At 36.5% G+C, this 72,089-nt stretch overlaps 5 protein-coding genes and 1 long non-coding RNA gene across 24 annotated transcripts in view; 5 read left to right on the top strand and 1 right to left on the bottom strand.

Moving 5' to 3' along the window:
* The window catches only part of LOC113710203 (CBL-interacting serine/threonine-protein kinase 23), a 6,773-nt gene extending 5,689 nt beyond the window's left edge, over positions 1–1,084 (top strand). For 7 of the 12 annotated variants that reach the window (XR_003452806.2, XM_072065471.1, XM_027233076.2 and 4 more), the window contains 2 exons: positions 303–381; positions 828–1,084. Coding sequence is in view for 9 of the 12 variants with exons in the window: in XM_072065471.1 (XP_071921572.1) it covers positions 303–381; positions 828–862 (114 nt within the window). In the remaining 3 variants the exon portion in view is untranslated. Of the gene's footprint in view, positions 29–76; positions 382–519; positions 671–827 lie in introns of those variants that run through there. The other 5 variants (XR_003452807.2, XR_003452808.2, XM_027233075.2 and 2 more) reach the window with 3 other exon arrangements.
* Positions 1,085–3,826: 2,742 nt separating this feature from the next.
* On the top strand, positions 3,827–6,125 carry LOC113733784 (uncharacterized). 4 transcript variants are annotated; one of them, XR_011821289.1, is made up of 5 exons: positions 3,833–4,095; positions 4,290–4,356; positions 4,578–4,625; positions 4,765–4,815; positions 5,755–6,125. It is a non-coding gene; the product is annotated as an uncharacterized lncRNA (long non-coding RNA). The 4 variants fall into 4 exon arrangements; XR_011821290.1 differs by having other exon boundaries at positions 5,752–6,125; XR_011821287.1 differs by lacking the exons at positions 4,578–4,625; positions 4,765–4,815 and having other exon boundaries at positions 3,827–4,095.
* A 16,593-nt stretch (positions 6,126–22,718) lies between these two features.
* Positions 22,719–23,696, top strand: LOC140014603 (uncharacterized). The gene has a single exon (XM_072065670.1). It carries the CDS (start codon positions 22,719–22,721, stop codon positions 23,694–23,696), a length of 978 nt encoding a protein of 325 aa, XP_071921771.1.
* An 11,234-nt stretch (positions 23,697–34,930) lies between these two features.
* LOC113709253 (transcription termination factor MTEF1, chloroplastic-like) lies at positions 34,931–36,030 on the top strand. Its single transcript, XM_027231976.2, has one exon. It carries the CDS (start codon positions 34,975–34,977, stop codon positions 35,881–35,883), a length of 909 nt encoding a protein of 302 aa, XP_027087777.1. The 5' UTR covers positions 34,931–34,974; the 3' UTR covers positions 35,884–36,030.
* Positions 36,031–37,326: 1,296 nt separating this feature from the next.
* LOC113710543 (putative hydrolase C777.06c) lies at positions 37,327–52,430 on the bottom strand. Of its 5 annotated transcripts, none has more exons than XR_011821345.1 (12): positions 52,092–52,429; positions 51,351–51,486; positions 50,403–50,530; positions 48,444–48,591; positions 48,182–48,287; positions 47,374–47,432; positions 45,101–45,136; positions 44,896–45,005; positions 44,744–44,805; positions 43,695–43,789; positions 39,134–39,301; positions 37,327–37,515 (listed from the first exon to the last, which is right to left on the bottom strand). XR_011821345.1 is itself a non-coding variant. In XM_027233606.2 (10 exons), exons 1-9 carry the CDS (start codon positions 52,280–52,282, stop codon positions 44,748–44,750), a joined length of 972 nt encoding a protein of 323 aa, XP_027089407.1. In that variant the 5' UTR covers positions 52,283–52,430; the 3' UTR covers positions 37,327–37,515; positions 44,744–44,747. The 5 variants fall into 5 exon arrangements, 2 of the variants coding, with proteins under 2 accessions (XP_027089407.1, XP_027089405.1); XR_011821344.1 differs by having other exon boundaries at positions 39,154–39,301; XR_011821346.1 differs by lacking the exon at positions 43,695–43,789 and having other exon boundaries at positions 39,154–39,301; positions 52,092–52,430.
* A 1,852-nt stretch (positions 52,431–54,282) lies between these two features.
* On the top strand, positions 54,283–55,615 carry LOC113709992 (pentatricopeptide repeat-containing protein At5g27460-like). The gene has a single exon (XM_072066411.1). It carries the CDS (start codon positions 54,815–54,817, stop codon positions 55,511–55,513), a length of 699 nt encoding a protein of 232 aa, XP_071922512.1. The 5' UTR covers positions 54,283–54,814; the 3' UTR covers positions 55,514–55,615.
* The last annotated feature ends 16,474 nt before the right edge of the window (positions 55,616–72,089 follow it).

Genomic DNA, 72,089 nt, shown 5'->3' with positions numbered 1-72,089 from the left:
TAAGCAGCATCTGCGACTTGAAGTAAATGTAACGGCCTCCATGTACCACTGATTGATAATTTATATGTATATGCAGGCACACAAGCACATACACGTGCTTATTTAAGTGGCTTTAAGATGACAAAACAGAAAAGCGAAGTGCTTTTCAAGATGTCAATGCCATGTAGACTTGGCATAGAATTATCTCCTATGTGTGAACTATGTGGTCTTTAGTTCTGCACAGAAAATTGCTCTGAAGGATTTTATATATGTCATTTGCTTGTTTGCAGCTACTTATTTTGCTCTTTTTTATTTATATGCAGTTCTACAAGAACCTTTCAACTGGGTTGAAGGATATAGTGTGGAAAACCGGGGATGAAGCAAAGGAGGAACTGAATGATGGTTTGTAACTCAATGCATTTCTATTATTGGATTATTGATATAAAAATTTCAATTGCAAGGTCTTGTTTCATTTCCTAGTTGTACAATGGTACATTGGGATTTTATTGCACGCAACTAAATTATGGTTTGCTTTTGCAGAGCCTAGAAATAATTGAAATTTCTGTCTCGTTAATGACTAATTCCTTTTGGCTGCTGGCTTCTCTGTCTTATGGATGTTAGCCATAAATATTCCACTTGGTTCATGTATATGATGTGCATGGAAGTCGGTTCTATTCTTCTTACTTCAAAACTATTGCCTTTGTTTTACGGTCTTCAAATTGTCTTCCATAACAGAGACATGTATAAGTTACTAATTTGACGTCTTCAGTTATTCAGGAAGAAAACATACTTTTGCATCCATTAACCAGTATCATTTTTGCTCATGTAGCTTGTTCTTTAATACACAGGGGTTGCTGGCATCTCAGCGTCGTCATCATCTTGACATCTGAGGGTCCTTTCAAAGTTATTTTTGTTGGGATTGCACGTTCTTTTAGATGGTTATTCATCTTCTACTAGATTTGTGTATTATGGTGTGGTTATATCTGAAGGTTCCAAGCAATGATTGTTTGCGAGTTACTCAGCTATGTGAAACATAAATTGTAGTAAGGATTATAATTGCAAATGTTAAAAAAGCAAATAATACATGACCCATGTTCAGGAATCATTTGACTAGCAGACCAAGATTCTTCTCTTTTACCTTTGCGCTGTCTTTTTTCTTTGGCATTGTGGGATGGTGAAGGAGATGTTGGTCTGAGGTGAGCCCCAGACTAAAACCTTTTGCACTACCGTGTCAAACCTTTTTGTCCATTTCAGTTGTTTTCATTTGCAGGGTTTCCTGTTGTTTGTCCCATACCCAGACAACCATCTCCTCCCTCTCTGTACATCCGAGACAAAAAGAAAATAATAGAAGAAAGAACAATGATGCTTTCCTCAAAAATCAAAGAGTTCTGGGGAAGAGTGGGAAAAAACGAGAGAAACAATATATAGTTCTTCACAAGGGTTTAATGTGTCTAGGCATGGTAATAGGTTAGGTTTGGAACCATCAAACATTGATTTAACTTGTTAAATGTATTAGATAGATTCAAACCCTGATGGATTTAATGGAAAAAGACTATACTCAAATCCTTATAGATGTAGGTAACCAATAGGCCATGATAAGATGTAATTAGGTTGGACTTGCTAATTGATACGGTAACATAGATAAATATTTGCAGTATGTGTCTATATTCTAATTAGGCTTTAGCAGGGGTTGGTTTGGATAGTAAAGATTCATACCTTGATGAGGTTTATAATTATATTGTAGGACTTGGTCCCGGCTAAGGTTTGGGTCTTAAAAAATTTAAATAGAAGGCATTATATAATGGATCCATATAATTATATTGTAGGACTTGGTCCCGACTAAGGTTTGGGTCTTAAAAAATGTAAATAGAAGGCATTAAAAATATAATGGATCCATGTTGTATGTAGATATAACCTACTCTATTGACATGTCAGTGTGTATCCAAAAATTCAAAAATTAAGATAGACGTTGTAGAAATATAAGTGAAATCTAAAACTCGACTTGACTCAACTCGATTTTACGTGGAGATTGCATTAAGTTTGAAGCATTCAAGTTAACCTTGAGCATCGTTTCTGGAAAAAAAAAAAAAAAAAAAAAAAAAAGTTAACCTTGAGTGAAAAAGTATCACGTTGGAAAGCTTACTAAACTTAATTGACCCTTAAGTAAACATATTATTCATCTTTTTAATACTTATTCACGTAAAATGTTTATCTTATTAACATATCTAGTCTATTGGGGAATGCCCTTGTTTTCAATTGGGCTTCAATTGCTGACGTGGCTCGCTTTCATTGGTTGATTGGTGGTCATCCAGCCCGTGGGAATTCTCAATTGATGGTCGTCCAGCCCGTTTGCCAATTGGACGTCTGCCTTTTCGTTTGCTTGGACGCCTATCAATTGCTTTTGTTTCTTTGTTTGTTGTTTGCTGGGGAGTGTTCCGATAAAACTTGGTCTCACGTTGCCGGCTAAATCGCAATTATTAATTGTTATCTTTTATTGTAATTATTACTTTAACTGTATTCATTATTATTAGTTACTTACTAATTCGTTGTTAGTAACTAATTAATGATGTCATTTTTTTATTGTCACTTTTTTTATCCAATAAATCGCATTTAATTCATAATTTTTTTGCAATTATTAACAAAAAAAAAATTTTTTGGTTGTCCAAAAAAATCTCATTTGGTTACCTTTTTTCCCACATTCTTTTAAGAAAATGTCCTCTTTTTTTTTTTGGGGTTGCCCAACAAATTAGGTTTACTCATCAACTTTTTTTCAATCCATTTTTTATTAATTAACTTCTGGTTTCACGTTTTTTAGTCGGACAAATCGCATTTAATTACCGACTTTATAATTATTATTATATTTTTTTTACCTAACAAATCGCATTGAATTATCAGTTGTATGTAGTTATTAGCCAAAAATTAGTCTCTTTTTTTTTGTTGCCAATCAAATCATATTTGGTTGCCCTTTTTAACAATTAGTAATTGCTAATTAATTAATTAGTATTGTTACTTTTTTGTTGCATAGAGAATCGCAATTAATTACCAAATTGTTGCTGTTAATTGTTAATCAATTAATATGTCTACATTGCTCCGCTTGAGAAAAACGTTTCTCGTTAGTCTTTTCTTCTTTGCTTTTGGCCATCTTAATAATTAATTGACTCATAATTAACTAATCTTATAAATTAACATGCTTTAATTACCAATTCTTTGCAATTAATTATGGACAAATTTTATTTGTTTAGTTTAAATCCGTACTTTCTCGATTTCTTCATCCACCGTTTCGCATTACTTGTCATCAACCTCCTTTTGTTGACAGGTTATTGTACCTTGGCTGAATAATGCCTGTCTTATTTTTATTATGTTGTCCATCCGTTGTACAATTATCAGTGCTTTCTTTTGGTTGCTGAATAAATCACGGCTATTAATTATTATTATTTTATTGTAATTATTGCTTTACCTGTGTTCGTTATTACTAGCTATTAATTAATTATTAATAACTAATTAATCACGCTTTTTTTTATTGACATTTTTTTTTACCCAACAAATCGTATTTACTTCATAACTTTTTTGCAATTATTAACAAAAAAATTTTTTTTTGTCCAAAAATCTCATTTAATTACCTTTTTTCTTTTCAAATTTTATTAAGAAAATGTCCTCTTTTAGCCAAAATTTAAATTACCAACTTTTTACAATTATTGAACACTTTGTTTTTAAAGCACAATTAATTATCAATTTTTTGTAATTGATATATATTAACCATTAAACACCCACGTGGTGCGTGAAGATTGGCTGGTCCTGATGATGTGGAAATACTTATTAACCATATATTGCGGGTCTTTTCTTTCCCCTGGTAAACCGACGGCAGCTTCTCTTCTTTCTTCTTTCTCTGTCTTTCAAAACATAGCAGCATCAATCGATGTCAAGAGCTTTTCTTTGCTTTTGTCCTCTGGACAAAACTCCATTTTTTTTATGAGACCCAGAGGTCTCCCCTCAATTTCTGGCATTTGATTGTACTTGGAAGAGATTGTAATCTCAATTGGAGGGTCCGGATTTTTCCTTCTGCAAAGTGGTTGCTTAGGATTTGATGGACGATGGGCTCGAGACAGAAAAGGGCTGGTAATCTTCTTCCCCTTCCACTCCCGGTTTCTCCCAGTTCTCCCTCTTGTTCTTCTTCATCTTCCTCCCTCCCTCGAGTAGTTAGGGCTAATTTTTTCTGTTTTCCTATCATTTTCCTGATATTTCTATTTCATTGGCTAAAAGCAGCAAATCTTTTTTTTTTCTCATCTCTGTCGTGTCCTTTTGTGAAACAGTAAGGACGGGGAAGGTCAATATTTCATCTCCACTATCTGATGTGAATTTCTAGAATGCAGATATATGGTACTTTTCTTCCCCTTTCTTTCCATGATTAATGTCTCTGTTTCATTTCTGTTTTATCATTGATTTTTTATTTTTAATCAGAAGAAAAACTTTTAATATGGTCTGAGATGATGAATAATTGATGATTAGCTAGCTTTTAGATATTTATTTACTTTCTTTTTTGTATCTATTTGGTGATTTATTGTTCCATTTTTCGTTTTTGTCTTGGATTTCTTCTGGAGTTCGGAGTAAAAATGGCCACTTGTGAAAAACAACTGGTGAGTGAAAATGTAAGTTTGCTGCATCAATCTGATTTAATTTTTCCCTCTTCCACGCCTGGTTTAGGATTTGATGGATGATTTTTTTTCCTTTTTTTTTTTTGTTCTTTTGGTGCTACTTTTCCAAGTATATTATTGGTTGTTGTTACAGGAAGGAATATGAAAACTTGAAGTTGACATCTCTAAGAAGTAGTTAAAGCTGGTAATATTTATTTGTGTTCTACTATTTATACTATAAACCAATGTCTTTTTCTATAAATGGTTTCTCTCACCTAATTTAGCCTATTTTTGTTTATTGAGGTTGTTGTCAGAGAAAGGATAAAGGTAAAAGTGATTGGAAGAATGAGCAAATTTCTTCCAGTGTTTTGTGTTTTGGGTTTTATTGTGTTTGTCAAAGAAAATTAGATACGAGTATCTTTTTCTTCTGTATCTTCTTTTTTTCCCTTGGCTGGCAAACATAATGAATCTGTTATATAAACTACTTGGTATTCTTCGTAATGTCAAGATTTGGGAAGCTGTATGATGAAATCTTTATTTCATAGTCGATTTTTCTGGTTTTGTGGTTTTAACGTGCAAAGTGAAATCATTATTATGACTAACTTCCTTGAAGATGTTTTGATCAGTTCATGATTCATGAGATACATAGTTATATGAATTACATAAATGGAGTTTCAAAAGCAAAATCCATTTAATCTACTATGAAGATACCATCTTTCCTCTTTTAAATTACTAAAAAAACTTGGCTCGATCTTTGACTGGAAAAATTATGTTCAGAAAATAGTATTCCTGTGCGTCACACAATTGACATTTGATGTTGGACCCAATATTGCATTTTTTTAAAAAAAAAAAAAGAAAAATTGGAAAATAATGCATAGGAACTTCTCTAGAATTTGCTTCCACATATATGTACAATGTTTTGTTCCCTTTGGGGAAATTTCATCAGTGACATTATTTTTATTGATTGATTTCTGTTGGTAAGACTAGCTTTTATACTCTCTCAATAGATTTCTTCTCTTGTTTCTGTTATCGCCATTTTTTTTTGTGGATTCTTCTTTCTTCTAAGCAACTTTAAAGGTTCTTTTCTTTATATGAATATGTTATTATTGGGGTACATCTAATCCTAATCCTACTTCTATAGCAGGAAATAACCATACATTGGGTTTTGTTACTGGTGGGTCTGCTCATGTGCAAATGCAATTTAGCACCAAAGAGTGTGAGAGTCTGGGATTAACTGATCTGGCTCTCTGCTTAGACTGCGACACCTTTGCTGAGTATGTCAAGGACCAAGGTTGTACCTTTATTATATGAATTTTGTTGATCCTCAGATATTTATGGTTTTTGGTGGATTTTACTTCTGGGTTTTGATGGGTTTTTTGAATTGATTACTTGCTGGTAAGTACATGGGTTGTAAAATGGTAATATTTGGGATTCTTGTTTCTGTACTATAGCTGATTGGTTGTCAAAATTAACGAATAGTGGGAGATAGTTGCAATTCTTATTGCTTTTAGTTGATTTAAGGTCTGGGTTTTTTTTTTTTGTTTGGATTTATGAATTGCTTATTTATATGTGAGATGTCAATGGTGATAATTTGGAAGGAGAACTTGAAAAAGGTTATGTTTTTATACAAATCAGATCGAGAGACTATGCTTATAACAGTAAATAAGTGTATTTTGACTTTTGTTGTTTTCACTATAATTTTTTGTGATTAAGTTTTGTCAAAATATGGATGGGTAAATAGTATTTTGGAAGATTTCTCTTTTTTCTTTTTGTGCCTCAGATAGCTTAAGGATAATCGCATAAATCGAAATAAGATCCTCATTGGGATTCTTAAATTATCTCATGCAATTAGTGGCGTTAAATTGTAATCTGTAGAATTCCAAGTAACTAGCCTGGATTATGGTAATGGTTCAGTTTTGTTGCTCTTGAGGATTATGGTAATTGCACCTGAGCTGACGATGATCAAGACATGCAAGAACAATAGTTCTACGATCATGATTTCCTAAGTTATGACTTGTAGTTCATTATATTTGATGATTAGGACCATACGCATTAAATTGGAATATTCTATTGGCATCCTTTATTGTACCAAATGAAGTACTATCAAGACAAATTCTGAATGGAAATATGTCATTTTTTGAAACCTATACCGGAGAACCCTTATTCTTCAACCCTTTTACATCCATTCTGGTGAATTTGAAAAATTTAAATAGCTGAAACTTGTGTAAAAGAATTCATCAATTATATAATGACTTAGATTTGTTAAAGAATTTTGGATTGTAAGATTACAATAAACATTTTGAACATTCTGCAATAATTTACTTAAGAGGAAGAAAATTGCTCATGTCGTCAAGAAATCCTGGATGTTTGACAAGATCTGCATTTAACATATCCAGTTTAGATGGCAACTTATATAGATTTCTGTATAATATTGGAATGATCTTTTTGAGCATTCCGCAAATAATATACTCAAGTAGAATATGATAATCTGGAAAACCCGATGTTTGAAAAGACTCCGGATGCAGTTTAGATTTGTCAGTGCCTCTCAGAAATCTGCCCCTTGGCTTTACCTTAGGCTTAGAGATGGCTTGCTGGATTGGTCTATTTTTATCTATTGATTTTCATTGTGAATTTTTGTGTCCAAAGCTTGGTTTTGACTTTCTTGGTTTTGCATCTGCATCACCGCATGAAGCTGCAGCCGGGGAAAACTTCATTGACAGAGTTTTCATTATGGGTCTATAGAGACTGCATTTTGGAGATCTCTTTTGTATGTGGATAGGATTATATGTTATTTTAAAGTTTCTTTTATGCAAAAAAAAAGGAAAAAGAAAAAGAAAAAAAGATGTTAAATTTGTTGTATGTTGTTGACGTAAAACATATCTTGCATCTGCAATATTTTCATTGTATAATTATTTGATTTGGTTTTTCAAAACTCATTCATTGTCGTAATAAGATTTTAGACACGAGATAATGGCTTGTTTCTCTTATCAGTTATATGTAGATCTTTAGTCCATATTGTGTTGAATCCTGTATCTCTTGCTATTATGTAGTCATCTTTATCGTGTTGAATCCTATTTCTCTTGCTATTATGTGGTCGTTTCTATATTTTACAATTAAATAGGCTTCTTATCCGACATATTTGAGTATTGCTCTCAAAAAGTTGAGCTTCCTCTTGAATTTGTTCATGAGTGGCACATTTTTTATGCACATCAAATCATGGCAAATACAGTTAGTCGATGCAAGATGACGTTACATGGTATATATTACTTTGAAATTTATGACATTGCCAATCCTATTCAATTAGTAGGTAAAGCAAAAAATGACTTTTCGTCACTTAGTCACTAAGTTAAAATTATGGCTTATTTTCGCTGCTTAATAAAATTACAAAAACCTAATCCTAAAGATTTTGGTGCACCTTTATATAACTTTTCATGCTTATTATCTAAATTTGAATAATTGGACATTTCTGGGCAAGTCTAAAAGTTACACCGCACATCGCGCGGTATTATCCTCCTAGTTCCCTATAAAGTATCAGTGGTCTTTTGCTCAAGCTCAAATTTAGACTTTATAGGGCTTGAACTTGTGCTTCATCAAGCCCGACCGGTTATTGATGTTAATCAAAGTCGAGCTTGAGTATATTATCAAATTGTCCGTATGACACTAAAGTGTACCAAACTTAAGCTATTCAATTGAGTAGCCAAAATATAATGTTGAATGTATATATTGGTTAAAATTAAAAGAATCAGATAGCCATAAGGATATGGGATAATTTCAAAAACCTCCCCTGAGGTTTTTGACAATTGTAGAGAGCCCTTACTTTTACTATTTATATAATAATATATGCCCAAAAAACTATATTTTTCTCAAAAATCCTAAACCACCTTTTTCGTACAAAAATAAAACAAAAATTATTTTGCCAATTGCTTTCTTCCACATTTCAACCAAACCCACTATACTAACAAACTAACCTAACAAATAGTCTAATTCCAAATTCTAAACCCAAACAATTCCATCATCATAGTCGTAAAATTGCTTCTTCCAAAGCATGCATTCAATTTTGAAGATTCGTTCCCATCCTTTAAAAATATTCTCACCATATGGTTCCATGGAATGGTCAAACTTACAATCAACTGTCCCTTGTGTTTGCATAATTTCAACATAGGATGTCATGGTTTGGTTCCATATAAGTGGTTCAACTCCTATTACATGAGCCACATTATGGCCTTGAAGAAAATCTTTAGGGGAAATTTAGGCATGGATAGGATTAATCAAGTTTAAGAGAAGGAAGGCATCATTATAACTATAGATATCTTCAAGAAATTCATTTTGCCAAAAACCAAAATTCTATTTGCAACTAATCACACCCTAAACTTCAAAACCCAATGCTCACACCTTCTGAAAACAAAATAATCTAGCCTACCATCAAATTTCCAAACATATTAACATCTTAAATATAGAGAAGAAACTCTATCTCTATAGTGAAATCATAACCAACAATTGTCAAGCATAAAAAGAAATATAAATGTACTTATTAACATCTTAAAAAGTTTTTTAGATGGATGATAGACAAATTAGCAAATTTACCAATTTCAGTCCCTCTTCCTCTTTTGGTCAATGATTGCATTATTTGTTCCATTATTATTGTGTGCGTCTTCATCTCCTTTTAGTTTGACCATGAAATCGGATTTTACTTCAACCATCAAATCTAATCCCTTAACTAAACTTGTGATTTGACAAATTCCAAATAGAAGAAAGGAGGAATCGGAATATATAGTAGAGCTTGAGGGATCTCTTGTGGTATGATTGGCTGCAGTTATAGGCAATGGTTTATGGTAATTTGAGAGCGAATTATAGGAGGAAGGGGTTAATGGATGAGAACGGGGTAATAGCAAGTGAGAGAAAATCATCGTTGGTTGTAACTTATAAACAGAATAGCTAAAGAAGTCAGGTTTCTTTATTTTTTTTTTTTAATCTTATTTCATTATACTGTGAATTATTTATTAAGTGAAGGTCATTATAGTCATTTTATTGTGACAAGAGAGGCCAGTGTAATTTGTAAAACCTAAGGGGAGCGGAGTGAAATTGTCATAAACCTCAAGAGAGGTTTGTGAAATTATCCCTAAGGATATTGTAGTGTTTTTCTTTTTTTTCCAATAAGAGAAGGGTGGGATTTAAGAAGTAAGGAGGAAGAAGAGAATTTGAAACTAGTACCTCTACGTCCCAAGATACTGTAGTTAAAAACTCAATAAGCCTCATGTTGTATATGCACAATAGTGCCATTTTTATTGACTTCAGCTTGGACTACAGGCAGGTGCTGTAATAATTTGGTATAATTGTGTATGGTTGATAGAGTTTGTTGGAGTCTGTCTTCTAATTAAATCTGGTTTAGGCCTAGTGTTTTAAAACCATTGATTAAAATCCAATACACGTCCCCCATATACAGAAATGTATTGTGGGAAACTGGAGGCTTACTCTACCGGAGATGAGTCTAATCCTATCTTGTTATACATATTAATTTTGTTCATATATATCAAATCTTATAAAAATATAACTATTTATACGAATATATACCAAATCTTATAAACGGATAGTAACACCTCCACATCTATGTCAGCCATCTAGTAATTTCCACGTTTAAGTTCCAAACTTATGAGCCCTTGCTTATTTATTTATTTTTTGCAAAATTTTCATTGTAGATTTTAAAAATTTTTATTTTTCTTTTTAACCCTCTTTAAACAAAAATTGAGAAAACCCGTAAACCAATTGAATAAGATGCCTTCTAAATTACTGAATGATAAAGGAAAATTTGTGAAGCAAAAAAAAAATCATAGGATGCTCAAAAATCAAATTATCTTTTCAATACTTTGCTTGGTTTAAGTACAATGTTTATTTCTTTACTATATGAATTTATTTCCAACTTATCAAATTGCATATTAAACTTGTAATTCTACATAATTGGAACTAGTGCTTTTGATGAGTGTCATATGATTAAATATTATGTGTTACAAGTTTTAAATTTTTGCAACCGGAGGAGGAAACCAGTCAGTGGACGAATTAAAAGCACAATTAAAATGTCTAATTGTCATTGTATGTCATAATGACATTGTGGGTTGACCATATTCTTGAGATGCTGAAAATTTGACATCACCAACATATAAATTAATGTCAATGTGAAATTAAAGACAGCCATTATATTTGTATTATCTAATAATATTGCTTTATTGTTGATTGGCAATTAGATGTCTCAAACTTTGAAGGATTTCCAATTGTGTAACTATATCTACTCGTTAGTTTATTTCTCGTCAAATCAATTATTTTAGCTTTATATAACCCCTCTAATAATATATGTCTTGCTTCAATCTTCAAAATTTTATCGTCTTTGACAAAGAGCAACATTCTTAGGAGTCAAAATATTTACCTAATTTATCTTTTAACTTTTCAAAAGCAACTTACATAAAATGAAAGTAGTCTTTAATCAAAAAATGTTATTTACATTAAGGGTTAATCTATTCCATGCCCTGAGAGTACAAAACAAACGGAAGCTCGAGTAGTCTGGTTACTTTATCTAAAATAGCTTATATTTTTTAGGTTAAAGTTTACGAAATTTAAGGAGTGGTGATGTTTCCGGAGTTCTATAGTGGGTCAATTACATTTTTTTAGTGTTTATTACGTATTCTTAGAACACTAAATAGAAAAAAAAATGCTATATTTAAAGGATCAATTTATACGAGGTGTACAATTCTGCTCATTGTTGATTTGCTTTTCATTAATTTATGAAATTCCATGATAGTTAGTGTATTGGAGCATATTTTGATTGTAAATTTCAAGATATCAACCTTGATATAATTTTAGATGGAAGAAAAAAATGTTTGTTCAAAAAACGAAGAAAGAGAACAACTTGAGGTTCAAAATAAAAAGGTTTTCATTTTGCACTCTTCAACTATATTCGAATTTTTACTTTGATCTTGTCCCTAAACTATAAAACTTGTCTCACTTCAATACAATCATTAACAGAATTCCCAAAAATAATGGTGTATTGGTCAAGTGAGAAGCAACTATAATCCAAAAAAGAAAATTCAAAATTAGAGTAAAGAAAGGAATTTAGGAACAAAAGTAACTAAAGTATTCAAATTTAGAGTTTGTTGATTAAAACGAGACTCAATGTATAGTTTAGGAACTAAAGTGTCTCAATTTGAATTTATGAACTAAAGTGACGATCAAGCTATAGTTGAAGGGTGTAAAATGAAATTAACTCAAATAAAATGACTTAACATTGTCATGAAAAAATGACTTGATAAGCTTAGTGCAAGTCAAACTTACAAAGACCCTGAAATTTAGCACCCCCAATTAATATGCCGATGTGTTAAAATGTTGTCAGGAAAGTCTGTTTTGATAATTATGGTTTGGAGGCATGCACCTTAGACCAGTGTTTTAAAACCCAAACTAACTTGCGATTTTGTCGGAGTCGATACGACCAATTAGGCTGGGGTTTTAAAAAAAAATGAAGAATCGGATGATTTTTTTTACCACGGAGAGCTAACCAGCTCAATACATAGACACTAGGGGTGTGCAAATTCGAAAAATTCCGATTTACCGACCGATTTCGAATTGAATTCGGAATTTCGGTAATTCGGAATGGAATTCGGTAATTCCTATTTCAAATTGGTCGAAATCGGGTCGAATTCGAAAATATAATTTTTGAAATCGGAATTACCGATTTCGAATTGGGGAATTCGAAATCGAAAATTTTATATCGAATTCGAATAATAATATTTATATATAATATAATAGTTTTTACTTTTTAACAATACATATATATTATATAACATAATAAGTTAATAATTGAAATTGAAATTGAAATAATAAGTTAATATCTGATACATAATATTGCAAAAACCCTAACCTGTTAACTTAACTCACCTCACTCTTCCACCGCCTCTTCCTCGTCTAAACCAAAAAGCCACACGGTCCACAAATATAACCAAAATCTACATTCGAACTCATTCGAGCTCTGTTCAATTTGGTTCAAGACATCACATTCATGGCCGCAAATCTTTGTCCATCAAATATTCTTTATTCATTCTTGCTCATCATCCTTTCTTCCATCCCTCAATCTTCATCCCAATCTGCTTCTCCTCAGAACTTAGAGACTTTCTTTCCATCTCATCTTACACCACAGCTTCCCCCTCCAATCCCCCGCAAAATCAGCCGGTTTTGCCACCTCCCAGTCCGAACCAGCCAGGTATCACCGCCGCTGCTGCTTCCACAGCCTCTACCAGCAACGCCAGCAAGCTCACCATCAACATCCAAGAAGATAGTTGGAGTTGCTGCAGTAGGCATAATGGCAGCAAGTACTTTGGTTTTATCAGGGCTACTCTTCTTTTTATTCCTTCCTCCGCCTCCGACTTAGCTTACTCTCTTCTTTTTATTGCTTCCTTTAACGACCGTTAGCTGAGAAGATAAAAAGTGAGAACCAAGTCTGAAAACGAAAGCAAAAAAAAAAAAAGGGATTCGGTGAATTCCGAATTCAATTCGGTATCGAATTCGAAATCGGAATTGGCCATTTCGAAATCGAATTCGGTCGGGGAACTTCAAGTCAAAATTTTGAAAATTTCCGATTTCAAACTTCTGAATTACCGCTTTCGATTTCGATGCACACCCCTAATAGACACTAAGCGCGGGGGGTGGGTGGTAACCCCCATGATATCCAAGTACATCCATCTCTGAACTATATCTGGTGGACTCTATAAACAATACAACCCTGACTCATTATTGAGGCTATCTTTAGCTAAACAATTTGCACTATTATTTCCTTCTCGCCAAATATGCGATATCCTTACTTTCCATTTCTTGTGTCTCCAGCGATCAATTTGGTTTAGCAAATTAGAGTAAGGGCTCAATTCAGGTGATTTGTCCAGAAGCATAATTGCAACTTTTAAGTCTATTTCTACAATCACTCTCTTATGTCCTGCTTCCCAGGCCAACTGTAGTCCATGGATGATTCCCCATAACTTCGCTGCTATATTCGAAGCTACTCCCAAATTCACCTCAAATGCTCCTTTCCATATACCAAACTCATTTCTCATAACCCCTCCTGCTCCAGCCACCCTCAGATTGCCTGCTGACGCCCCATCTACATTTACTTTGGTCCAACCCGTCGGTGGTTTCTCCTAGTGAATGAAGCGCCAATCTTTCCTATTTGTATCCATTTCGTTTAGTATTGCTATCTGTGCCTGTCTCGCTCGAGCCACAATCTGATTAGCCGAGACCTGCAACCTTGACCCCTCTCCTGTTATGTTAAACTTGTTCCTCGTTCTCCAAACTGAGTACGCCCATTCTTGAAAAATGAATTGCCAGCATATATCATCATGGACTCCTACCTTAACCATTCTCAGATTCTGGTCCAACCATTCCCTATGATCCATGGTCATAAACTCTTCCCATCGGTTTGGGTGAACTAGACTCTTCCAAATCCTTTGTACTCTAGAACAATCTCTTAGAACATGCAATATCGATTCTCTCGCTCGTTTGCAGACAGGGCATTTTCCATTGACATGCAAGTGCCTTCTGTATTTCTTGGCATTGGTGATCAACCTTCCATGTCAAATTAACCATAACAAAAACTTCCATCTACCATGTCCTTTCTGTTGCCAAACTTTATCCCATCCACAATCCATGCTTTCCCTCCTAGAAGAATCTGAACATTCCGCCTCATATGCTGACCGAGTTAGGAACCTCCTATTCGCCTCATATCCCCAGCACACTGTATCACCATTCTGCTCTCCCGGAATTACACATAAAGCTCTAATTTCTAACAAGCGCCGCTGCTGCAAGTATTCCGAAAACTCATTCCAATTCCAGCCCCTTGTGTTATCCCAATACTGATTAACCGTCCTATCCATCGCTTTCTCTGGCAACTCTTTCAACACATCATCGGTTAAAGATGAATTCCCCACCCAGTAATCTTTCCAGAAGCGAATACGTTCGCCATTCCCCAACCTCCATTTCAAACCTTTCCTGATCACTTCATTTCCAAATCTTAGGCTTCTCCAAACTGGTGAAGCGCCTGTTTTGGGAGGTGTTATAAACCTTTGGAATTCCTCCTCACTACTATATTTACTTCTAAGGACCTCTGTCCACAATGCTCCCTTTTGTTCATGATATCTCCAATTGAATTTTGCAAGTAAGGCTTTATTCACCTTCTTTAATCTCCGTATTCCTAAACCCCCCTTGCACCTAGCTTGGGTTACAATTCCCCAGCTTATGTATGCATACCTCTCCTGTCCTCTATCCCATTCCAAAGGAAGTTCCTCATGCATTTCTCCAACTCATCCAACACAGAGGTGGGGATTGCCATTGTTTGCATCATGTAAGTTGGGAGTGCCGATAGCACTGTCTTGATCAAAGTCATTCTCGCTGCATACGACAAACACTTCTTCTTCCAGCCCGCAAGTTTACCCTAAACTTTATCTAATAAACCCTAAAACATCTCTTTAGACACCTAATTGTGGAGTAGCGGCATTCCCAAATGTCACCTCAAGTCATGTGTTATCCTCATCCCTGTTTGTGCGCTAATCTTTTTTACTATCCTTTTGGATATGTTCTTGGAACAAAACAAATTGGATTTAGCTACATTGATTTTTTGCCTAGACATATTACAAAACTTCTGCATTGCATGAGCTATAACTTTAGCTTGTTCTACACTTGCTTCCGAAAATAAAATGAGGTCATCTACAAACATCAGATGAGAGAGTTTTGGACCTGTTCTAGAAGCTCGAATTGGTTTCCACCTGCCTACCCCTATTGCTTCATTTATCATATGACTCAACTTCTCCATACAGAGCACAAATAAATATGGTGATAAAGAATCACCCTGCTTCATTCCCTCGTGGGCGTAAACGCTGGCAATTTTTCCGCATTCCAGATTACCTCTGTAAACTGCCATCGTATACAATCCATTATCAACTCTACGAGTTTATACGGGAACCCAACCATATATTAAGTTTCTTCTAAGAAGCTCTAGTTTATCCTATCGTACGTCTTCTCTAGATCAACCTTAATTACCAGAATTTCTTTCTTTCCCTTCTTCTTCTTGGCGGTATGTGCAATCTCCTGAACTATTGCAATATTATCCATCATTTGTCTTCCAGGAATGAAACTACATTGCATTTCCCCTACCAAATTCGGCATGAAGGGTCTAATTCTATTCACTATCACCTTGGTGATGAGTTTAAACAGCACATTGCATAAGGAAACTGGCCGAAACTGGCTCACTTTTTCAAGGAACTCGACTTTCGGAATTAAAGAGATAACAGCTCCTTTTACCTCTACAGGAACCTTATTCTCCTTGAAAACTTTGCTGATGAAATCAATCACCGAGCCTCCTGTAATTGCCCAACCTTTTTGGTAGAAACTCGCTGGAACACCATCTGGGCCAGGGGCTTTATTCCCTTCCATACCAAACAACGTTGTTTCAATTTCTTTGGGACACACTGGACGAATTAGAGATGCTAGACTTCTATCACTCAATTGTGGAAAATTTATTTGGCACTGCACTTCCTCTTCCACTCCATCCGTCGAGCAATAAAGTTGTTGAAAAAAACTTCTCACCATATTGCCCACCACTCCTGGATCAGATTGCCATTGGTTATCTTCATCCTATAGGCATGTTACATGATTTCTCCTTCGTCTAGCAATTATGGTCAGATGGAAATATCGCGTGTTTCTCTCCCCATATTTGAGCCAATTTACCCTCGAATTTTGGTACCATAACAACTCCTCCTGTTCTAAAATCATATTGTAATCTGCTATTAGTCTCTTCTCAAGTTTCACTAAATATCTGCATTCACTCCGGGAAAGAGCCTTTTGAACACCCTCCAACCTTGCTGCACACCTTCTCTTCCGATGAAATAGAATCGAATGATTTCATGAAGCTCCTGGGTGTAAATCAAGAGATCAAATCCCTTAGTTTTCATTATTCTCCAGTCTTTCCTTAAAATTCCACTAGTGAGTCCCTACCAATTAGGCTTGGGTTTTAAAAAAAATAAAGAATCGTATCATTTCACAGAGCTATCATTGGGTGTACGTCAAGGGATCAAATCTCTCAACTTGAATTCTTCTTCAAGCTTTTCTGAAAATTCCACCAACAGGTGCACAGGCACCCGTCTAATCCAGTGGTGATTCAGTCCCTTTCAGATTCTCCATTGACCCATTTGGATCTACCCCTTCCCCTTATCTCTCGTTTGGTATGTGTAAATGCCTAGAATAGAAAGATTTTTTCACCCAGAATACATTTCCATCTAGAATGGTGGTGAAAACTTTATTATTCTTGGGTTTGGTAGAAAAGTCATAATGGAATGCGAGAACGGATGGATTAGGTGGTTCGAAGAAGGGAATGTCAATGAGAGATCTTGGGTTCGAGCCCTTCTACTTATATTAAAAAAAATTAAAATGGAATGTTTACAATTTCTAATATTTGGTATAATCAATATTTAGGTGTCAAAATGAAATATGTTAGATGCAAATTTGACTTAATTGCCCTGAAATAGTTTATGGGACATAATGTGTCTTATTATTATTTTTATTTGTTCTATAATAATATTGGTTTTATTTATGTGAATTTTGATATTTTTATTCAAAAATAGATGGGGATTGATAATAAAATTCTCCAATTGTAATACTTGATTCATTTTAATATATAGAGTTTTGAGTTAAAAATTTGTATTTACTAGCAATATAATAAGCAAAAAAAAGGTAAAATATAAATTACATGAAATCAAAGAATTATAATTTATTTTTAATCTATTTTCAATTTTGATAAGATTCAAAATGAAGTCTTGCGCAATTGTTCAAAAGTCAAAGATAAAGCATCTTAAAATATCTATTTCCTAGTATAAAAGAAAAAAAATTTAAAATACAAAGAAAATTTATTATTATGAAAAATTACATTCCAATATTAATTGAGATTATAAATAGCCTAAGATATCGTGATGTAGTGTAAAAATTTATAAGGATAAATTTGGCAGCCTACTATTTAGACATTCTAGGATGACTATGGAAAGGTGATACGAACTGCGTTCTATCTCACATGCAACCCGCAACACACAGACCCAAGGATCTAGAAGTTGTATCAACGTTTGGAACGGAAGACCTTAAGCTATTGATTGCGTGGTCAACGAATCTTGGTATGGCAGAAGTCGCCACAATTGAAGATTGATAAGTCATGAACACTCAAAGAAATTTCTTTAAGATGTTCAAAGAGCTTTTGTAAAAGCCATGACAGAACTCTTGTTATTTTCTAAGTATTTCTGATTATTATTGAAAAAAAAATGTCTTCTCTATTTGGATTAACTGTTTTTTGGGGTGGTTTTGAAAAATTTTATTATAGTAGAGTTTTTATAGTATATGTTGAGATATTTTTAGAATATATTTTAGAATATTTAAGAGTAACAGAGTTTTTAGAATATATTTTGGAATATTTTTTAAACATTAAAAAAAATTTAGACTACTTTTTAAAGTACCTTTTAGAGTACTTTTTAAAAATTTTTATAGGATTTGAAAAATTAATTTTTGAAAAATTGATGGATCCAAACAGAGCCGTCATCGTTAGGGTATTAATAGCCATATAAGACACAAGACTAAATAATGACTTTCCTAAACCAAATAGGACACCATAATTCGGCTATAATTAGCAAGTTAAGATAGCCAAATAAAACTATTATTGAAAAGACTAACTGATTAACGAATTTAATAACTAGCTAATCATGAAACTAATTTAATCAACTCGGCTTCAATCATGAAATTCAATTGACTCGACCAAAGCTTCCTTGACTTGGAGGAGATGAACAACCTTCAAATCTTTATCTTCAAGACCTTCAATGGTATTTGGAACATTAACTTGGTCATGGACAGCAAGCACCAACCTTGAAATGCATCACGAAGTTGCTTGGCTCATGCTCGTGTAACCGATCCCAAAGGCACTCAAACCCTCTCGAGTTGCATAGTTGGTTGCTCACCTTGGTCTCCATCATTCCCCTCCTCTTGAAAAGGATTTGCTCTCAAATCGTCTTCATCATCTGCAAGAAAAGGAGAAAGATCAGATATGTTAAATGTTGCACTAACATTGTACTCACCAGGGAGGTCAAGTTTGTAAGCATTGTCGTTGATACACTCCACAACTTGAAATGACCCATCTCCACATGGTAGTAGCTTGTTACACCATTGGACAAGAAACCTCTCCTTGCGCAAGTGCAACCACACCCAATTTCCAGGTTCAAAAACCATCTTTCGACGACCCTTGTTTGCTTGCTTAGCAACTTGTGCAATTCGATACTCAATATTGAAATGAACCTTTTCATGTAGCTTCTTCACATAATCAGCCTTTTTAACACCATCTAAATTAACACACTCAGAAAATGGCAAAGGTGACAAATCTAGTGGTGTCAAAGGATTAAAGCCGTAAACAATCTCAAATGGTGAATAGAGAGTAGAACTATGCACAAAATGATTTTACGCAAACTCAACATATGGTAAACACTGTTTCCATGTTTTAATGTTTTTCCTATAGCACGTAAGAATGTAGAGAAGGTCCTATTGACGACCTCAATTTGGTCATCAATCTGGGGATGACTAGTAGTAGAAAATACCAGTTTAGTGCCTAACTTTTCCAACAGAGTTTTCCAAAAAAAAAACTCAAAAATTTTACATACCTATTAGAGACAATGGTCCTCAGCACTCCATGCAATCTAATGCTTTCTTTGAAAAACAAATTTGCAACATGAGATGCATCATTAGTTTTATGACAAGGGATGAAGTGTGCCATTTTTGACAACCTATCGACAACAACAAAGATACTATCTTTCCCTTTCTTAGTCCTAGATAGTCCTAAAACAAAGTACATAGAAATGTCTATCCAAGGTGCACTAAGAATTGGTAAAGGTGTATAAAACCATAGGGTTGAAGTTTGGATTTAACTTTAAAACAAATGATGTATCTGGCCACAACTCGCTCCACATCCCACTTCATTTTAGGCCAGTAAACATGCTCTTGAAGGACTACTAGACTTTTGGAAACTCCAAAGTGCCCCATCAATCCACCTCCATGTGATTTCCTAACAAGCAAAGTTCGAATAGAACAATTAGGAGCACACAATCTATTGAGGTAGAATAGAAAACCATCATGGATGAAGAACTTACCATGCTCGGCTTACCACATGTAGAATAAATTGAAGCAAAATCTAGATCATTAGTATACAATTCCTTAACCAGTTTAAAACCAAGCAATTTAGGATCAAGTGCAGTGAGTAAGGAATGTCTTCGTGAAAGTGCATCAGCAACCACATTGGTTTTTCCTACTTTGTACTTAATCACATTAAAAAAATGTATCTATGAAAGTAACCCACCGGACATGACGCTTACTCAACTTGTGTTAAGACTTAATGTGATTAATTGACTCATGGTCAGTGTGGGTAACAAACTCTCTTGATCTCAAGTAATGTTGCCAAGTCTCTAAAGTTCTAACAAATGAGTACAACTCTTTATCATAAGTAGAATAATTTAATACTGCCCCATTTAGTTTCTCACTAAAATATGCAATAGATTTACCCTCTTGCATAAAAAACAGCCCCAATACCAACACCTAAAGCATCACAGTCAATTTCAAGTCTTATCAAAACTTGGTAGTGCAAGTAGTAGTGCGTGCGTGAGCTTGTGTTTAAGTTATTGAAAGGCTTTTTCTTGGCCTTCACCCTATGCAAACTTTTTATTCTTTTTAACAACAGCAGTCAAACGTGCAGCAATAATATTAAAATCTCTAATAAATCACCTATAGAAACTTGCTAAACCATGAAAGCTGCGTACCTCTCCAACTGACTTAGGAGTTGGCCACTCTTGAATGGTCTTTACCTTGGCTTCATACACTTTTATACCCTGCTCATTCACAACAAAGTCTAGGAAGACAAGCTGGTTGGTGCAAAAAGAGCACTTCTTGAGATTAGCATATATCTTTTCTCTTCGAAGTACTTCAAGAACAGATTTCAAATGTTCGACATGCTCCTCTAAAGTTTGACTATATACCAGAATGTCATCACAACACACAATCACAAATTTTCCTAGGAATGGACAAAGAATATGATTCATTAACTGCATGAATGTACTAGGTGCGTTAGTTAATCCAAATGGCATTACTAACCATCCATGCAGTCCATGTTTAGTTTTAAAGGTAGTTTTCCATTCGTCGCCCTCTTTCATCCTAATTTGATGATAGCCACTTTTTAAATCTATTTTCGTGAAAATAACAACATCATAAAACTCATCTAGCATATCATCTAATCGAGGGATAGAGTGTCAATATTTTACCGTTATCACTTTGACAGCCCTGCAATCGGTTCACATGTGCCAACTTTCATCTTTTTGAGAACCAATATAACAGGTACCATGTATGGATTTAAACTTTCTCGCACCCATCCTTTAGTCAAGAGCTCATCAACTTGTCATTGTAGCTCCTTGGTCTCTTCTAGTCCCATTCGATATGCTACTTTGTTTGAAAATGCAGCACCAGGTACCAAATCTATCTAATGTTCAATCCCCCTGATTGGTGGTAGTCCACTTGGAATTTCATCGGGAAAGACATCTTCGAATTCCTACAAGAGAGAAGCAACACTAGAAGGTAATGTGTAAGTGAGTTCACTAGTAATTAGCATCACCTCTTTGCACAAAAGTACAAGTAAAGGTGTGTGATTGCCTAAATTCTCCTTACTCCCTTAGTTCTCACTATCATAGTGTGTTTGCTCTCTTATTTTTCCCCTTTGGCCGACTTATCTACCATCTTTGCCCTCGCATTTTGCTTGGCTCTTTCACTCTTTGAATCCTCTTTCTTTTTGCTCTCGGCCTCACACTCTTTTTGAAGTCTCTCTTGATCTTTACGAACTTGACTTGGTGTCAATGGTACAAGAGTGAATTTTTGGCTCTCATGCTTGAAGAATTTGTTTGTGACACCATCGAAGCTAACTCCTTTGTCAAATTGCCATGACATGACATGCCTACATCGAAACCACGTCACACAAGACTATGTCTTCATATCGTTCGATGCGGAAAGGAGCTTGGACTTGTTTGGTCACTCAAACATCTCTGCTGTCATTCAACCACTGTAATCTGTATGGTCTTGGATGCCGTAATGTTGGGAGTGCTAATTTTTCAATCATCATAAGACTTGCTATATTAGCACAACTTCCCCCATTAACTATCAAACTACACATTTGCTTTTGATGTCGCATCAAGTGTAGAAGATATTTCCTCTCTGCAAGTTGTCCACTTCCTTGGCTTGAGTAGCTAAGGTGAGTCTAATGACAAGTCTGACTTGTTCATCTACTAGAAACTCTTCTCCTTCCTCCTTTTCCATGAGTGGAGGCATATCCTCGTACTCCACTTCATCGTCTATGACTATTTCTCCATTAGGTAGAATAATCATGGTCCACTGGTTTAGGCACTGACTGGTGATATGTCCTCGGCCCTGACATCTAAAGCACTTGGTGTCGCGATTTCTAGTCTTAACCGAATCCACATGAGGTCTAGATGCTGGTTTGGTCCTTCTTGTCTCAGCTTTGGACTATTGAAGCTGACCAATCCTTTATCTTCTTTCTTTGGCTATGAAAATCGAGTAAAGAAAGGTGAAGATTGGTTGTAATTTCTCGATTGACCCCTCCTCTTATTTCTCCTCTCGATTTTGATGGCCTTCTTCACCAAATCCCCCAGCTCTACATAGTATTGTAACTCGACTTGTTCTGCTATTTCGGGTTTTGTGGGAAAATCTGTATTTTTGGGAAGTAGAATATTGAAAATCTGTATTTTTTGGAAGTAGAATATTGAGTAATAAAACCGTGTAAATTAGGAGAGATTAGAGGAGCTAAATTGGGGTGACATCTTATTCCTAGGATTAAGGATATAATTGTGTATAGTTTCCTAATATAGGCTGAAACCTGTTGTATATATTTTTTTGGATCAATGAAATAATTTATTCCCCTCATTCATTATTTTCAAGTTGGCATCAGAGCTAGGTTTGCCTGTTTTTTCCTCCTAGTTGTTTTTTCACATTGTCCCCTGTCCCTTCATCATGTCTGAAACATCATCAGACTCTACCATTAATCCTCAAACTACTGCCTCTTCATCCAAAAATAGAATCGAATCCTTGAAAACTGGTGTTGATTCTCACTCAATTCAGATTACTACCATTCGGCTGAATGGAGATAATTTTCTCCGATGGTCACAAGCAGTCCGGATGTATATCAGAGGTCGTGGCAAGATGGGGTATTTAACTGGTGAAACAAAGGCTCCAATATGCACGGATCCTACTTACGCAACATGGGACGCGGAAAACTCCATGGTTATGACATGGCTTGTAAACTCAATGGAGGAAGATATCAGTTCTAACTACATGTGCTATTCAACGACACAAGAGTTATGGGAAAATATCAATCAGATGTACTCTGATTTGGGAAATCAGTCCCGGATTTTCGAGTTGACTCTCAAAATTGGAGATCTACGTCAAGGGGAAGACACTGTCACAAAATATTTCAATTCGCTTAAGCGAATATGGCAGGATTTGGATCTCTTCAACAGCTATGAGTGGAAATCAACAGAGGATTTTCAGCATCATAAGAAAACTGTTGAAGACAGCCAAATCTTTAAATTTCTGGCAGGGCTAAACGTTGAATTTGATGAAGTTAGAGGGAGAATTATTGGGAGACAGCCTCTTCCTTCAATTGGTGAGGTGTTCTCAGAGGTTAGAAGGGAGGAAAGCAGAAGAAATGTAATGCTGGGAAAGAAGGGTCCTGGAATTGCTGTTGAAGGATCGGCTTTAGAGGTTGCCTCATCCTTTAAAACATCAACTTATCAGCGTAGAACAGGAGAAAAATCCAGTGAAAAATCACAGGTCTGGTGTGACTATTGTAATAAGCCTCGTCACACTCGTGACACATGTTGGAAACTGCACGGAAAACCTCCAAATTGGAAAAACAAAGGAGGAGAGAAGTCTGGACGAGGAGTTCCTACTGCTAATGAAGCTGATGCTGGCCCCTTCACCAAAGAATAAATGGAGCATCTTCTTATGCTACTGAAATCCAGTTCTACCTCATCTGACTTTCCTAATGCTTCTATGGCTCATACAGGTATTGGATCTAAGGCTCTATTCAATTCTTTTTTGTCTAATTCCTCAACCTTTCCTGCTCCATGGATCATAGACTCTGGAGCCTCAGACCATATGACAAATTCTTTTAAACTCTTCCAATCATATACACCATGTTCTGGAAATAAAAAGATCAAGGTTGCAGATGGAGGTTTCTCTCCTGTTGCTGGAAAAGGTTCAATACAGATCTCAAAAAATGTTAACCTGAAATCTGTTCTTCATGTTCCAAAATTGGCCAGCAGTCTTTTATCAGTGAGTAAACTAACAAAAGATTCTAATTGTTTGGCTATTTTCGATGAATCTCATTGTGCTTTTCAGGACAAGAATTCGAGGATGACGATTGGCAGAGCTAGAATGATCAATGGCCTTTACTGTCTTGAGGATAATTCACCTAGTGCTCAAATTGCTCAAGAGTCTAGTAGTAATATTTCTGTATCTGCTTATGAACAAATAATGGTTTGGCATTACAGATTGGGCCATCCTAGTTTTATTTATCTAAAACATTGGTTTCCTTTGCTTTTTAAGAATGTGAACCCCCTGAAACTGAAATGTGAAAGTTGTTTGCTTGCTAAAAGTCAACGAAAATCTTATGTCCCAAGGCCTTATTTACCATCAAAACCATTTTATTTGTTTCATAGTGATGTTTGGGGACCCTCAAGGGTTACTACTGTTTTGGGAAAAAGGTGGTTTGTAACATTCATAGACGACCATTGACGTGCGCGGAGTATACATATATAATTAAGCTCATCCTAATCAAGTTTTACATTTATAAACTCCTAAATACCCCACACGCGATTTATCGCAAGTATACGAATCGTGAGCGAGTATAGGGTATTAAGGGTCGATCCCACAAGGAAGATTGCAATTACCGGTACTACTAAAGCTTCTCTATTATTTAGACTATCAATGAATTATAACAAATTAAACCTATTGAAATTATACAAAATAACAAATGAAAGCTCCTTGGGTTGTGGTATCCCTAACTACTCATGCAAGTGCTATATTTGGATCATTGAATACTACATCTAGGCTAATTATGGTGTAATTTCCTTATGCATTTGAATCCTACTTTCGTAGTGAATCAATTATACTCATAACTAATCCATACCTATTTTCATGGTTATGAAATTAGCTACAAGTTCATTTCTTCAATGAAATTACATGAAATGAATCACTAAAAACCACATAAGTGTACCTCTACTTTCGTGAGTGTACTCCCTATGTTTAGCACTTCTTGAACTAGTGTTAAATCTCAATTTTCATTGCAGAAACAACACCTTAGATAATCACAATTAATGGTACCAGATTAATCATGATTTCAAGAGCTAAAGTGCTAAATAACTTGCTCAAATCATAGCAGTCAAATAACCAAATAATAAACACTAACAATTATAGAAAGTTCAACCAAACCCAAGGTATAAACTTTAGAAACACATATTGAACACAAAATCCAGAACTTGTATATTAACTAAATTTGGAATCAAATACAAAAGATAAAGAGTTTGGAAGGAATACAACCCTTGTCACATGAGCTTTCTTCCTTGCCTTCTTCATCCTCCATCTTCATCCTAATCTAGATAATAAACAAGAATGGAAAAGCTACACTACTCTATACTAAGCTAAACTAACACTAGGGAGATGAAAGAGCTACATTTCTGCAACTTCAAGCTTCTCCCGTATGTCTCTCTATTTTTCTGCTATGAACTCCCCATTCTCTTTTTGCAATGAATTTGGCTCTTTTATGATGAAAAGGTGGTCAAGAAATGAGGATTACATCTCCCTTTTACAGCTGGGAATGTTTCTCACATGTATAGCATCCAATGTGAGTTGGTGGAGGTGAAATTGAGTTTTACGCGTATAGAGCAGCCTTTTCTGACCTGTGATCCGAGCTGCTACAGTACCTCGGATCCGTATGGATCCGAGCTCGGATCCACTAACCCAGAAACAACCGAGGGTTCCGATGAATAGTGGATCCGAGTGTGGATCACTTGCTCTGTTTTTGGTCCAACTTCAACCGATCTTTTCTTGATGATAAAAGCTGATTTAGCTCTTGACCAAAACATAAAACTTGTAGCCCTTTGAGTTAGCTTTCCAATGCATCAAGAATCACCTCATTTGGATCTGTGTAGGCTGAGAAATGACCGAAATACCCTTACCTGCTCATTGCCCTGTTCCAGTTTCAACCAGTAGAAATTTGCTATTGTAATTCGGCATTTTGACCTGGAAAACCTTCAAACTGGATTTAGATGTCTTCACCAAAGTTGTAGATCTATATCTTATCTTCAAATTGGTTCAAGAATCATCTTAATCTGATCATTGTAGCTCAAGTTATAGCCGAAATACGAAAATGTGTCAAAACTGTCAAAATACACAAAATCCAAGTAAAAAATGATAAAAACCTCATTTAATCACTTAAAAGCATTTTTCACCAATTATAGCCAAAATGATTCATATTCTACCAATAATATAACTAAAGTGACTAAAAATAATATAAAATATCATACAATTATTACGTAAATTAGTCACTTATCAACCATACTCGTCTATGTTGGGTATACTTAATGCATAAGAAGTCAGAAGTAGCAACCATTTTTCAAAATTTCTATAACATGATAGAAAATCAATTTCAAACAAAAGCAAGTATTTTGCGGTCTGATAATGGAACAGAGTATTATAATAGTATCCTTGGAACATTTTTTGAAGAAAAAGGGATTTTACATCAGTCTTCTTGCACTGATACCCCCGAACAAAATGGAATTGCCGAGCGTAAAAACAAACATCTGTTGGAAGTCGCTCGTGCCATGATGTTTTGTATGAACTTACCAAAATATTTTTGGGGGGATGCTGTTTTAACAGCATCATACCTAATTAATAGGATGCCTTCCAAGGTCTTACAATATAGTACTCCTTTAGAGTGTTTTAAAAAAAATTTCCCTGAATCAAGAGTTAATTCAGATTTGCCTTTAAAAATATTTGGATGCACTGCTTATGTGCATATTCCAAAGAAATCTCGGTCCAAGTTGGATCCTAGGGCCGAAAAATGTGTCTTTGTTGGTTATGCTCCAAATCAAAAAGGGTACAAATTCTTTAATCCTCTCACACGGAAAGTCTTTGTCACTATGGATGCAATTTTTTTGGAAGGTCTTCCTTTCTTTAACAAACCTTTGATTCAGGGGGAGAATTCTAGTGAATCAAATTTTTGGGAAACTGAAGCTTTACCAACTATAATTTTTGAAACAGATAAGGAAACGAAGATCCCTCAATTTGATAATGCAGAAACTGATATTGGTTTATCAGATATGGAAATATTGCGACGAGAAAAAAATCGTTCCAATCTTGAGCCTGTGGTATACACTAGGAGAAATATTTTTAAAAAGGGTGAAGGTCCATTGATGAGTCCAGCTCCTGTTCATGAGAAGTCCTCGAGGGAAGTCTGTCCAAATACATCAGGTAATACTTCACCTTTCTTTTCTTCTGCTGTTCCAGAATCTGACCCAGTTTTAAATCTTCCTACTCAAGAATCTGATCTTGATCTTCCCATTGCCATTAGGAAAGGAACCCGTACTTGTACTAGACATCCAATTTCCAAATATGTGTCCTATGATAACCTTTCCCCTAAATATAGAGCCTTTACCACTGAAATTTCAAAACTTGTGATTCCTAGAAACATTAAAGAAGCGTTGGTTGATCAGAACTGGAAATCTGCAGTGTTTGAAGAGATGGAAGCATTGAGGAAGAATGATACGTGGGATGTGGTGGAGTTGCCTAGGGAGAAAAAGATTGTTGGGTGCAAATGGGTGTTTACAGTTAAAAGCAAAGCAGATGGTACTGTAGAAAGGTACAAGGCCAGATTAGTTGCGAAGGGTTTTACACAAACCCATGGAATAGATTATCAAGAAACATTTGCCCCTGTTGCCAAGATAAATTCTATTCGGGTCCTTTTATCTCTTGCTATTAATGCAAATTGGCCATTGTACCAACTTGATGTGAAAAATGCCTTTCTGAATGGAGACCTAGAAGAGGAGGTGTTTATGAGTCTTCCTCCAGGTTTTGTAGACAAATATGGTGTTGGAAAAGTTTGCAAACTGAAGAAATCTCTTTATGGGCTTAAACAATAACCAAGAGCTTGGTTTGAACGCTTCAGCAAAGCTGTTAAAAAATTTGGTTTCTTACAAAGTCAGGCTGACCATACTTTGTTTTATAGGCATTCAAAAGAAGGTAAAGTTGCAATTTTAATTGTATACGTTGATGACATTATTTTAACAGGGGATGATTGTGGAGGATTAGAGAATTCGAAGAAGTTTCTGGCCAAGGAATTCGAAATCAAGGACTTGGGAAACTTAAAGTATTTTCTCGGGATGGAGTTTGCACGATCCAAGGAGGGAATTGTTGTAAGTCAAAAGAAGTATGTGCTTGATTTGCTCAAAGAGACAGGTATGATGGGATGCAGGCCAGCTGAAACTCCCATGGAGCCAAATTTGAAACTTCAACCAGCTAGTGTAGAGAAAGTAAAAGACAGAGAAAAGTTTCAAAGACTAGTTGGAAGACTTATTTATTTATCACACACTCGGCCTGACACAGCATTTCCAGTAAGTATTGTTAGTCAGTTCATGCATTCACCAGGCCCAGAGCACTTTGAAGCAATTCATAGAATCCTAAGGTACCTAAAGGGAACACCTGGCAAAGGTATTTTCTTTAAGGCACGAGGACATCTTCAAGTTGAAGCCTATACCGATGCGGATTGGGCTGGATGTATAACAGATAGAAGATCAACTTCTGGATATTGTACGTATGTGGGAGGTAATTTGGTAACTTGGAGAAGTAAGAAGCAGAATGTTGTGGCAAGGAGCAGTGCAGAAGCAGAGTTTCGGGCTGTTGCTCAAGGTATTTGTGAAGTGATATGGATTAGAAGAATATTACAGGAGTTGAAGGTTTCAGAAGTACTTCCTATGAAATTGTATTGTGACAATAAAGCTGCTATTTCTATTGCTCACAATCCAGTTCTTCATGACCGAACGAAACATGTTGAAGTAGATAAGCACTTCATCAAAGAAAAAATAGAAGGAGGTGTAGTCTGCATGACCTATGTGCCAACTAGAGACCAAGTGGCAGATCTGCTTACAAAGAGTCTTCCCAAAAAACAGTTTGATTTGTTAGTGAGCAAGCTGGTGATGAAAGATATCTTCAAACCAGCTTGAGGGGGAGTGTGGGAAAATCTGTATTTTTGGGAAGTAGAATATTGAAAATCTACATTTTTGGGAAGTAGAATATTGAGTAATAAAACCGTGTAAATTAGGAGAGATTAGAGGAGCTAAATTGGGGTGACATCTTATTCCTAGGATTAAGGATATAATTGTGTATAGTTTCCTAATATAGGCTGAAACCTGTTGTATATATTTTTTTGGATCAATGAAATAATTTATTCCCCTCATTCATTATTTTCAAGTGGTTTTAAACCTCCATGAAACCTAGCCATTGTGGCTTCCCTGTCTTCCACAACGTCAACCCCAACATTAAGACTTCCATCTCCTTGTGGTAGTCTTCGACACTTCGAGCTCTTTGTTGAAGATGTTGACGCTTCTAGAACAAGTTATGGTAGTAGTGACCTGGGACGAAACGCTTCATCATAAGTTGTTTCAGCTCGGCCCATGTCTGAACAGGTTAGTTCCCCACTTCATCTTCGGCTGGTTGAAACTTGGTCCCACCAGATGACTACATAATCTGTAAACTCCACCACTACCAATTTTACTTTTTGCTTCTTGGAGTAGGTGTTGTAGTCGAATACCGGCTCAATCCGCTTCTCCTATTCTAGGTACAAATCTAGATCCAACCTTCCTTGGAACGATGGAATCTTCACCTTGATCTCTTTTATGGAATCACCAACCGGTTTAGTGTTGCGCCTAGGTCTCCTTTGCCTCAACTCATATCCACCCTCGAAATTAGAATCACTTGATTCTTGCTCATTGGCTTTCCCACGGCTACCTTTAGTTGCAATTTGTGAGAGTTCCAACTTATCAATTTGCTCATGTATGGCTTCAAGGGAATTGTTGAATTTTCTGGAAAAATCACCAAATAAAGCCTTGAGCTTGTTGTTCACCTTCCATCATGCTTAGGTAACTTGTAAAATGTTAGTACTAAAGAAAGGATGGAAGTTTCCCAACTCACTCCCTCACATGTATGCGTTCAACCCTCGTGTTTCACACAATCACTCTAATACACTTACCAATTCAGCTCTCGAGACCCTTCGAATTGCTCCTTGAAGAAACTAGAGTCCCTCCGTAGTGTTGACCTACTTATCAACTTGAATTCGTTTATGATTGTGGTAATTTAAGCGGACGAATGACACAACTGACTTGGATGAGTTTATGACTCAAAAAGACTCAATTTTAGCTTGTAAACCTGTTGGACAGATTTGTTTATGAAGGCTAGAATCAAGAATTCAAAGCTGGAACTAATGTGTCCTAGATGGAAATTTCCTACCCGAGATACACTTAGCACTTTAGACTAAAAAACCTGACTGATATTATGCAATCTATGCTGGTAAAATTGCTGGAAGTTATGTCTAAAAACTACTGGAGAAGAACTAGGATTAACGTCTCAGGGGATTAGAAAAGATACGACACAACGCTGGGGAGATTGAGACAATAAAGCTGGACTTTTGACACTTGCAAATTCTGGAAATTTACGTCAAACTTAAGACCTAACCTACTTGAAATTTGGATGAAATTGTTGGACTCTAAAGGACGAAATCTGATGGCTAGAACTATGAAAAGATAGCTAATTAACTACTCAAGAAAAACTGGAAAAGCAATTCGACACAAGAACAAGTTTAGCGAGGTAACTCGACTCTAATTTGTGGCTGTCGTAACTTGCTCGTGTATCTGTTGTAATCTGAAATTTATTTGGACTGTTTACCTAGGAACAAATCTAGTTTGTTTCCCTTTTCCCAATGGATCAAGGTTTTTCAAGACTGGTTTCAATGAATTCCAAACGCAATTGGGGTAACACAATTGTCGGATTTAAGTACTTGTAATCTGAACTGGAATAGGATTGGGTATGCGGCTGTTTTGGTTGTTTTCTATTCAACCGACTTGATCACCCTCAAAAACACAAATTTGGGATGTTTCTGGTGTGTTGATTGATCAAGTTTCGTGGCTGTAACAACAATTTTCGTGGCTCAAATTCTGGTCTGAATTAAACCAGTCCAGAGCTCAAGACCAAGAGGCTTAGCTGCTGGAATTTATTTATTTTTTTTTTTTTGCAGGTTTGAACATGAATAGGTTTCAGTCCCAAAAACCCAGAAATTTTTTCTTGTGCAAGATTATAAGTAGATGTTCTAGAATTCAAGAACGAAGAAGGTTTTGAAGATTCAACCCCAAACAATTCACGGTTTCTCATGTTTACGCAAGATAAGGTTCGGTTTTTTTTTCAATGAGAATGATGAAGGGTGGAACAATTGTCCATATACGAGACTAGAGTACCAAGAATTTCTAGGTTGTCACTTGAACAATCAACAAATTCCAAGGAATCTGTAGTTTCGGTTCAAGTTCCAAGGGTTTTATGCTCAAACAGTCCTATTCTTTTCCAAACTGATCACGAAACAAGCAATAATTCCAAGAAACAGTTTCGGTATCCTTCAAGAATGGTCACGACCAGAAAGTTTTCGAGAATCACGACTCATTTTTCTCTGTTAACAACCCAAAACCCTACTACCAATAAGAACTAATGATAACACAAATTTCTGGGACTAAAAACGAATGAAAACAGCAAGAACAAGTGCTGGCAGAAATGAGAAACAGCAATCCTAAGGTGTGCGACTATGAAAGCCCTAGCGGCTGGAATTGTTTTCTTCTTTTTTGTCGATTTCTTTTCTGGAGCAAGACACGAATAAACCACACCAATTGACATCAAAACTGGACAGAAATCACCATGAAGTAAACATCAAGGACTTTAGACAGATTGCATAGGAAACTAAAGCACAATGAACAATTCAAGACACGATTGAACAAGAAACCCTAGCGGATGGGATTTATCTCTTTTTGTCGTATTTTCTGGAATAAAAGTACGATAACCAACACGAATTAACACCAATTTCTGATCTAGAAACACAAAGAGACAAGCAACTAAGACATCAGACAGATTATAACACAAACAAACTAACGATAACAAGAAACCCTAGTGCCAAGAAGTATGAAACAGATAAGAATTAAATAGAAAACTCAACTCAAATAAACAAAGACAAAGATATAACAATTATACCTTTAACTAGCTCTAATACCAGCTGATACAAACAGCGTTTTATCTCACATGCAACCCACAACATACAGATCCAAGAGCCTAGAAGTTGTATCAACGTTTAGAACAAAAGACCTTAACCTGTTGATCACGTGGTCAACAAACCTTGGTATAGTAGAAGACACCATAATCGAACGTGTTCTTCAATTGATAAGTCATGAACACTCAAAAAAATTTCTCTAAAATGTTCAAAGAGCTTTCATAGAAAGCCATGAGAGAACTCGCGTTATTTTCTGAATATTTCTGATTATTATTGAAAAAAATGTCATCGTTAGGCTATTAATAGCCGTACAGGACACAAGACTAAATAACGACTTTCTTAAATCAAATGGGACACCTTAATTCGACTATAATTAGCAATTTAAAATAGCCAAATAAAACTATTAGTGGAAAGACTAACTAACTAACGAATTTAATAACTAGCTAATCATGAAACTAATTTAATCAACTTGGCTTCAATCATGAAATTCAATTGACTCGACCGAAACTTCCTTAACTTGGAGGAGATAAACAACCCTCAAATCTTTATTTTCAAGACCTTCAATGATATTTGGAACATTAACTTGGTCATGGACAGCAAGCACCAACCCTTGAAGTGTATCACAAAGCTGCTTGGCTCATGCTCATGTAACCGGTCCCAAAGGCACTCAAACCCTCTCGACTTGCATAGCTGGCTGCTCATCTTGGTCTCCATCAAAAGGGCTTTCCCCAAGTTTTTTTTGAGGAATGAGATTCCAAGAAAAAGTTGGAATGGATATTTTAGGGGGAAAGGGCTTTCCACTTAAATGAAGCATATCAAATGCTAGAATGGAATGCAATGGACAAGTTCAAAAGTCTTTTCCTTTTCAGACCATTTCTATGTATCAAATGAGAGTAGAGTAGGAGTAAGTGCAAAATAGGAATTATCGTGCTGACACCAAAAAAAAAAAAAAGAATGGTTGCATATATTACATATATAATAAAACTACACAAAAAAATACCTACAAAAAAATGTATAATATGTGCTCAAACTTTAAATCAAATTTGATGATTTCATAACTAAATTCATCAAACTTATTTGACAAAATGTAGAAAGTAAGATTGTTACGGAAATTTTTTTTAAAAAAATCATGAGACCATTTATAATTGTCCAAATTATTCAAATATCATATTGAAATACTATAAAAGTTATGATTATCAAACACAAGTCACTATCGATGAAAGGGGAACTCACTACCAAGAACAACTATCGATCTTTTTAAAAAAAAAAAATACAAATCAAGACAAGTTAATAAAATTTTGAAAATAGTGAAAAACAAGAAAAAAAAAATGCATTAAACAACCAAAAAATTGAAAATATCCAATTTTCCCGATTTTGACCGGTCAAACCCTCTGTTAATATTGCGTTTGACAAAGTCAACTGCTCTGCAATCTAATTTATGGACACGGATCGAACCAAATGCACTAGAGACGGGTACGGGTCTGGTACCCACCTCGCGCATCATTTGACTGATTCGACCCATACCTTGTGGGTAAGTTATTTTCTGACCCTTTTCAACCTCGCATATCAGTGAATACCTGGTTATCGGGTACCCACTAAGATATGATCGAGTCAACGGATACCCGTTCCGCCCCACTTATCATTTAATTTTAAAAAAATAATTTATGCTAATTTAATTTTATATTTTACATATTCATACAAGATTTAATAAAGATTTTTTTCTCAAAAAAAGTCTCTCAACAAGAAACAAACATGCGACGGCAATACAAGGAAAAAAATTAAAAGAGTTCAAAATCAATTAAAATTTGAAATAAATAACACATTTTTTTAATTATATATTCCACATTAATTAAACTCTTTTCTAAAAATATAAGATCATGACTTCTACAAATGAATCTTGTAAACAAACTATAGTCTTCCTTATTTGTAATGCAATTTGTTCAATGAAATTGCTTATTTAACTCTAAAAATATTATTTTATAGTATGTGTATAAAAATAAAAAATAAAAAATAAATATGCAAGGTAGGTCAAGCACCCATGAATTTTTAATTATGTGACCCTAACCCGCCCTACATCTAAATGGGTATCCAACCTTCGTTTGACCCAATAAAATAATACAAATCAAGTATCCTTATTTTTGCATCGGATCGAATTGGATCGGATATGATGGTTTTTGAGTTACGGGTACTTTTTCCCACCCCTAGCATGGACCTTCCCATTCTAGATATGTAACGGGGAAATGGTGTAATTTAAAAAATGGGGAGAGAAAGGGATTTGAACTCGGACTTCCAATTCTTGAGGACTTAACCTCAACTATAGAAAAAAATTTACTTTGAGTTAGGGACACATTTCGGCCCTAAACTTTTAGACGCACCACATTTGTTACATGAATTAATTATTTTGGACCACATTTAGTCCAAAAAGGGTAAAATATTCAATTTGGATGGAGAAAAATTGACGTAGCTGTTGATTTTGACTGAGAAATTGTTCTTACTTGACGGCCACGTGCCAAACACGTGACTTTCTCCATCCAAATTAAGCAATTTACCATTTTTGAACTAAATATGGCAAAAAATAATTAATTTATGTACTAAATATGGTGCATTTAAAAATTTGGGGACGAAATGTGTCCCTAACTCAAAGTTTAAGAACGAAAAGTGAATTTTTTCCCTCAATTACCAAATCAAAAAAAAAAAAAAAAAAAAGGAGGAAAGAGAGCACGAGCATGAGGCAAATAGCTGAAAGGTTATTGTGGGCCTCATCCAATCCGAGGCAATCTTGTCATATCCAATAAATTCACAATGATTTGCCACCTGTAGCTGCCAAATCAGATAAAAGGATCTTAAAAACGAGCCAACACCAATATTGCAGACTCTCTTTTCCATAGCTACTTTCTATTCCTTTCCACGATGCCAACAACGTCTGCAACAGCATTCCATCCCTCAATGTGCATCTCAACACCTTCATCTTTACCCTCCAATTCAGAAGATCATCCGGTCCATGTCTTAACAGCCAAACCCAAAAGTGTCCTCCATAAACACCCTCTCTGGCAACCAACTCATGCAAACATTTCTTTCCAATTCAAGGAAAAGATCCTTTGCCTGGAAATAATGGGTGTTGATTCGGGTAAAGCACTCTCTCAAAACCCTTGTCTTCATACAACTTCTTTAGACTCCATTCATTCCATAATTACCTTTTTGGAATCCAAAGGGATCCACCAAAAGGACTTGGGCAGAATCTTTGGAATGTGTCCCAAGATTTTAACATCTGACATCAAAACTGAACTGAATCCTGTTTTTAACTTTCTTTCATATGACCTAAGAGTACCTGATCAACATTATAGGAAGGTCATCAACAAGTGTCCCAGATTATTGATTTCAAGTGTGAGAGACCAGCTCAAACCAGCTCTGTTTTACCTTCAGAGACTTGGGTTCAGGGACTTGCATGCCCTGGCTTATCAGGACCCGGTGTTGTTAGTCTCTAGTGTGGAGAAAACCCTGATTCCTAAGCTGGATTTCTTGGTCAGTATAGGATTTTCAAGGGCTGATGCTGTGGGAATGGTGTTAAGATGTCCAGGTTTGTTCACTTTTAGCATTGAGAATAATTTCAAGCCTAAGTTTGAGTACTTTGCTAAAGAGATGGAGGGGAGTTTGGAGGAGTTGAAGGAGTTTCCTCAGTACTTCGCTTTTAGTTTGGAGAAGAGGATAAAGCCTAGGAACATAGCGGCTTTGGAGAAGAGAGTGAAGGTTCCTCTGCCATTGATGCTCAAGACTACAGATGAGGAATTCGAGGAGTTGACAAGGCAAGGTTGTGGATAAGAAATTCAGCGAAGGAGATAGATTGGTTATTTTTCTGTGATTTTTCTTTCAATTTCTATTTTTTAATTATTGTTATTACTTTTCTTTTTCTCTTTTGTATTTCTAAAGCCTGAAAAGTACAGCAAGCAGCGATGACTCGTGTGACCATTCACTGATATTTTTACACTTTAAGGTTACTGAGATTAAAGCGGATGGTAAGGTCTCCAGGGGAAAAACAAATCGAAGCTATAAACTTGGACATGACTGCTATAAGAAATTAATTTTAATTTCACACAAATATTTTAACTCGTACATTAGCACATTTTTTTATTAGTATTTGTTGTGAATTTACAGGAGAAAAAAGTGAAACAATATTCTTACATATTCAAGAATATTTTTATTTTAGAAAATGAATGTATCTAAGTGTTCAGATACTACATTAATCTTTGAAAACTTTTGTGCATACAGTTATTTTAGTTTAATATTATTCATAAAATAAGTAAGGTACACGTGAAGATTAATAGATTTTCTTTGAATGAATAACTTTCTAATTTCCGTTTGACTAATAGTCTCCACCAAAGTTTCTGACCAAGATGTCCTCAACTTGCATTACATTCCCCAAATTCTAAGTTAAACGTTATACAACTTAATACCTTTGATTATGATATTTGCAATTGATTTGTCTATTAGATCGTATTTGCAATTCAATGGCAAGTGTCCCAATGTTTTAGCGGGACCTTTCTTTAACTAGTTGTATTTTGATCAGGTACTTGATAAAACCTGCAAAAATCCAAGCAAAACCAGAGCAAAATAGATTTCCTGCAAATTGGCTCCGTTTGGATTGGTCTATTTTTCAAAGTTTTTTAAATATAATTCTATAGTAATACACAAATAGAAACAACCTAAAAAATATCTTGTCCATACAATATATCAAAAACAATTCACAAATATAAATAAAAAATAAAATTTACAACATTTTTCATCTGTCACTACCACCTACCATCACTCACTCACCACCACCACCCCTACCCACCACTGCCACCACCCCCTCCCTCATCCTCCTTCCCCCCCCCCCCGAACCCTCCCTCCCTACCTCGATCTATTCAAGACCAGATTGCAACCTCCAGTCAACCAAAGGCCACGATCTAGTAACAGAAAGATCACTACCAAAAGGTCGCAACTTTCTGGCCTCGATCTGCGACTTTCTGGCCTCGATCTGGTACCAGATCGAGGGGAGGAGGGGAGGGCCGAGGGGATGGAGGGGAAGGGGAGAAGGGAGAAGGAAGAGGGAAGGGGAGAAGGCAGAAGGAAGAGGGAGGGGGATGAGAAGGAAGGAGGGAGGGAGTGGTGACAGAAGTGGGTGGGGATGTGGCAGTGGCCGTAGTACTAATTTTAAAAAGGATCCTAAAAATATTTTAATTTTAAAAGGTACCTCAAAATATATTCCAAAAACCCCTTCAAAAATATCACAAAAAATATCTATAATAAAAATTTTTCACATACACTGTTACAGTAAAATATTTCAAAAACACCCTCAAAAATAACTAATCCAAACTGAGTAACAGGCCAGCAGAAACTTTGGCATCACACGATCAGCTTCAACTTCAAGCACCATACATCTTGATTCCTTTCAGGCTATTACATCTTTGGCTCCTATTTAAAAAATCTTCACCAAATAAATTCGAGAAACCTAGATTTTGCGTTGATACAAAAACAGCAAATCCATATGAAAGTGTGCTGGTGTTTAAGCTGGTAGCAGCCTGCAGTCCATTATTATTCTATTGGCTACACAGGTCTATATTAGACGCAGTCATAAATGAACAAGAAGCATAGAACTCATATGAACAAACATAATAGCCTATATTCTTTTACAATAACTATGGTTCCCCATTGTTCTCACATATCATTATTGTACATCTTCATCTCTATTGACTGAAACTTGATTCACCAGCGTGGTTATGATCTAGTGCCAGATAAGACATTACAGATGAATTCTTTGGTAGAGCATTATGTCCCCCAGCAAGTTTATCGTAGTTATATTTGTTGCAAGTAAATCTCTAATGACAAAACGAGGATGATGTAACATGTCAAACCAGAGTAACAACACTTGATTATGTTCTCTATTGGAGTGTGTAATATAAATCTGGTCAAAATCAGGTTAACGCCTTTCCTTTTGGCTCCATTTTGAGAATTAGTAAGATTATACGCGGAGGACATCTTTCAGAAAATTTCAACTTCTAATCAGTACAGGGTCAATAGCATGTATATTGTGGCTATACATCACCGGATGTTGCTAGCTGTCATGGAGTGCAGAAGTCTTTCCAGTTCAGCTTAAAGAAAGGTGAAGGCGTGGTCTACGGCAAAAGGATGGCGCGATTGATCAAACCGAAGAAAGGGAAGGCGTGATTCAGGAAACACGTTTTTCTTGGCTCCAAACAGAATTATGCTTCTGTTATGAACAAGTGGGACGGATCATTCTAGAATCCACCTGGCCTCAGCTCATTGGTTAGTTTAGAAGTTAGTTAGCCGGGAAAACCATAAAAGCAGAAGAAATCTTAGTGATAGGTAGCATTTTGTCATTTGTCCAATTACTTGTAAAGAAAGATTGGCTCTGCCAATCTCCCTCCCTCCCTCTCACGTTTTATTCCTTCACTCTTTTTCCCCTTCTATCTCTAAATCCATTGTTTCCAGTCTGTATTCATTCATATTAAGAAATTGAATTACCAAATCATTTTCAATACCAATTCTACTCCATTTCTATTGAGCAATAGTTTACTGCTTTCTGCAACAAATCTGTCACCATTGCCTCCAACTGGTTCTGTACCATTACAGTGGTATCAGAGCTCAGCTACGAGCCATTGGGATGGCTAAGTCACAAGATGAAGCATTGAAGAAGGATCTGTCTGAGCTAGGAAGTGTGGTCAAGGTACTAGAACACAGGCAAGAAGGTACGGAAAGGACCCTCAAAAATCTGGACCAAAAGTATGAGAGCATGATGTCTATGATGGCTCAGATGATGGCCAAGTTGAATGGCAAGGATAAGGATACAGAAAGTAGCAGTTCGATAGTAGGCCCCAGGAAAGGAGAAACACAAGGGGAAGGTCAGGGCAGATCAGATTGGAAGGAGAGCAGATCTTACACCAGGGTGCCTAAGATGGAGCTGCCTAACTTTACAGGAGATAATCCAAGGGAGTGGATCCGCAAAGCTAACAAGTATTTTAAGATCAATGGAGTGGAAGAAAACATGAAGTCTGAGATTGCTGAGCTGTACCTAAGAGACAGGGCTGATACCTGGTTCCATGGAGTATTCAGTGGCAGGGGAGTCATTCCATGGGCTGAATTTGCCACTGCATTATGTGCGAGATTTGGTGAAGGCACGCCAGAGGAGGCCATTGAAGAATTCAACAAACTCAATCAGGAGGGATCTGTTGCTGACTACCTGGAAAAGTTTGAGCTGCTCAAAGCACTGGTAATGCCTTCACTCCCTCATTTGGCTGACTCTTACTATAAAACATGTTTTCTAAGTGGCTTGAAGGAAGAAATAGTTAACATGGTAAAAATGGCCAAGCCCCTAACTCTGGCTGATGCAATAGAAGCAGCTAAGTTACAAGAAAAAAATTTAAAAGCCATGCAGAAAATACATAAAGGCCTACCCAGCACTATTCATACACACAAAGCCCCATTCCACACCCCAAGCCATAACCAGGGGAGCTCTGCTGCTCCCAGAACGTCAGACAAACACCCCATCAAAAACCATAAATATCCAAACAGCAACCAGAACCAATTCAGGAGGATCACCCCTAGTGAGTACAACCTCAGAAGAGAGAAGGGACTATGCTATAAGTGTGCTGAACCCTACACACTTGGCCATGTGTGTAAGCAATCCCACATTCACTTTTTGCTAGTCACTGATGAAAAGGGGGACTCTGCATCCACTGAGGAGGAAAAGGAGACTGACCCTGAAGTATTCTGTGACTGCATTGAGGGTCGACTGGAGGATGAACACATAGAGGTTTCTGTGCATGCATTGGCTGGGGGTGGGGAGCATAGAACAATTAAACTGAGGGGGACCATAAAAGGGAGAACTGTCACTGCATTGATTGACAGTGGAAGTACTCACTGTTTTTTGGATGAACAACTGGCCAAAAGCCTAGGCCTAATCAGCAGTGGACCCTCCCTAATGGTCAGGGTAGCTAATGGAGAGAAGATTCAGTCCAGGGGCCTAGTTAAGCCAGTGGTCTGGAAAATGCAGGGATATGAGTTTCAACACCAGTTCAATACCTTGAAGTTGGGGGGTTGTGATATGGTATTAGGGGTAGACTGGCTGGCCAGGTTCAGTCCCATGGAATTTGACTTCCAAGGGCTGAGGGTGAGGTTCAAAAAAGGGAAACAACAAGTGGAGTTGAAGGGGGAGGGTCACCAGGTGCAATTAAAGCTGATAAAAGGTAGTAGACTGCACAAGTGGGCTAGGAAACAAACCTATGGGATCCTGGCTCAGTTAAAAGCAGTAACTGAGGAGGTACCAGAAACTGAAGCCATACCCCCAGAAATGGGGAGGGTACTGCAGGAGTTTGAGGATGTGTTCAGGGAACCTCAGGGACTACCCCCTGAAAGGAGTCATGACCATTCTATCACCTTGAAAGAGGGATCCAAGCCCTTCCAGATAAGACCTTACAGATGCCCCTACGTCCAGAAGTCTGAAATTGAGAAACTAGTGCAGGAGATGCTGGGAAATGGCATCATCCAGCTTAGTAACAGCCCCTTTGCATCCCCTGTACTACTAGTTAAAAAGAAGGATGGCACCTGGAGGTTTTGTGTAGACTATAGACAATTGAATGAGCTTACAGTGAAGAGCAAATACCCAATACCCCTTATTGATGAGCTCCTGGATGAGTTGAATGGATCCAGGTACTTCACCAAGATTGACCTGAGAGCAGGGTACTTCCAAATCAGGGTCAAGACTGAAGACATACCCAAGACTGCATTCAGAACCCATCAGGGACTCTATGAGTTCAAGGTGATGCCATTTGGGCTAACCAATGCCCCTGCTACTTTCCAAGGCTTAATGAATCATGTGTTCCAAAAACAGCTGAGGAAATCAGTACTGGTATTTTTTGATGACATCTTAATATATAGCTCAAGTTTACAGGAGCATCTGAAGCATGTGGCAGAGGTTCTGGATATCCTCAGGAGGCACCAGCTGTACGCCAAAAGGAGCAAATGTGCTTTTGCTCAGGCACAGGTGGAGTACTTGGGGCACATCATCACAGAGGAGGGGGTGAAGGCTGACCCTGGGAAGATAGAGGGAATGGTGAAATGGCCTAGACCAGAGAATGTTAAACAACTGAGGGGATTCCTAGGCCTAACTGGATATTATAGGAGGTTTGTCAAGGGGTATGGCAGCATAGCCAAGCCTTTGACTGCACTGCTCAAGAAGGACAGCTTCCAGTGGGGAGGAGAAGCTGAGGAAGCTTTTCAGAAGCTCAAAGGGGCCATGAGTGACACTCCTGTTCTGGCCTTACCTGATTTCAACCAACCTTTTGTGGTAGAGACTGATGCCTGCTACAAGGGCATAGGGGCAGTCCTCATGCAGAACAAGAGACCAATAGCTTACATCAGTCAGGGGTTGGGACCAAAGAATATGGGGTTATCCATCTACGAGAAGGAGCTACTGGCTCTTGTCACAGCAGTCACCAAGTGGAGACACTATTTGGAGGGTCAACACTTCATCATCAACACAGATCATCAGAGTTTGAAGTACCTATTAGAGCAAAGAATTACCACCCCCCTGCAGCAAAAATGGCTAACTAAACTCATGGGGCTGAGCTATGAGATCCACTACAGGAAGGGTAAAGAGAATGTAGTGGCAGATGCTTTGTCTAGGAGAGGTGATCAAGGAATGGACTGTACTGCAATATCAACTGTAGTGCCAGAATGGATCAAAGAAGTGATTAGCAGCTACCAAGGGGATGATTGGGCACAAGATAGCATCAGGGAGGTGTTGCTGAAACCAGATCAAGTCCCTAACCTCAGCTACCATAATGATGTTCTGAAGTTCAAAGGAAGAATAGCTGTGGGATCTGGGGGAGAGATAAGAAAGAAACTGATCAGCACTCTACATGGCTCACAGTTAGGGGGACATTCTGGCATACAAGCTAGCTTTCTGAGGGCTAAACAGCTGTTCTACTGGCCAGGTATGCACAGGGACATTAAGACAGCTATTTTGGAATGTGATGTCTGCAAGAAATGTAAGGATGAGCATGTGTCATATCCAGGGTTACTGCAGCCACTGCCAGTCCCACAGTCTCCCTGGAGCCATGTCACCATGGATTTCATTGAAGGGTTACCTAACTCAGAGGGAAAAGACACCATCATGGTAGTAGTAGATAGGTACACCAAGTATGCTCACTTCCTGAGTATATCGCACCCCTTTGATGCCCCAAAAATTGCTAGAATATTCTTGGATGGGATAGTCAGGTTACATGGAATACCCCAAAGCATGCTATCAGACAGGGATAGAATCTTCACCAGTCTGTTTTGGAGTGAGATATTTACACTACTGGGAGCTACACTGGACCTCAGCACAGCTTATCACCCACAATCTGATGGCCAGACAGAAAGAGTGAATCAGGTACTGGAAATGTACCTCAGATGTTTCTCCCATCTAGAACCAAAGAAGTGGAACCACTGGTTGGCCATGGCAGAATGGTGGTATAATACCAGTCACCACACAGCTATTCAAATGACACCCTTTGAAGCTCTGTATGGGCAGGCGCCTCCACAGATGGCCCTGGGACCCTACACTCAGGCCAAGGTGGCTGTAGTTGGAGACTATCTAAGGGAAAGGCATAAGGTCGACATTGCACTAAAACAGAATCTAGCACAGGCTCAGGAAAGGATGAAAAGGTATGCAGATGAAAGGAGGAGTGAAAGGAGATTTGAAATTGGAGACTGGGTATACTTAAGACTACAACCTTACAGGCAAAATTCTGTAGCTATGAGGAGCAACACCAAGCTATCAGCACGTTACTATGGGCCCTTTGAAGTAATAAAAAAGATTGGAGAGGTTGCTTACATGCTGAAGCTGCCAACAGGGTCCAAAATACATCCTGTTTTTCATGTCTCACTACTGAAGAAAAAAGTTGGAGAACAGACTACACCTATTTTACAGCTACCGGAAGTCGATGGAAAAGGGCACTTGAGGGTAGAGCCCGTAGCAGTGCTGGATAGGAGAATAGTCAAGAAAGGGAATGCTGCTGCAGTACAATGGCTGATTCACTGGTGGGGAACAGATCCAGCAGAGGCAACATGGGAATTCGCAGAGGATATTGAGAAGCAGTTTCCCCAGTTTCAATCTTGAGGACAAGATATTTGTGAAGGAGGGGGTACTGTCATGGAGTGCAGAAGTCTTTCCAGTTCAGCTTAAAGAAAGGTGAAGGCGTGGTCTACGGCAAAAGGATGGCGCGATTGATCAAACCGAAGAAAGGGAAGGCGTGATTCAGGAAACACGTTTTTCTTGGCTCCAAACAGAATTATGCTTCTGTTATGAACAAGTGGGACGGATCATTCTAGAATCCACCTGGCCTCAGCTCATTGGTTAGTTTAGAAGTTAGTTAGCCGGGAAAACCATAAAAGCAGAAGAAATCTTAGTGATAGGTAGCATTTTGTCATTTGTCCAATTACTTGTAAAGAAAGATTGGCTCTGCCAATCTCCCTCCCTCCCTCTCACGTTTTATTCCTTCACTCTTTTTCCCCTTCTATCTCTGAATCCATTGTTTCCAGTCTGTATTCATTCATATTAAGAAATTGAATTACCAAATCATTTTCAATACCAATTCTACTCCATTTCTATTGAGCAATAGTTTACTGCTTTCTGCAACAAATCTGTCACCATTGCCTCCAACTGGTTCTGTACCATTACACTAGCCTGTACAAAAAATTTGAAAGCATTCATAAGCCTATCTATTTTCTTTAAGACAAAATCAGCAAGTATTGCTTTAATATTTTATACAAAAAATAATCTTGTAGCAAAAATACGTTCTCTAACACAATCAAGAATAATCTTGCATGTTAAAAATGTAGGTCAATAGTTATCTGTTGCGTCTTTATGCTCATAAACGAACCAGAAAATTTATCTTGAGGTGGAGAACTCTAATATACGTAAACTTAAATTTATAATGCAAAAAAGTTTTTAAGTTTTTGCAGGGGCAAAATTTTAAATTAATAAAGAGTTTTCGAAAACTTTTAATATTGTAAATGAGAAAAACTGAATTTTCGAAACCTTTGGGGAGGGGTGGGGGGTCCCTCCCCACCACCCCCTAGTTCCTTCCCTAATTATGCTATTCATGCTCTATAATCCATCCGATATGGCATTTGGCGTCATAGAAATAATAAACTATCATCTCTATGCTTCCCATTCACCTCTTCTTCACCATAATATAGCACTCCTCCGAAAATATAGATGCCTATACCTTTGCCGGACAACAATGGCAAGAATTTCCCTCTAAAAGTGTCGAAACAAAACCCCAGCCAAGTTTCAGGTTATCCTTCTGGACAAGCTAATCATTATGTGCTAGCCCCAATCTATTTTGAACTATTAGGTGTCAAGGATAGATTACCTATTAACCTTTACTATCACTTTGAAAACCATTTATATACAAAATATCACGCTAAGTTGTCCGTACGTCCAGCATTTGGGTGAAGCAGTAGATTGAAACATCTTACTAAAGACAATAGCAAATGAAAAAGCTTTTTGAAGAAATCATTTCTTCTTATTCATTAACTGCACAAGTATTTTGCTTATTCTTTGAAAATTCTCTGTTTGGTGCTACTTTCCCTAAGTCATGAAATCCAAATTATTTATGTGATTCAAGGGCCTCACCTCATTACAGGTCAACTCGGACTTTTAATCCATCATGTGCAAGCTGGACGTGTATACCTTCCCTGAGAGAGAGAGAGATCATAAATAGTCGCAAAGTCTTCTTCGATTCCTCAAAAGTTGGGAGCTCTATGAGAAACACCAAGAGATTATACCTTTTAGACCATTCACTAAGAAATTCATTGTCTTTGTAGTGATCAAACTCATGGGTCATTCCAATTAACAAAGCTCTCTTGGGACATAGTCTTTTCACCACATCGAGAGTCTGTTAACAACGTTATTTGCAATTGAAGAAGAGAATGACAATAAAGACACTTCTAGAAGTATAACAATAAAAACTTCGTTAAACAATAAACAAACCTGAGGTAAGCAAAAGTGAACATTATGGGAGCCCTTCTGCAAAAGTAGAAAGAGAGCCTCCTTAGAGAGTGGAAGACCAAAAGAACAATCTTCAACATAAAACACACACAACGCACAGATACAAGTATGTCCCATCCAGGTGAACTAATATCTTAATTCATGCAATGAGAAAATGGAAGTACAGTGTATGCAAAATACAATAGCAAACAGTGAAAGCATAAATTTGATGCAGCAAACACTAACGTGGCGCAAGCTGAAAAGATATACATTATTCACCAAAACAAGAAAGAAAGGGAACTTTTGTCTATATGTCTCAGTATCAAAGAGTCCACATGTCCATCCAGTAGCTCCTCTACCCTCCTACAGTGCAGAAAAGATCTCCTTCCATGCCTTCATAATGAAATCTAAGGAACTGAAGCAGGATCACATGATCAGAACAACCCCCAAGTTATTTTCTTATTATTCATGTAAAGTTGTCTCGTTCCTTTCAAAATAAATTTCTTATTTATCTCCAGTGGATCATATCTGAGGGACAGTCCCACCTTATTACCATTCACTCCAAGCATAATAGACTTTAAATGCCAGAGCAGCAGAGAGAGACCACAATTTCTCTGTAGTCTATATGCAATGTCTGCCTTGGCCTTTTCATTCTGGAGTTCAACTGTTAGAACCCATTAGAGAAAACATAACACAATTTGCAAGTCATTGGACCAAGCATCTGAGTAATAAGTATGCGAAAACAACAGTGTGCTTGGGAAATATACAAGGATCTATGAAGGAATGTCCCAACCCTAGATGAAGAGGAGCAAGTTTCCTGTCATTTTTTACCAGCTCAGTGACACAATATCTAGCAAGAAATTTGGGAACATGAACTGAAGATAGATCAAAAATTGGGATGTGATGTAAAAATTTGGGTTGCAAAAATGTGCAGAGGCATGTGATGTAAGACAATACAGGTGAGAACTTGCCTGCTAGAGCTAGCAGAAGAAGACAGGACAGGATCCTGGAACTAATACAGGACTATGAACAGTACTCGCGAACAGTAACATGGTGGGAAAGAGGGGAAGAAGAAGGGGATTTAAGGGTGAAGAAGAACAAAATTTATTCAATTTTTATTCATTAATCTCACTGCCTAAAATAACATATAAACATAAATATTATAAACAGTTAAGTTTCATAAAACTCCTATTCCTAAAAAGAAGTTGGCCGAGATCTCATGTAACAACTAAAAGACCAAAATACCCTTAAGGCCCTAAATTCTAGAAACTACTAAAATGCAGAAAATTGAGTAGTCAATACACTAGAACCAGGAATCACCCTGGGCAGATCACTCAAGACCACAACTTCTTGCTTGCAAAGGATCCCTTAGCTTTATTCTTAAGCTTCCGAAGATGACAATACTTATCCACCCAGCTTATGGCTGCATCACACCATGTAAAAGAAAGAATAGGTGCAACTACAAGAACTCTCCAACATAATGGTAATCTGGCAAATTTACATGCAGCAGAATAAGGCTGACTATTACAGACCATCACCACAACAACCTGCACCAGTTACAATTGAAGCACATGGGAGGTAGCCATTACCGTAATCGCCACCCCCAAGCACCTCCACCGCCATAAACACCACACACAACTTCTAAACAAACCATACTTAATTAAACAATGCAGCATACAGATAAGGCCCCTCTCTTGTACTTCCTTTCTATCTCAAGTTCTCCCCAACTCATCCAGTTTAGGTTTCCTCATGTTGATAAAAGTAATCTTGACAGACAAAGAGATGAGAACATGGCTAAAAAGCTTTGTGTTGACAACTTTTAGCTAGGAAACCTTGAACATGAAAAAACTATGACCAAAAGATTTAAAAGAAGTAGGGTCCAATAAGCTTTAGTTAAATCACAATACTCCCACAAATTACAAAAAAAAAAAATTCAACTTTCTAAGCTCTCTATGAAATTATTCTGCATGGCAATACTGAGAATTGGGCTTGTAAAATTTTGGTGGAAAAGAAGATTTATGAACTTAGACTCCACAATAGTCTTCAAAAAATGTAATCAAATAAAAAAGGAAAAAGAATCTAAGAACTGCAAATAAAAGCTAGAATACAGACAGTGGTGACATTATCCAGCTAAAGTGGAGGATTATAAACATAAATTAGGTATAGACATGTTCCCCAACTAATAGGTCTTTGAATAGATGTAAAAACTAAAAAGCAGAAAATTTCTATAAAAGATGATTTACAAAACCCAAAGTAAGACTTTGCATGAGACTGACCTTATAAAGTGCATCCACAATGAGGAGGTCCAGCTGTCCACCACTATCCTTGGAGATGTCTAAAAAAAATAAAGCAAATTTCTCTGTCTTAGTGAAACCGCTGCTGCAGATAAAGGCAAGATGAGATAAAATGACAAGACTGATCAATCTTATTCTTAGTTCATTCCTTTAAATAGGTGATCAATGTGCTTGATATAACCGGGAGGGACTTTTACACAGTCCTCTCTTATGATAATTGGCACAATTCATCCTTCTGTAACCCATTGCAACTGTTTTGGGTCTGCCTCTTCCACTATAGAATGTTAGACCACTGCAAAGGTCTTCTTCATCCTGCTATTCTTTATTCCAAGTTACTAATAACACCTCTTGTTCCAATAAAACTAACATTTCTTAATCAGAAGGAGATAGTTTTCTTGGAAAAAGAGATGCCAGGGGTCTGGAAAAAACCTCAGAGCAGTATCACATCAGGCTGCCTGTCTAAGGATACCATTTACCCTGTAAGACAAAATACAGACTATGCTCCTAACTAAATTCAGAAGTTTCTGTTGCATTCATAGAAGGTCCAAGGTCGACCAGACTAAGTTGTTGGGAGAGGAGTTGAAAACGAAAATTTAAGGACTTCAGTTCAAACTTGGTTCCCAACAACAATCTTAATGGCATGAGAGCAGTTGACACGATGCTTTCTGTGCTCATCTAAAAGCATACACCACCGTTTCAGATCATTCTTCAGTAAATGTGAATTATGAAACTTCGAGAGCAGAGATGGTAAAGCATAAAAATAAGTCCATGCAGTATGGCCAATACTCACAATGCTCTGTGGTTGGCAAAATGCGTGAAACATCAGATAGATAAGCTACTCTATTTTTTCCACCAAAAAGGAAACCTAAACATACATAGTCTTCGCCATGCATCACCTAATTGGAAACCAGAAAGAAAAACATGAGAGGGTATGCATGTAGTAGCATATGAATATAAAGTAGAAAAATGAGAGAAAACTAACTGGCAAAGGTATAATTTTTATGTATGTAGTAGCATATGAATATAAAGTAGAAAAATGAGAGAAAACTAACCGGCAAAGGTATAATTTTTAGTCCTGATGCAACAAATGGCTTCTCACAGTCCTCCTCAATAATCTTCCAGTCAAACTGTGCTACACGTCTAATCTCCTGGCCAGGCTTAAGTTTCTTATTAACCAAATATGGGAATTTTTGGGCAATGCTGTTCCAAGGAATAAGATCCAAGCATCAGCAATTATGCAGTCAATGAAAGTAGTATCAAATTTGGGTCACAAATGTAAGACAAGTGATGTGTCAGAGCTTAAATTAGAGTTATCTGTTCCACCAGATGTCGTTTTTCAGTAAAAAATTACTAATTCATGAGAACCAAGTCAATAGTGACTATTCTTAAATCTATGCCAACTTCTTACCCATTTGCTGCATCATCACTGTTTAAAATACACTTGACATTCTAGTTTATACATAAATCCCGTCACTTCATTTCACAACAATGTAAAATGTTGCAACACTTTTAATCTATTGTATAAGAACTTCCAATATTTGATTAATGTCTCACTAGTCCAACTGCAAAATTAAAACTTAGATGACTGAAGATTAAGATGTTGCAGACAAACTCTCAGTAATAAACTACTAATTAAAAAGCAATGCATGAGATTAAGATTTAATTTTTACAGTCAAAAGGCCAGAAATTTTACTTGCATAATATTCAGCAAAAATGAACACTCATCTGTTTAGTGCAAGTGTTCATGCTTGCTGAATTTTATGAAGAAAATATGCAAACAAAATAGGGGATGAGTGTCATACACTTGTAGTTTCTAGTTCTCTTCATATTACTTTCATGTCAAGATTTGGTTTATTTCATTGCAATAGTTTTTTGCATTCTATCAATGGTTGAACTAAAACAGGATTGGTTTTATGGTTTAGGGATGTGTCCCAATTTAAAATTTAGAGACCAAAGTCAAAAAGAGTATGTAGTTCAAAGGTGCAAAATGGAATTTATGCTGAAGGAGTTGACTTAAAATCTAAAATATGATGGTAGAGGGTGTAACTCAAAGTTCAAAGGCCAAAATGATCATCAAGTTTGCTTCCCGACCAAATAGGAAAACTTTATTCTATATCTTCCAGGCCTCAATAAAACAAAGCAGAAGTTTATGATCCACTATATTTGCAAAGGGCTGGTGCAGGACACAAAATTAAGGATGCCAATATATGTGAAGAAATTTGAGGTTGACAAGCTTGGAAATAAGTTAGGGCTCAGGTTGTGGTTTCTTTGCTGCTTTGTGTAGGTTGTGTTTAAGTGTGTAATTTTGTATGCTTGTTTGTAGCAGTCTTGGTGGTAAAAGCTGGCTGCCTAATGATATCATAGTATAAGCCCTATGTGGCAGAAGTTTAGGTTGAGGCACGAGTGGTAGTTCAAAGGATAGGTCTCCATGGAAGTGCAAGAGACACCGATTGGATCATCTAAACTTCTGCCTCTTCCTCTTGCAGAACAACCTAAACTCATTAAAACTATCATGACAAAGAATCCCTTCCCAACTTCTAACATGATAATCAAGAATCATCTGTTTAGAAAGCTAATTCAAAGTAACTTAAGTCGAGAATCATTTTATCACCTTAAAAAGCCAGTAAAACACTTTACTGATTTACTCAGTAGTAAAGTGAATCACTCCTATGTTTCTTGACTATTGTATCCTCCTAAATACGATTTTATTTGTTTTCAAATGAAACTCCTTTCCAACAATTCTTCTTCATACAGACTGTGATGACATAATGCAACATTCTACGTAGGATACCGACAATTGATGGAAAGGAGAGGTTAACCAAAACCTAAAACCCAATCATATTAATCGAGGTAGTTGTAAAAGAACCTTTCACTTCTATTGCATTTCTTTACCATTATATTTGTTGTTATTTTAATTTTTTTCTTTCTCAATAGTAGCATGTAAGTGAAGAGAAACAAGGTTGAGTCCGTTAAAAGATCTAAATATCAACACAAAAGTGATTATACAGAACCTGTGCATTGAATGTTGAGATAGGTAGATGGGAGTAGGATCAATGTCATTTTTCGCGCTGTATGGCTGCACAGCACGAACATCATCCAATCCAAGAACCGCATCAGCATGTTCATGAGACAAAATAATCTGGAGATGATAACAGCATCAGATTACAACCATAATAAGGATCTGATGTATGTTCTCACTGACAACAACCTCAAATTTTATTGTTTGTTTTCATCCACAGATGCCCTTATGTTGAATTCAAGCTACTAATACTAACTATTTAATTCTAACCAACACTAGAGATATCTGAAAAAAAAAATAATGGAAAGAAATCCTCAAGCAACCCTTTGCTAAGATCTATGCCTATTAGATTTTAGTTAAAGGAAAATAAATGAAAAGAATATAAGCTTATTGTAACCCAGAAAATTTAGCAACCCATCTAGCAATGTTAATTCCAATAAAATAAAATGTTTAAGTAAAACAAAGAATAATGATGCCACTGTTATTCTACTGTTATTACCATTTGTACATGCATCAAGAATAGCACTATCGTGGGGTCAATAAAAAACAGAGAAAGCTACAGAAGACTCAGATTTTCCTCTGAAATTTTGGCTCTTTATGTGTTCAAGAAGATACAAGACAAACTGGGGAAAATGACAAAAATTATATCTCTTTTAAACAGAATTGATAGATTATGTGACAAGAATCTGAATGATTTTGAGAGACCAATGGGGAATCTCATTTCCCATGAACACACACAAGATCATCAATGGTTCTTTTCCCTTACAAAACTCACACAGAGTATATTTCAAACTAAGTCCGTTCTTTGACCTATTCAAACCTTTCTACTTAACCAGAAAATATATTTTTTTTTTTACTAACATGATAATTGTAAAGCTAACCAAAGGTTTGAAACAAGAAAAAGACTATAGTATCGTATAAATGCAGAAAGAGAACTCACAGAATCCATCCGTGGGACTTTGTGTAAAGTAAACCACCGTAATACTTGTTCCCTAAATGTCTTCCCAACATCAATCAATATATATTTGTGCTCACCATCCTTTTGACAGTAATCAATAAGAAGAGACGTATTGCACCTAAAAATACACAAGCCATACCTTTAGCATCAGCCATAACTAAAATTCCCACAGCTAAATAGAAATAACAGCCATACAACAAAGAGGAAATCATGCAGATAGCCATATACGCATATCCGTTTAGACATAGCAATGCTGCTGTTTCAAAAGAAAAACCACCAGTTAATCAATTATTATTTACTTGCTTTTCCTTTCTAAAAGACTAAAATAATATCTTTGCGCCTCATGTTCTTTTCCAAATACCAAGCAGTAAATATCTGAGTTTTTCAAATCCACTTCCATATCATATAATTGACCTTCCAAACCGACATTTTTTGCTTTCTCCGATTGACAATTAGAAGCTTAGCTTCGTTTATCCACCAAACACTTAAACTGATCCGCCAAAAATAAAAAATCAACAGAAAAGGGACAAATATTCCATCCAAACCAAATCAAACTCCCAACGAACAACATTTTCCAACTCTCAAAGACTGCACAATTAATTAGCTAAATAAAAAATTGCTCATAACAGTTAACCATCAACTGCCCAATAACACTAACAACAGCAAACATTTCCCCAGAAAGTAATCCCTCAAATCAGTAAAAAAAATTAACCAACAACAAACCTGTAATTCGGGTTTATTTCAGGTCGTATAGACAATGCTTGAGAACAAACAGGGCAAGGGGGATCAGAGGGTTGAATCAAGCAAAAAGCGTTTGGCACTGCACTCGAACAACCGGTGCCGAGGAATATCAACGCCGACTCCGGTGGCTCCTCCGCATTGCCATTCTCCGCCACCGCAATAAAAGTTGCCATTTATGTTTTGTTAAGAAGAGAGAAGCGGAAGAAATGAGGTAAGAGGAGAGTAGCGTGCGGAGGACGGAGCAGAGAGAGTTTACAAGGAATAATTCAGTGGAATTGGAATGTATATAAAGGTGCAGCTCTTTTCAAAAAAAAAAAAAAAATTAAGGTGTAGCTAGACAATGACAGCGGCTGAGTGGGAAAAATTTTGTGTGCCAAATGTATAAATGTGACTTATTATTGGGAAATTGTTGTATGAGAAACACGTTTTCAAAATATTTTTAAAATTTTTTAATATTGTGGTTAGATGTCTGTAGAGGTATTTTTTAGAAAAAGGCCTTATTTGGCAAGAAGGCCTTGTTTGGTAAGCAAGTTTTTGGTTAAATTTGTTTGCTACAAGTTTTTTAACAATTTTAGTTATAGAAACCTCAAAAAACTTTTCAAAATTTTTAAATTATACACTTCAAAATATTCAAAAATTTACACATTTCAAAAATTCTTTCTACAACTTTTGTAATAAGTTACAGTAAAGTTTTAGACAAACATCCAAAAAACTCACTTGCCAAACGAGGCCCAAGTTTTTGGTCAAGTTTGTCTGTTACAAGTTTTTTGACAACTTTAACTACAGTAATCTTAAAAAACTTTTCAAAGTTTTTAAACTATATATTTCAAAATATCCAAAAATTTACACATTTCAAAAATTTTTTCTACAACTTTTACAGTAAGTTACAATAAAGTTTTAGACAAACACCAAAATACTAACTTGCCAAATGGGGTTTTTAATGTAGTGGTGTATGTAAAAAAATTTCATTGCAAATGGTTCATTTATACTCAGTGTTTTTTAGGTTGTATTTTGAATGTTTTTAGAATTTAAAATTTTTTAAATATTTTTATAAATTTGTTCCAAATTTTCTGTTATCCACCACGACTGTCACCTAGAACCGCAGCCACCCTCCTCTCTCCTCCTCTCTTTTTTCCCCTTTCTCTCTTCCTCCCTCTTCTCGGCCCTTTTTCCCCTAATCCTCTCATCTTCTCTCCTCTCCTCTTCCCCTCCCCCTCCTCCTCTCCCTTCCCTCGCCACCTCCTCTCTCGCTTCCCCAACAAGGGTGTGGCAGCTGCTAGTAGTGGTGGTTGATGGTTAATGGTGGTGGATGGTGGTGGTGTGTATAAAAAGAAAGAATTTTAAAAATTATTTTAATTTTTTAAGTGTATTTTTTAAGTTCTTTTTAAGGTATGTTACTGTAAATTTCACAAATAAAAATAGTTTATGGGAAAAATAGCATATTTAAATAGAACAATGATATTTTGATTGTGATATTAGTGGTTTTATCCTTCAAAATTTAAAATTTAATGTAAATTTAACATAAAACATAAGTAAAGGTAGGGATAGCATTGAAAAAAAAAATAAATCAAGAATTACTTTAACTTTGATAATAGAACAAACATTTTGGGGTGAAGGTGGGAGCAGATAAAAGCCACTGAGGGCCGAATGAACACTGATTCATCGTCTGCTGTGATTTGACATGCTTGGGAGGGTGTTTATGTCATTTTACAATGATTTTGGGTTGATATTGGTATTTTGGTCAGGCCAGCTTTCTCTCGATCGACTCACGGGGCTTCTACATCCATCATATCGCAGCCGTTTAATGTAATTGTTGGCAGGGGCCGTCTAACGAATCTCCATCATCTTTTCCTTTGCTTTTTGTTGCCATGGAGGAAAATTGCCACGTCATTTTTGGCATGCATCTCCTTTTCTTACATATATATAAAAACCTAAGCCTTCTTCTCCCACGTTGATCCACGTGGCTGCTTTTGGAGAGGAAGCCAATTGTAGTAGATCTCTTTCGTCAAAAATGCCCTCCAAATTTTAACTTCTAGGCTGAACAGTGAACTATTGTTAAGGGTCATACGTCTTTTACCATCTAATTACAACTTTGTCCTACCAGACATAACATCACCTCAAAACAGTAGATCACTGTTAAGGGTTATTTCCGGCATGTTGGGTCGAATTATCCTCCTATCCTTTTCATTGTTTCCCGTTTCTTCCACTGCTCCTCTTCTCTTCGGTGGAAAAAGAGCAGCAAACAAGTAGCTGAACAGCTTTTAGAGACAGTGGCCAAAAATGGGTTGTCTACCTGCTGGGTGTTCTTCCAAAACAAACAAAGAAAAGCATGAATTCAACTCTTCCGCCCACTTGGTCAACAATCTCATGCTTTCTCTCTCTTTCCCCTTACTTTCTCCTTCGTTTTGCTTTTCTGGTTTATAGACAAAGAAAAGTGCCAATTGAATTCCTCCAACATTTGGTCAACAATTTGAAGATTGTCTTCACCAAATTACGGCTGCTCATCGGATTTTGTGGTTTGTCCTCTTTTATTCCTTTTTATTCCCCAACCATTGTTTTCCTCTTGCTTCCTCTCTTTTTCTCTGTTTTCCGTTCTTTTGTTTCCCCCTCATTTTCTTTCTGGTTCAGACCAAGAACATTTTCTTTCTGGTTCAGACCAAGAAAAGTATCGCTTGAAAGAAAAGTACCTCGCTGTCATAGTGCAGATGAAACAAAATCGAATACCAAGAAATGTCCTATCGTACAACCTTTGGATGAATGCATGTGCAGAGCTGTCGGGTGTTGGATCAGCTGAGGAGGTTTACAAAGAAATGATACATGACAAAAATGTTGTGATGGGATGGAGCTCTTTATCTACTTTGGCAAATATTTACCAAAAATCAGGAGCAGTTAACCAGGCTTTTTGGGCACTGAGAGAGGCAGAAAATAAACTATCTAGCTGTAATCGCCTTGGTTATCTATTTTTGTCAACAATCTATACCTCTTTGAACAGGAAGGATGAAGTTGTGCGGCTCTGGAAAGCTAGCAAAGGGGTAAAGGGCAGAATCACATGTGCGAACTACATGTGCATCTTCTCATGTTTGATGAAACTTGGTGATATTAAAGAAGCTGAAAATATATTTCTTGAGTGGGAGTCACAGTGTAGGACAATTGATATTAGGGTGCCAAACATTGTTCTAGGCGCATACATGAGGAATGGCATGATGAAGAAAGCTGAATCATTATTTATCTATTCATTGAACAGAGGTGGATGTCGAAATTATAAAACTTGGGAGATATTCACAGAGGGATGGGTAAGGAGCAATGAAATGGATAAAGCTATAGATACAACGAGAAGATCCCTTTCTACGTTGGAATATCTGCCTCTCGTTCTATTATTTTCTTCTGTTTGCATCCTCATATAGCTCACTATACCTGAAGATATTCAGATTTGGTTCTTTCCTGTTAAAAACACATTTCAATATTTTTTACACAATACCTTGGGCATTTCCTGACAATTTCACTAAACTCCCTAAAAATTTAAAAAATTATACATACATCCCTTGTCATTTAAAATGACAATTTTACCCTTAAATATTTTAATGAAATTCCCTTATTTGGTATGCTTATACTTAGAATAAATTTTAAAATTATTTTTTCATTCTTTTTCCTTTTTATTTCTTTTTTAATTTTTCGCCAATAAAATTGTAAAACTACCCCTATTGCTTCTAGTTTCTATTGTAACAGAATGTCGAACTAGTGATTTTTTTGACGAGTTAATTTTATATGTAATACAATGTTTTTGCTGATCTTGTTTTCTATTTTTTGGCATCAAAATTAACAATAAATTTGAAAGAAATTGCCCAAAATTACTACCAAATTATGATAATCCCACTACCCCAAAAATTCATAAACTCTAAATGAATTATTTGAACATTTTCTTTTCTATTTTATAAATCTAAATTCATTATAAAGTATCATCAAAAGTATCCTATCATAGTAATAAAATTATTATTATAGTTATTTATCAAATAGTAGATATGGATATGAAAAATTTGGCACCTTTTCCTTATAATTATACTACATAATCTTATAATTGTATAGGAAAATAAATTAAAACTCATTACACAAAAGAATTTTTGGGTATTCATTTAAAAAATTGACCAAGTCAATATTATTTTAAGATTTTGTTACTAAAACTATCAAATCAAGGGAGGTAAGTGTAATTTTTTAAATTTGAGGGGAGTTCAGTGAAATTATCAGAAACCTCAGGGGAGGTTTCTAAAATTATCTCTAACTTTTAAGACGAAACCTTTGAACTTTTTCATCGGTCTGGACTAAAGTTGCTCTGCTCACTTTGTTTGGCGCTTCTCCTCCGCTATGCAAATTTAATAGGAATAATTCCAGAAACATTCCTTATAGTTTTTGATAATTTCGCTTAATACCTTTAAAGTTTTAAAATTACATATATCTCTCTTAAATTTATTATTTTGGTAATAAAAATTATTTAATGGACAAAATTTTGAATAAATAACCCAAAATACGATCACGAAATTATAAAGTTCACTTACTTTCTCATAGAATTCTGAAAATAATTGAAACATGCAAAAAATCACAAACTCACTTTCACCCTTATCTCTACTACTATAAACCTACCTTAATCTCACCTCCCAAATTAGTATTACTATTTCCATGACCACCGCCACCATCAGTCCCCAAATTCTAAAACCTCAATCTAAAAAAAGGAAAACCCCCATTAAATTAAAAAAAATTATCAATTGCATTAATATAACATTCTATCCCTCAAATGTTGGAGTACGAACACCAGTTCCATTCTTCTTAAACCTTCACTTCACTTCTTCTTCCATTCATCTCTAGATTCTCCAAACAAAGCTAAAGTTAATTTGTAATATATTGAAATTGTGTTTAGGACATAATTGTTTATCCACAAGTGCATCTTGTTTTCGTTTTTATTAATGTCTAATTGTGTGAAATGCATCCATGTGTACAATATTAGGAGCACATTATTTAATTGCATGAAAAAGATTAATAAATTAAGGTTATTATGGTCAGTTTACAGAGTTAAGGAAGATAATTATAATATTGAAAACCTAAGGGCATTGGGTGAAATTTTTAGAAACCTCAAGGAAGGTTTTTGAAATTATCCCAATTTAATATTGCTCATTTTGAGTATGCTCTCCTTTTTTGGCGTTTAGTTTATAGTTTTTGACATAACTTGGCTAGCATTCTTCATTTGTATGAATTATGTTTGGTCTTGGCTTATTAACTATTACTTCTCACAATTTGTATTCTTCCCTCTCATTTCTCATGTTTTAAATGATTTTTGCTGCCATGTATTGTGTATACTCTATTTTTGCAGCATAGAATATTAAATTTTGGTGCTTTTGATTGGTCCTACGTTTTGAGTTGACTGAGTGTTGTTTCAGTGTGTTTATTTCTGTTCTGGTTGCATGTTGATCTCCCTGCATCAGCTGATATTTATGTGTTCCAGCAGGCAGTTCATTTTATCATTTCGTGCCTTGTATAGATTCAAACTTCATTTCATGTGCATGTCTTACATTTCGTTTCATTCTCTTTAATTCCTTTGTTCAAGCTTTTCAGTATTTGGTTCTCGCGTCATCAATCAAAACTCGTTTAGTTCTTATATCCAACCACGTAATGCCAATTCTTAATCATTTTGGCTAAACGAATTTCACTTGTGGCAAGATAACTTCACCTATAATCTAAAGCAGGATTAGAAGCTAAACATTGAAGAAATGAATTAATGCGAAAAAATGACATCATTTATGTACGCTTGAGCAGCTTCTCTTATCGAGGAAAACAACATCCCCACAAGATCCTTAGGAACACTGCTGTCCTTCTTGTGTATAATATAGATTAGGAATGACACCCCTATATGTATGCAAATCTAAAAGGAAAAATTTTGGAAGAAAAAATTAATTTTTTTAGTAGATATTTTGTAGATACCCAACTACCTATCTTTTTGTAAAATCACAGACTAGGAAAGTGCATTCTTCACTACATCAGTGTAGACATTCTATTAGATGGTACCATAAGATTGTTAAATGCACCTACCTTTATTAAGCAATCCCAATTGCTTCATCCTTAACTGACCCTACTCTAGAATCCTTCTAAATTTCCCCTCACCACTACCACATTTTCAAGAAATCACACATTCTAGGCACCAATTCAGAAAAGCTCATGCATGGCGTGAGCCAAAAAACTAGTTCTATTATAAAGGATGTGTCGCGCCCCATTTTTTAAAAATAAATAATGATAAATAACGAGTTTAGAAAAATGGCTTTTGATTCAATTTTTGATTGAAAAATGAATTTTTGGTTTAGAAGAAAATGAAAAACATGGGTCTAAATGGGACTTGAAAATGCGACGATTTGACCCAAAATATAGTTTAAAAAGGGTTTTTTTTTTAATGGAAAATGGAGTCGCCACTTGGTATCGAGTTGAGGTGTACCAAGTCACCTAAAAATGAATTTTAAAGGAAAAAGTAGAAAACCCTTTTTAAACGACTCCAAGTCTACGAAAATCAGAGAAAAAGATTTGGAAGTCACATTTGAAGAAAGGGAAGGCAAGGATAAGAATCCAAGGCACCCTTTCAACCTAGCCAAGGCTAGTTGCGCGATTTAGTCAAAGATTTTCTTATTTTAACCTAAAGATTTATCACATTTGGATGTACTATATGAATGCAAACCCTAGACCTAAGAGGGTATCGGGGGTCGAAATTTCTCTTCAAAGCTCAATTGATGCCAATCACATTAATTGTGATGCCCAATGTGGACTCTTCGAAGAAGTCACGAATAATGCAGAACTATGAGACTCTAAAATAATTATACAAATATACATGTCTTAAAGGAGTGCATCATGTCGGGTACGGGGGACTAATGTTCGTGACTCAATTTTTCCTTTAATAGAGGGAATACGAGCGTGCTAAGGTTAGAAAGTCAAACTCGTCCATATCCCATATTCAAGGGGTATTCGCTAATCTAATCAAGCAAATGCACTACCCTATTCTAATTCTCAAATGAAATGCAAATCTAATGTTATGTATAGCGCATAGGGGGAAGGAATATACATATAAGGGGAATGCCATGCAAAAATGATAAAAAAACCCTAAAAGTAGAAAAACATGCATGAGATGAAGTGATTTTATCACACAATCATGATCTAACGTTCGAAAGGCTCCTAAGGGTCTAGCGTTGGACTATCCCTTATTTCTATTTTCTCGCTAGCGTTGGACTAGTGAGAAATCGGACAAGGGAACCACAACTAGCGTTGGACTAGTGTAGTATTGAGAAATTGATCACAACTAGCGTTGGACTAGTGTGATAACGTCACACATTAATCATAACTAACTAATCATGTGAAATATAATAAAAGCATGTAAACACATAATATCACATAGACACATAACAAATAAGCATGATATCTAGATGCAAGACCCTAAGAAAGCGGTAACACATAGCACATAAGCATGCAAATCACACAAGCGAAAAGAAAGCGAATAATACCCTAGCTATTACATTCGGGGGAAGCCTACTACAATCTAAGAGGGGAAGGAATAAATAAATAAAATAATAACCTAGCTATTACAACTTTGGCATTCAAGTGCCTTCCAAATAATTAAAACTGAATTAAAATAAATATACAAAACTAAAAAAAACAAATGAAGCGAATAAATAAATAAATGAAATGAAAACATTCAAGGGACAAGCATTTAAACACGTAAAGTCACATAAGGCACACAGGGTCAAATAGAGTCAAGAATAAGGGTTAGAGTGTACCTCCCTTGAGTTGGGGCTCTAATGGAGTGAACTTACTTATTTACCCTCCAAAAAACGAAGAAGGGGGTCAAGGCATCACTTTAATTAACAAGTAATCATAAAAAATAAAAAATAAAAATAAACATGAAATTGAATCAATTAAATCATGTAAGCAACCCACATTTAAGAAGTCAAAAGAAGAAAGGATTAGATTGCAAACATTAACAAAGTTTTGGGGTCAAAATTAAAGAAAAATAGGGTTTAGGGACCTATTTGCAATTGAATTAAGGACCTAATCGAAAGAAATTGAAAGCTTTTAGGGCCACAGTGAAAATACCCGAAAGTTAGGGGACTGAAATGAAATCGCGTCATCAGGCCTCTTGACTTAATAGGCCATTGAGTCCCCTTCTTATTTGTTTGGGCCAACAACTCTCCTAGCCCAACCGAAGCCCAAGCAAAACAAACGGGCTAGCCTATCTTAAGTCCCGGCAAAAATCCAACTAAAAAATATATGGGCTTTATCCCTTAGCCCATGCCAACAACCCAGAAAAAAATAAGTCATTAATCCGCTTGTCAAGCCCAAACAATAGACCTAATTTTATTTTGGGAAACCCAACAAGATAAGAACCCAACTAAAACTTGCTAACCTCTGATTATGCATCAAATCCCACCATTAATCTATCCCAAAATCACATAAAATATGCAAACAAAGGATTAAGCTTAAAAGGGCGAACTTAGTTCGATTTTTCCAGATTTTGAGCCACAATGGAATTAGACAGAAATTGAGGGATTAAATTGCAATTTTTCAGAAATTTATGCTTCATGCTTCGCAGAAGCTTCCTTCTTCGATGCAAATGAGAAGGAAAAGTTTCTGCAACTTTTGATGCTTCACCAATCCGGCAAAATTACACGGCAAAAACGCACCACCATCATCCAATACAAAAGACAGCAAAAAAGAGAAAATTGAACCCAAAATTTATTCACTTCTTTTCCCTTTCCCAACTAACGAACGTGCGGATTCAAAGCTAGCCAGATTTCCTTTTGAACGCATAGGAAAAAAAAGATAAAACCTCCTCTTTTGGTTCAAAATTTCCATTCGGGCATTTTATCAAACACCACATGGGCATGGAGAAAAATCTGCAATTTTTGTCTAATTGAATCTACAACCAACTCAAAATTTACCAGGAACGAATATTCCAGTTCACTCAACCCACAAAACATGAATGTTCTAAAAATCTTAAACGATTGACATGAAAATTTTGCCATAGCAGCCCGCGGTAGACATGTTTTTTGAAAGAGTAATGAAATGCAAAGGAACAAGGCAACTTACAGTGATTCGCAGGCGATGGTGGATTCAGGGGAGGTGATGGCGGCTTCCCGCGAGCGGCGGCGGCTTCGGAAAATTCTGGAGCTGGCAAGATTCAGCTCGTCCGCACCACTTTTGCAATCTTTTCTGGCTTCTTCCCCTCTGATTTTCCTTCTTTTTTGTTTACTTTTTGACTCCCTCTCTCTCGTTTGATTCATCCGAAAACTCCCCAATTTTCTGTTTTCTTGCTCCTGTTTTTCTTCCCCTCGTCGAAGCCTCCCCTTTTTGTTTTTGCTTTTCCTTCCTCTCCGTTTTCCCTTACTCTGTTTTCCTTTCCAGCCCTCAGTCCTCAGTTCTTCTTCTTCCTCTGCTTTTCTTATTTTTTTTCTTTCCTTTGCTCCCCAGACGAAACTCGCTCCTTTCTTCTCAACCTAGCCGCCAATCCTTTTTCTCTTCAATCCATCCCCTTTCCTTGTCCTCGTCCGTTCGCCTCTATTTCTTTCTTTTCTTCTGTTTTTTCTAGCCTCAGACGAAGCTCTCCTCTCTCATTGTTCCCCCCCTTTTTTTTCCCAAGCTCTCCGACCTCCCCTCTGTCGGCTATTCATTTCCTTTCTTGTCATTTCTTTTTTTTCCTTTTAAATCTTGGGCCTCCAAGTGTCTACCATTTAACCCTTTAGGTGCCTTGTTGTCTAATATCCAAAGGGACACTTGTCCCCATGCATACCCCCTCCACTTGTCATTTTTTACTTTTTCTTCTTTTTTTCCTTTGGTTTTTCTGAAAATTTAGTATGAAGACAAAAAATACAATAAAATAAAAATAAGAAAATAAAATAAACTAGAACAAAATAAAATAAAATAAAAACCCTAGAATTGAAACAAATAAAGCTATTAAATTAATTAAACAAATAAAGTTAAAAAATCAAAAATTTGGTGTCTACAGTTTGCCCCTCTTTGTCTGAGTTTCGAAGAAATTTGAGATAAAGACGTAGACACCAAATACTTACCTGTGTCATTCGGCTGCCACTTATTCGAACGACTGCCGTTTTTGAAATGAGGACTGACCTCTTTAACAAAACTTTCAAAAATGGGACTGACCCAGATGAGAAATTTAAAACGGGACTGACCCGAACAAGAAATTTAAAACGGGACTGACCCAAACAGAAATTTAAACGGGACTGACCCGAACAGAAAATTTAAAACGGGACTGACCCGAACAAAATTTAAAATCATGGGACTGACCCGAACGAAATTTAAATCATGGGACTGACCCGAACGAAATTTAAATCATGGGACTGACCCGAACGAAATTTAAATCATAGGACTGACCCGAATAAAATTTAAATCATGGGATTGACCCGAACAAAATTTAAATCATGGGACTGACCCGAACAAAATTTAAATCATGGGACTGACCCGAACACAAATTAAATCATGGGACTGACCCGAATAAAATTTAAATCATGGGATTGATCCGAACAAAAATTTGAAATCATGGGACTGACCCGAACAAATTTGAAATCATGGGACTGATCCAAACAAAATTTAAAATCATGAGACTGACCCGAATAAAAATTTAAATCATGGGACTGACCCGAATAAAATTTAAAATGTGGGACTGACCCGAACAAAAATTTAAAATCATGGGACTGATCCGAACAAAAATTTAATCATGGAACGCACACTAGTGGGACTGACCCACGTTTAGTGACAGTGTAAATTAAATGCTCACTAGTGAGACTGACCCAACGGCTAGTGGCGGTGCAAAAGAAATGCTCATTAGTGGAACTGACCCAACGGCTAGTGGCGGTGCAAATGAAATGCTCACTAGTGGGACTGACCCAACGGCTAGTAGCGGTGCAAAAGAAATGCTCACTAGTGAGACTGACCCAACGGCTAGTGGCAGTGTAAAAGAAATGCTCACTAGTGGGACTGACCCGACGGCTAGTGGCGGTGCAAAATGAAATGCTCACTAGTGTGACTGACTCAACGGCTAGTGGCGGTAAAGAAATGCTGGTATGTATGAAGAAATTGTATAAGACTTGCTTGAAAAATTATCCAAAGATTTGCCCCAATGTGATGCATTGGTTAGTGGGATTAAACCCTAGCCTGCCTTAGTTGGTGGTACAAAATCCAAGCTCAACGTGACGTTTGTGATGTTGGTGGCACGAAATCCAGGCTCAACGGGATGTTGGCGGCACAAAATTCAGGCCCAACGTGATCTTTGTGATGTTGGCGGCACAAAATCCAGACCCAACGGGATGTTGGTGAAGCAAAGTCCAGGCCCAACGGGATTTTTGTTAATGTCAGTGGGATAAGATCCAATCCCCAGCATGGGCCCTTCTTTTTTTCTTCTTCCTTTTCTTTTCCGGCATCGGCCTTCCACCTCAATTGATGTTTCTTCATCGTTTTAAGCCATGAATACCTGCACAGGGGGGTTTACCAAAGTACAACATGCACTTAAATTGATGCACTTACTACTCATGAAAAGAGCAGCGTGATTGATTCGAAAATATATTATTTGACTCTTGGACGAAATTTCCAGATGTATTAAAAATTTTGCCCCAGTGTGGGCTTATTTTGCAAAATCTCTCAAATGAAAATTTGCCCTAGTGTGGACCCATTTAATTGCAAAAATTTATTTGGATGACTATCCATTTATTTAAACAAAGTAAGAAACTATGTTTCTTAACAGAAGATTTCATGATGAATTTCTCGAAATAATACCAAATTACAGAAGATTTCTTCCTCATCTTAGCATCGATGCTTAGAGTAATGGGTCACCACTTCTTGTTAACTCGTCTTTCAGGACCAATCAAGTGATCTTATTTCTGATTTTGAGGTGGTTAAGGAAAATGAGAAGTCAAGATTTTGTCTTGTTCTTGTGCCCAAAATTGTATGTAATCTATTCAACATCACATCTTAGTGAAAGCAAATAGTTTGTCACCCTTATTTCTTAAGAAAACTTAGTCAACACATAAGCTTTGTAAGCTTGCAACAGAGGGGTAGAAACGACACCAAAACATGCGGAAACAGGTTATAACCTTACGATCATGAGTGACAGGTAGATTTCTTAGGAGCGTAACCCTTGCTTTGAGTTGTCATGAGGGATAAGTCAGCGATGGACTTTATGAGCTTGTAATGTGGCTGGAAAATGATAGTTAAAAAAAAAATTTCGAGAGTATTGCACCGAAGATCGCATTTTTCTCAAAATTGCTCTCATTTCGTACTCAAAGATCTCGGACTTTGTTTGCATTTTTCTCATCATTCACCAGGGACTTCAGCGTCAAATTTTTTTTCGCTTTTTTTTTTTTGCTTTGCTTTTGGCTTCTTTTTCCTTTTCCTCGACCTGTTGGGTTTTCACATGGTGAGTAGTGTCAACCCCATACCCAAGCAATTCAGAAATACAAGCTAAAATTTTCTGGCATCAGAAATTTTCTTGACAGGGCCATTGCAAAGAACAGAAGTCAGGACTTTCGGTTTTTGTAATGGGGTCTGGTGGGGTGTTTAGAAAAGTTAAGGCTTGAAGGCAGATTTCAAAAGTGGTTTAAGTAATCTGAGATTGCATTGTTGTGCCAACCCTATTTTAGGGTTAAATCAAAACTTGCCCCAGTTCATTCTCCATTGAGGCTTTTTCCTTCTTTTTTCTTTCATTTCATTTCTTTTCTTTCTTCTCTTTTCTGGCATTCGGTCGTTTCATTCACCGAGGTTTTCTTTTCTTTCATTTTCTTTTCTTTCGGCCTTCCTTCAAAAATTAAATTTGCCCCAGTTTGGGGTTTTTTTTTCCTTCTTTTCCAAAACTCAATTTACCCCAATGTGGGGTTTGCGATTCTCAGGGGTTGCCAAACGAAATAGTTTATTCTGAAGGTTCAAAAGGGATAACTAGGGATAGAATGCTTGATTGGAAAGGAAGACGGCCTGACTTTCGCTCCATTCCTCACATTGACCCTGAAAGGAAACTTTTATTAATGCGAAACTTCTTGCATGTATCTGAATTAATTGACTGAGGAAGACTCTTGTTCATCCATATCTATGAAACATAAGTGATCCGTCGGACAAAACTCGTCCTTTTTCTCTTTTCTTTTCAAAATTGAAACCCAGGTAGAATCAAATTTCCCCAATTTGCGGTTTCCTCTTCTTTTTTTTTTCTTTGCAAAATTCCCCAATGTGGGGTGCGATCATAAGTGCATTCGAAAAGAACCACCTATTTTGGCTCAAATGAGGATGCAATGGGTAATTAGTGTTTAGGTTTGTAGAAACGATGACCAAAGCATCATTCTTTACGCCTCATGACAACCAAAGTAAAGAATAGCTCATTGAGAACCCATTCCCTTTTGAAAATTTTCCCAATGTAGGGTAGTGATCATTAAGGCCCTTATTTGAAACGAAATTATTCTTTTAAGATTCAAATGGGAGAGCAAATGATAAAGTCTGTATAGATAGAGAAACGAAAGCCTAAAATATCATTCCAAATTTTCAAAACAAAGAAGAAGTGATGTACATTTTTGCTTTCACTTAGATGTGAATTGAATCTGGTTAAATCAGTGGGCATTTTTCCAAGCAAAGATTGTCCTAATTTTGCAATTTGTTAATCAATGTGACTGATTTTTGGGGGTCCATAGAAGTGGGCAAAATAAGGATTGTACAGTGAAGGGGAAAAAGGTATTGCATTGGATTTTTTGAGACAGACCAATCAGTTTGAGTGACCTCTTTTAATCTCGAACACTCTTATTGGATAGCTCAGATCACCAATCTAGTGTGAATTTTCAGGCAAGAGGTTGAAAAATCTCAATTTGAACTTATTTCTTAAAATTCATCATGAAATCTCTTAATGAGCTCAATAAAGAATGAAATGTACATGAGTATATACAAAACAAATAATTGTCTGAATAAAAGCTTCATTATTGCCAATGTTTGAAAAATTTTAAAAGCAATACATATGAGAAAAATTCTAAAGAACTCCTTTGCACATGTATACACACTTTTCTCTCTTAATAGCCCCCTTTTTCCTTTGAGCAATGAAACCTCTTAAATGTTTTACACGAGCGCTTTCAGATGAATTTCCAAATTTACATTGTAGGGCCTGCCCAAAAATCAAGTAATATTTGTAATTTTCAGGATTCATTAGACAAAATCGTTATCAAATATAGAAAGAATATTTTTACTTCATTGAAATCCCTTTTATAAATGCAGGGGAGGGGGAAAAATAAAAGAACAAAATACCCAGAGTTAGTAAGTAAAATTATAAAATCGGTATGCATGTCCTATGGGGGAGCCCTTTTTATGCCAAGGGTAGGCCTAGCATGAAAAATGTAATCCTCCAGGGCAGGCACTATACAATACCTGATGGATCCAATCAATTTATTGAGTGAAAAATAATTTGAAAAATTTGATCAATTGGAGTGACGAGAGACATTTGTCAAAATGAGGACAACGTCCGAATGGATTGATCACTTTGATCGATACAAGAATTTGCAAAAATGGACCGGTTTGACCTTGACGAACTTCCTATCAGAGAGATTGAAATTCGTTGACAAATTTTCTCAGTGAAGCATGGGTCAAAACACCAACAGACCAAATGGTTGGATGCAATGGATGGTTTTCTCAAAATCGACTAGGTTTCCCAATTTGAAATTCGACATTGAAACCCTAATTGGTCAAATGGGTTAAATGAAATTGACAATTTATTTAAAATCGACCGAATTACCCTAAAAAGGGTAAACTAGTCAAATGAATTAGATGAAATTGATAATTTATTCAAAATTGACCGGATTGCCCTAAAAATGGTAAACTGGTCAAAAGAATGAAATGGATGATTTATTCAAAATTGACTATGTTGTCCTAAAATGAATGAACTGACCAAATAAATCGAATGAATTTGATGGATAATTTGATCAAATGAATTGAATGGAAATTATGGTTTATTGAAAAATTGATCGAATTGTCTACCCGTTGGTAGTTTCAAGAAAATCATTACGATGCATTAGTCTATGAATCTTCTAAAATCAAGATTTGGCCTCAATATGTTTATCGTCTCAACAAAGAAGGACCATTTGTAAATTTCTTCAAATTAATGTCCTTTCCGCAAGGGATTTTTACCAGTTTTTGATAAATGGCCAAAAAATAATTGTTAAATGCTCATATTCTAATGTACCAAAGATCGCCCCAGGGTCATGGAAAGGATCGGATCCTACCTTACCTTGTGCACTACCCCTTTGGATGGTACAAAAATATAAACGTGCAAGTCTCCTTGGATTAAATATTCGAGACACAGGGCGGTTTATTCCTAACGTGGGATCCCCTAAATGGCATTCCCTTTCTATGGTTTATGCGTGATGCCAGTTTATTAAAGCAGTAAAATATGCAATTTGAAATGAAACATGACCTAAGGGGCCCTTTATTCGCCAGGGTGGGCCTAGAATGATATGATATTATTAATTTATGAATGAAATACACCCAAAATTTTTAAACGTGCAATAGCCTATTTACAAGGGTAGGTTCTAAAAGGAAATCATGCCAGACCTCTTATTTTCCAACGTTTGTGAATGCAAAAGACAAGAAACAAAGAAAGTTAGTTCAACACATAACACGTTGTGGCAATCAAATAATAAATATAGAAAGCAAAAATAAGGAAAGAGGGTTGGAATCCCTCCCCTCATGCCTAGTGTCCCTAATTCAGGATAAAATTGACTCTACCCTAGGCAATTCTATTATGGATGCATGAGGTTTGGTTCACTAATGCATCTAGACTCGATAAGGCTTCGGCTCCCAAGCCTTCAGACCTAAAGGCGAAGGGTCATCACTCCCAGGGCCTTTGATCGGTGGCTCGAGTGATCCCTTAGGTAGCGCTATGGGCGCAGAGCACACCATCCGCCTACCCAAGGCAATCGATCCTAATCCTACAAGGAGATGTGGGAAACACCCACGAAAATGAAAAAAATAGGGTAAATAAGACTATGTATGCACGTATGAGGTGCTTTCTTATTGAGGGGAGTGATTGTACCATTAGATGCGGTCGAAGGTTTTAGGGTAACTACCCCCCATCCCAAAATGCAATCGCGAAACAAGAAAAAGTAAACAAATAAATGAACCATCCATTCATCACATACATAGTGTGCGAAGAGCGATTATGCGAGTGATAGATGCAAAATCCCTAAAAAGAGAAAAAGGGCAAAAGGAAAAGAAGAATGCAACCCTAAACATCCAAATGCGATATATGAGAAGGTTCAAAGAAGAAAAAGATTGATTAAATCAAATTTGCTCGGACTCTCTAAGTCCCCAGTGGAGTCGCCAGCTGTCGCGCCCCATTTTTTAAAAATAAATAATGATAAATAACGAGTTTAGAAAAATGGCTTTTGATTCAATTTTTGATTGAAAAATGAATTTTTGGTTTAGAAAAAAATGAAAAACATCGGTCTAAATGGGACTTGAAAATGCGACGATTTGACCCAAAATATAGTTTAAAAAGGGTTTTTTTTTTAATGGAAAATGGAGTCGCCACTTGGTATCGAGTTGAGGTGTACCAAGTCACTTAAAAATGAATTTTAAAGGAAAAAGTAGAAAACCCTTTTTAAACGACTCCAAGTCTACGAAAATCAGAGAAAAAGATTCGGAAGTCACATTTGAAGAAAGGGAAGGCAAGGATAAGAATCCAAGGCACCCTTTCAACCTAACCAAGGCTAGTTGCGCGATTTATTCAAAGATTTTCTTATTTTAACCTAAAGATTTATCACATTTGGATGTACTATATGAATGCAAACCCTAGACCTAAGAGGGTATCGGGGGTCGAAATTTCTCTTCAAAGCTCAATTGATGCCAATCACATTAATTGTGATGCCCAATGTGGACTCTTCGAAGAAGTCACGAATAATGCAGAACTATGAGACTCTAAAATAATTATACAAATATACATGTCTTAAAGGAGTGCATCATGTCGGGTACGGGGGACTAATGTTCGTGACTCAATTTTTCCTTTAATAGAGGGAATACGAGCGTGCTAAGGTTAGAAAGTCAAACTCGTCCATATCCCATATTCAAGGGGTATTCGCTAATCTAATCAAGCAAATGCACTACCCTATTCTAATTCTCAAATGAAATGCAAATCTAATGTTATGTATAGCGCATAGGGGGAAGGAATATACATATAAGGGGAATGCCATGCAAAAATGATAAAAAAACCCTAAAAGTAGAAAAACATGCATGAGATGAAGTGATTTTATCACACAATCATGATCTAACGTTCGAAAGGCTCCTAAGGGTCTAGCGTTGGACTATCCCTTATTTCTATTTTCTCGCTAGCGTTGGACTAGTGAGAAATCGGACAAGGGAACCACAACTAGCGTTGGACTAGTGTAGTATTCAGAAATTGATCACAACTAGCGTTGGACTAGTGTGATAACGTCACACATTAATCATAACTAACTAATCATGTGAAATATAATAAAAGCATGTAAACACATAATATCACATAGACACATAACAAATAAGCATGATATCTAGATGCAAGACCCTAAGAAAGCGGTAACACATAGCACATAAGCATGCAAATCACACAAGCGAAAAGAAAGCGAATAAAACCCTAGCTATTACATTCGGGGGAAGCCTACTACAATCTAAGAGGGGAAGGAATAAATAAATAAAATAATAACCTAGCTATTACAACTTTGGCATTCAAGTGCCTTCCAAATAATTAAAACTGAATTAAAATAAATATACAAAACTAAAAAAAACAAATGAAGCGAATAAATAAATAAATGAAATGAAAACATTCAAGGGGCAAGCATTTAAACACGTAAAGTCACATAAGGCACACAGGGTCAAATAGAGTCAAGAATAAGGGTTAGAGTGTACCTCCCTTGAGTTGGGGCTCTAATGGAGTGAACTTACTTATTTACCCTCCAAAAAATGAAGAAGGGGGTCAAGGCATCACTTTAATTAACAAGTAATCATAAAAAATAAAAAATAAAAATAAACATGAAATTGAATCAATTAAATCATGTAAGCAACCCACATTTAAGAAGTCAAAAGAAGAAAGGATTAGATTGCAAACATTAACAAAGTTTTGGGGTCAAAATTAAAGAAAAATAGGGTTTAGGGACCTATTTGCAATTGAATTAAGGACCTAATCGAAAGAAATTGAAAGCTTTTAGGGCCACAGTGAAAATACCCGAAAGTTAGGGGACTGAAATGAAATCGCGTCATCAGGCCTCTTGACTTAATAGGCCATTGAGTCCCCTTCTTATTTGTTTGGGCCAACAGCTCTCCTAGCCCAACCGAAGCCCAAGCAAAACAAACGGGCTAGCCTATCTTAAGTCCCGGCAAAAATCCAACTAAAAAATATATGGGCTTTATCCCTTAGCCCATGCCAACAACCCAGAAAAAAATAAGTCATTAATCCGCTTGTCAAGCCCAAACAATAGACCTAATTTTATTTTGGGAAACCCAACAAGATAAGAACCCAACTAAAACTTGCTAACCTCTGATTATGCATCAAATCCCACCATTAATCTATCCCAAAATCACATAAAATATGCAAACAGAGGATTAAGCTTAAAAGGGCGAACTTAGTTCGATTTTTCCAGATTTTGAGCCACAATGGAATTAGACAGAAATTGAGGGATTAAATTGCAATTTTTCAGAAATTTATGCTTCATGCCTCGCAGAAGCTTCCTTCTTCGATGCAAATGAGAAGGAAAAGTTTCTGCAACTTTTGATGCTTCACCAATCCGGCAAAATTACACGGCAAAAACGCACCACCATCATCCAATACAAAAGACAGCAAAAAAGAGAAAATTGAACCCAAAATTTATTCACTTCTTTTCCCTTTCCCAACTAACGAACGTGCGGATTCAAAGCTAGCCAGATTTCCTTTTGAACGCATAGGAAAAAAAAGATAAAACCTCCTCTTTTGGTTCAAAATTTCCATTCGGGCATTTTATCAAACACCACATGGGCATGGAGAAAAATCTGCAATTTTTGTCTAATTGAATCTACAACCAACTCAAAATTTACCAGGAACGAATATTCCAGTTCACTCAACCCACAAAACATGAATGTTCTAAAAATCTTAAATGATTGACATGAAAATTTTGCCATAGCAGCCCACGGCAGACATGTTTTTTGAAAGAGTAATGAAATGCAAAGGAACAAGGCAACTTACAGTGATTCGCAGGCGATGGTGGATTCAGGGGAGGTGATGGCGGCTTCCCGCGAGCGGCGGCGGCTTCGGAAAATTCTGGAGCTGGCAAGATTCAGCTCGTCCGCACCACTTTTGCAATCTTTTCTAGCTTCTTCCTCTCTGATTTTCCTTCTTTTTTGTTTACTTTCTAACTCCCTCTCTCTCGTTTGATTCATCCGAAAACTCCCCAATTTTCTGTTTTCTTGCTCCTGCTTTTCTTTCCCTCGCCGAAGCCTCCCCTTTTTTGTTTTTGCTTTTCCTTCCTCTCCGTTTTCCCTTACTCTGTTTTCCTTTCCAGCCCTCAGTCCTCAGTTCTCCTTCTTCCTCTGCTTTTCTTATTTTTTTTCTTTCCTTTGCTCCCCAGACGAAACTCGCTCCTTTCTTCTCAACCTAGCCGCCAATCCTTTTTCTCTTCAATCCATCCCCTTTCCTTGTCCTCGTCCGTCCGCCTCTGTTTCTTTCTTTTCTTCTATTTTTTCTAGCCTCAGACGAAGCTCCCCTCTCTCATTGTGCCCCCCCTTTTTTTTCCCAAGCTCTCCGACCTCCCCTCTGTCGGCTATTCATTTCCCTTCTTGTCATTTCTTTTTTTTTCCCTTTTAAATCTTGGGCCTCCAAGTGTCTACCATTTAACCCTTTAGGTGCCTTGTTGTCTAATATCCAAAGGGACACTTGTCCCCATGCATGCCCCCTCCACTTGTCATTTTTTACTTTTTCTTCTTTTT

This window comes from Coffea arabica, chromosome 9e, assembly GCF_036785885.1.
Source record: "Coffea arabica cultivar ET-39 chromosome 9e, Coffea Arabica ET-39 HiFi, whole genome shotgun sequence".
Taxonomy (NCBI): Eukaryota; Viridiplantae; Streptophyta; class Magnoliopsida; order Gentianales; family Rubiaceae; genus Coffea; species Coffea arabica.
Note: the sequence above shows the minus strand (reverse complement) of the source record. Positions and strands in the feature narration are given on the sequence as shown.

What these genes read in the sequence shown, in the direction of transcription:
- LOC140014603 (XM_072065670.1), top strand. Translation starts at nt 22,719, where the DNA reads ATGTCTGAAACATCATCAGACTCTACCATTAATCCTCAAACTACTGCC.
- LOC113709253 (XM_027231976.2), top strand. Translation starts at nt 34,975, where the DNA reads ATGCCAACAACGTCTGCAACAGCATTCCATCCCTCAATGTGCATCTCA.
- LOC113710543 (XM_027233606.2), bottom strand. Translation starts at nt 52,282, where the DNA reads ATGGCAACTTTTATTGCGGTGGCGGAGAATGGCAATGCGGAGGAGCCA. An exon ending in TAAAAATTATACCTTTGCCG is followed by an intron (nt 48,288 to 48,443) that starts GTTAGTTTTCTC and finishes GTTTCCAATTAG; the next exon opens with GTGATGCATGGCGAAGACTA. An exon ending in TTTGCCAACCACAGAGCATT is followed by an intron (nt 47,433 to 48,181) that starts GTGAGTATTGGC and finishes TATTTTTTTTAG; the next exon opens with ACATCTCCAAGGATAGTGGT.
- LOC113709992 (XM_072066411.1), top strand. Translation starts at nt 54,815, where the DNA reads ATGAAACAAAATCGAATACCAAGAAATGTCCTATCGTACAACCTTTGG.